General features: G+C 37.6%; 2 protein-coding genes across 2 annotated transcripts; both read right to left on the bottom strand.

Annotated features, from left to right (window-relative positions):
- Nucleotides 1-23,197: 23,197 nt before the first annotated feature.
- LOC145780282 (bifunctional 3'-5' exonuclease/ATP-dependent helicase WRN-like) lies at nt 23,198-57,952 on the bottom strand. The gene is made up of 26 exons (XM_082591984.1): nt 57,828-57,952; nt 41,849-42,067; nt 39,359-39,599; nt 37,769-37,948; nt 36,328-36,405; nt 35,794-36,017; nt 33,587-33,654; nt 33,232-33,415; nt 32,794-32,983; nt 32,524-32,630; nt 32,054-32,195; nt 31,513-31,635; nt 30,908-31,009; nt 30,545-30,624; nt 30,023-30,205; nt 29,440-29,605; nt 28,756-28,915; nt 28,405-28,555; nt 27,995-28,184; nt 27,702-27,849; nt 26,963-27,141; nt 26,024-26,186; nt 25,330-25,468; nt 24,918-25,004; nt 24,612-24,798; nt 23,198-24,152 (listed from the first exon to the last, which is right to left on the bottom strand). The coding sequence occupies exons 1-26, from the start codon at nt 57,950-57,952 to the stop codon at nt 24,066-24,068; spliced, it is 3,903 nt and encodes a 1,300-aa protein (XP_082448110.1). The 3' UTR covers nt 23,198-24,065.
- Nucleotides 57,953-64,628: 6,676 nt separating this feature from the next.
- Nucleotides 64,629-68,769, bottom strand: LOC145780283 (lysophosphatidic acid receptor 3-like). Its single transcript, XM_082591985.1, has 5 exons — nt 68,668-68,769; nt 67,932-68,089; nt 67,283-67,465; nt 65,798-66,406; nt 64,629-65,579 (listed from the first exon to the last, which is right to left on the bottom strand). Exons 1-5 carry the CDS (start codon nt 68,767-68,769, stop codon nt 65,015-65,017), a joined length of 1,617 nt encoding a protein of 538 aa, XP_082448111.1. The 3' UTR covers nt 64,629-65,014.
- Nucleotides 68,770-72,089: the final 3,320 nt, after the last annotated feature.

Genomic DNA, 72,089 nt, shown 5'->3' on the forward strand with positions numbered 1-72,089 from the left:
CAGCCGGCGGCCATCGCCGCTAAGTAGTGCTAGAATGACCGCCGGTGCTACCTCCTCAGTCTGCCAAGTTTGGCCGCCGGTTTCTTCTAGCTAATTACTTAATTTCGCACTAGAATGGTCATGGATTAACTGTCGAAAATATCTAGTATCAAAGAGTGACGCAGAATTAGATCAGCGTGTCATAATCACCACTGTTGTATTGTGCGGAAACATTTGCTATTGTATGGAGAATATCCAGCTGCGATCACCTGCCAGTCTCGTTTTTAAATCCTAACGTTTATTCAAAGTGTTAACCTGAAGTGCTAATTTACATCGGCTGACAATATGGTCGTTTTTACGTCGATTCAATGTTGTCAGACATTGAATCATTGATAAAAAGGAGAACTACCCAGACAACAAAATTCGTCATTTTTACCCTGATTTAATGACTGCAAACGTAGAATCAATGTAAAAATGACGGCTTTTGTTGTCTGGGTAGGTTAGTTGACATCCGACGGGAAAACACATGTCTTCATAGTTGAGAAATGTTTCCGTTGTGGGTTATTGACTTCACACCCTTAATAGTGACATCATAACGAAGTACATGGTCAGGTTTTATGAAAAGCGGTATGCAGTGGAAACAATTTACTGAACAGCGAACAGATGAAACAATGTAGTGCGTAAGATAGTCCCGCAATATCGGATTACAATCCAGTTAAAGCAGGTATTGCGTGGCACAACGATTCTATTACAGGACGTCGCCCAGACTTCAACTACACTAAGTGATTATTTTGGCATTGTTGCAAGTTTAATTCTATTTACTTGTGCTATCGTTATTTGTAATTTGGCCTCCAAGCACGCAGATTAGGCCGACGAGAAGGAGCTCTCGATAGGCCACAATGGCTGTCGAAAAAAATACGAGTTTTAAGGCCTGCACCTAGAGTATGAAATAATGAACCGACAAATGAAAACTTCATTATATCCATCGCGGTGATCAGGTATGTATCAGTAACTCACTACAAGCATATGACTGTGTCCATAAATGCTTTACCAGTCCAAAGATAAACATTTTTACAATGAAACGATAACATGCATCATGTGTTCCATGGAACTGAAAAGTTTTGACCTCTAAAATGTAAACACCCTATTGTTGCTGAGTTTCGTCTGCTCATGATTGCAGCAACAATATAGTACAAATGCACACTTCTTCTTCTGGCTTCATTCCCACTTCAAGTGGAGTCGTAATAGTGCACAAATTTAGCATATGCTGTTGAAACTGCAGCACTTCAAGTAACCTTGAACAAGAATGGCCATCATTGGACCCCAATCAAAGTGTTACAGTTGAAGTCGATGCTGGCCCAGAAGATGTCTCACTTGATGTTCATGCAGATAAAGAAAACGGGAGCACCCTACATTCCTATAAGATAAATCAAACACTCAAGGTCTTTTTTTATATGATATTTGATTACATATATGATTGTTTCACCAGTTCGGTCCTTCTACCACTCCCATTATCATCAGCAAACAACTTAGTTCACATTGTAATCTTGAATTGTTTTTTTTTTTACATGTGCTGATGATGTGAAATAAAATACTAGAGAGAAGCTTTGTACAACGTTTCAACAAACTTTATCGCTGATACTTGTGTAAATGTGGATAACGCCTTAATTATTGGTAACGATAATAATCGCAAAATTTGTGAAAAGAAGCTGAAAGATATTTTGCTAAAAAGATCTGACCAAACAAGTACCTTTGCCGTTATGCGAAAAGCCTTAAAATTTGGAGATGAAGAGATACATATGTCAACCACCAAAATCTTTTGCAGATTACTGTCCATATCCTGTTTGCAGGGGCCACTGGAACTGGACAAATTTTCGTATGAACTTGCCAATGTTCCCCTATCACTTTTCTCAGATGACGGAAGTATGCGAAAATCTCAGAAATACATAATCTCGCAAAATGGGGATATTTTGTGTACTAATTCTCGATTATCTTGTATTTTGCTTGTATTTGATGGTTGTGCTCTCATTTACTGACTTCCCTGGCCAAAAGTTGGGAATATGAAAAATTTGCTTGAAATCTTCATTCAATACCTTCTACGTGATGTTGTTATCGGCAGTAAGGTGATGGAAGAACATGAAACTTATGGTCAAGTAACTGTGATGGCTGATGATCTGATATACTCATCCTTTTGGTTTATCACACACCATGCAGAAACAGCATTTATATGAAAACGTCTAATGTGAAAATTTCCATTTGTTGAGCTCAGGTCGCTCTCAGAGAAAACATGTGTCAATTGTTGTTATTTTGCCACGCGTTCTCTGGATGCGATACAACCTCCTGCTTTTACGGAATAGGAAAAGTCATGTTCCCCCGAAGAGAAGTAAATGAAGCGCCCGAAGAAAGAGAAAGTTGAGTGCCCAACAGTTGGCCTAAGCAAAAAGAGAAAATTGTCCACTGAATTTGAACGAAAGAACAACACTTAGCTTTAGAGATAGAAAAAGGCGATTTGACCTGAAACTGCTCATACGTAGCTTCACACCTATAAATAATAACAATAATAAAAACAAAAACTGTTAAAAGTTCTTGCACTATGAACATGCTACAAAGCTTTTCGATGTCTCGACATGAAACGCTTGATGATTTGTGTTTATATTTTTCAGTTTTGTGACCGATCTCTTCACGTTTTAAGTTTTTTCATTGTTATTTTTTCACCCAAGATACAACATGCCTGAAAAACAAGCAACCCAAAAAAATAATCAGGGGACCCAACTTTGGGTCATGACCCATGCGTTGGGAGCCACTGATGCAAAGCACCAAACCAAAAAAAATGAAAAGTCAACCTCTAGCCGCAAAGATGGGACTGATTGATAAAGATGGACCAGTAGTCCAAACTCAAGGAATAACCAACATATGGCAAGAATATGTGTCAGAACTATATGATGAAGTGATGATATATGATGATGAAGACAATATAGAAATGTCACCAGCAAAACCTGAAGCCACAAAAATAACGGAAAATGAAAGCAGAGATGTCATAGCAAGCCTCCCAGATGGAAAATCAAGTGGGGTAGATGAAATTCCTGCGGAACTTCTGAAACAACTGAGAGAAAGGGGATTGCAGACCATAACAAAGCTAATAAACAAGATGCACAACAGTGGCGAAATTTCGGATGACTTTACTAAGAGTATGTTAATCCCAATACCAAAAATAACAAAAATAAACACAGGTAGGGGTGTTCAATTTCGATTAAGGTGATATTCGAAATTCGTTTTCGTATCGGACATATTCGAAATTATAGCCGCCCTTTCGGCTGAACGCAGTTGAAAGTAACGCAAGTGGCGCGAAATCTGTTTTATTGCATTTTGCAAACGAAAAAAGACTTCGATGCATGCGCATCATCGATCACGTGACTATCACACGCTCTCGCAGGTCCAACGGCCAGTCCTGCACACGTGCGTTGAGGAAAGAGAGTACTGTAGCCAGAAATCGCCATCAGTGATGTCAGCTAGTTCGTTTAGTTTTGAGGTATGTGAAAACACGCTTGCTGATTCCGAACATTAATATTTATTGCAGCAACAATTTAGTCAAATATTAATTTGAAAGTGCCGTGCGATGGCGTCAATCTCGAATCGCGGAAGAAAGCGTAGTTCACCTGTTTGGAAGCATTTTTCAATTCCGAAGGCCGGTAAAAACACAACAGATATGTTCACGCAGTGCCTAATCTGCAAAGACTGGATGAAGTATTGCAGCTCTCCGACCAGTCTGGCGCAACATCTAATACGACTGCATCCAACTGTGTAAATGTGAGTATTTTTTTACTTGACTGCATAATATTGTCTGGGTAATCCATGCTCAGATTGCTCGCTATCTTCTTGAGTAACTACCTAATGTCAAACGCGTGTGGTTATTTCGTAAGTTGCACTGCCGTTTGCTAAGTCTTTCGTGAAATGAATTCAGCAGTAAAATGATGGCCGTTTGCAGCAGCTTAATAGCGATTGTTGCACAACAGATTGCAACTGCACGTGTCCTGATTGCGTGTGTGCACGAGCGTGCGCCAGAGTTGTAGCAGATCAAAAGCGCGCTCACCGTGCTGTATTTCTTGGAAAATAAAATAAATGCCAAATAACGTACTTACCGGTAATGTCACTCTTTCCCGCAGTGAGTCTTTCTTAATAACACGTTTGTAATTGTTGCAGAAATGATGATGAACGCGGGCCAAGCAACTGAAGTGCCAGTGAGCCACTGACTAAATATTTTCGCTCGTCAATGACAAAGAACAGGAGCGACAAGATCATGAAATTGCTGTGCAATTTCATTGTTGGCGATCTGCGCCCCATCAATACTGTGGAGGGTGAGCATTTCTAAGCACTGCTCAATCACCTGGAGCCACATTACCAAGTGCCCGGGCGACACTCCATCACAAACCACATCGAAAAAGAGTACAAGGAGAAAAAACTAGCCTTGAAAAGAAGGTTAGCATCAACGGCTCAATTGGCCTTAACCATTGACTTGTGGACCAGCTGCGCCATGGAGTCTTTCCTTAGCATTACTTGCCATTTTGTCATGGAAAACTCTATTTCATCGTGTCTGCGAGTTGCACAGTGTGTGCTTGCTACTAAGCCTGTCACTGCAGCACCCACTGCCGGCAACATCGTGCGCTGGATCAAAAGCATCATGGAAGACTTTGCCATTGATCCTTTGCAAGTGGTTGCAGTTGTTACTGACAACGGCGCAAACATTGTGAAGGCAAAATGACAGAGCTAACAGAGGATTACAACTGGATACATCACAGATGCATGGCGCACACTCTTCAGCTATGCATTAATGACTGCCTGAAGAAAAGACAGTACGATCGAGCAATTGGTGAGTGAACAACTGAACATTCTTAACTTTCTTCTCAGTAGCAGTAGTTAAATTGTTTTGTAACTTAGTTTGTACTCATGAGTTGTTTTAAATTCAGGTGCTGCACGACATCTTTTACAGTAGTTCCGGCAGTCGTCAAAAGCATTAAACGCGCTTAGGCAGAGGTACCAACGCAACAGAGATGAAAATGACCCGCCTTCTGTTGAGTCAATAATGGACTGCCCATTGCCCAACCCGGTGGAACTCAACATACCAAATGATCGAGCGCCTATGCAGGTACCAGTGGTTGGTGCGCCAGGTCCTGGCGGACACGACTGTATGTTTTAGAAGTGCGTCAGCTCATCTAGAGCTGCGTGATTCGCACTGGATCATATTGCAAAGCCTCGTCAAGCTTTTGGAGCCCATGAAGATAAGCATGAGACGAATACTTTTGTCTGGAGACTACAAAACTACTTTTAATTTACGACACTAACGAATTCCTTTGTATTATTTAGACTGCCACTGAATTTCTGGAGGGTGACAAGTATGTCACCATCGGAGCTGCTCTACCCTTAATCAAAGGGCTGCTGGAGAAATACGCGGAGACCAGCGTCGGGTATGACCGTAACAAGTGGCCATTCTCGTTGGATATGGCAAGCTCGCTGAAAAGCAGATTCTCATATGTCTTTAATCCGAACCCCAGTGCCAGTGCGTTGTGTGAAGCCATGCACATTTCGACGTGCTTGCATCCCACCTAGAAGCTTTCGTATCACAGTCGAAATCAAGCTTTTCAGGTATGTAGACTGTCAGATCTTACAACTGTTTGATTGCTTTGCACAGGGTGAAAAAATATGCCACACACGAAAGTTTAAAGTTTTGTGGGTGACATAATTTGTTGGTCACCCCGCGCCCGTGTTTTGATTAGTTTTTCAAACGTGTCAGCTACGACATGACTAGGCCAGCGTTGGTGTCTTAATACGATCTTAGCTGATGCATTGGTTATTTAATTCAGGTGAAAAGCTTAGTAGAAAACCACGCAACGTCGTTGTCTTCCAAGCGCGTGCAGCCAACGGGAGGTGTCAGTTCTTCCGATTCCGATAGCCCTGACGTTGAGCCAACACAGGCGACGCCATCAGGCGATGAGCGAAGAAACGCCAGACCACTCTGACGGAATTCTTCTCCATGGGCAGGGTCCAGACGGAAGACTCCAACAACAGTGATAATGATGAAATCAGCTCAATCTCAAACGAGATTTCCTATTTTATGAAGCAGAAGCTTGCTTCTGGGCAAGCTGATCCGCTTTCCTGGTGGAAAGCAAATGAAGGCGAGCTACCGCTGCTGAAAAAGCTAGAAAAGATCCCAGCAACCTCGGCTCCAGCGGAGCAATCATTTTCAAAAGCTGGCCTAACCGTCACGAAGCTGAGATCCCGACTGATGGGTGACCATGTCGCTTGTGTTCTTAAACATCAACATGGGCCTGGAGCTGTAGACGTTATTTTGTGTTCTTTTTTCGCAAATTTTTATGGCGCTTTTTAGTGTTTCTTACTGAATTTTCATGGCGTTTCTTTCAATAAAATCACATTTTGCAGTGTGGTGAATAGTTGTGATATTCGAAATCGAAATTCGGAAATCGAAAATAAATTGAATTTCGAATATTCAAATAATCGAAATTGAACACTCCTAAACACAGGACTTTAAGTCTGATATCACACGCCAGCAAAAAATGCTACACATAATCAAAAAAGAATAACCCCATTAACAACAAATTGATGAAAATCAAGTAGGATATAAAAAAGAATCCAGAAGAAATGCAATCTTCCTCCTACGAACAATTGGCAAACGGAGAATAGAAGAAGAAAGACTTATAAAAAACACATATTTTAAACAAACAGCAGCAGTTCGAAGCGATAGCAGTGTCACAGAATTTTTCCTGATATTCAAAGGAGTTCGGCAGGGATGCATAGTAATCAAGGAAACATTAACAACACTAAACAAAAACAGAGTCAGAGTCAATGGTCAAGTAGTAAGCAACATACGATATTAAGATGACACTGTCATTCTCGCTGACACAGAAGAAAAACTGCAAGAAAGTATGGACAAAATCAATGAATTAAGCCACCTGCGGTCAAAAGGCAATTAAGACAATAGTATGGATAGTAACAATGTTGAACATTTTAGTGCAGCTATCAGAAAATATTCATGTATTTTCAACAAGATCCTGTTACCACCAAAGAGACATAAAGAAAATGCTTGGTGGGAAATATCAAATGCTCGTGGACTCACTGGTAATTTGAATTTAACCATGCATGTTAGTTGATCACTTGTTATCTCCATGCTGTAATAATCTAACGCCAATTTTTGTGGAGTGCACAGAACAGCATTGTTAAGTACTGTAATAGCTGAAAATAATTCTCTTTTTTGTTTGAGTAGTAATCGACGTCAAGACCAGATGGCGTTCGTTCAGAGAAAAGTACGTTAGAATCAAAAGGAAGATGAACGAGATGTGTAGGTCTGGAGCTGGTATAAGCAGTTTCAACAATACCTCTGCTTGGCCCTATTTTGCTGCAATGTCATTTATAGATGACCACATTCAGCCCAGAAGGTAGGATATTTTCAAATGTTAAGTTGCTTGTAAATATCAATTTACAAGTAACATTGTGTAGGCTTAAACTGCACCAGACTGCGTGTACATGAAAACGGCTGGCTCAAGAAACAGTGCTTCTACTCTCAAAGGGACCGCTTTCTATTTAGAGGCACCTAGTGTATGAAATAATGAACCAACAAATGAAAACTTCATTATATCCATCGCGGTGATCAGGTATATATCAGTGACTCACTACAAGCATGTGACTGTGTCCATAAATGCTTTACCAGTCCAAAGATAAACATTTTTACAATGAAACAATAACATGCATCATGTGTTCCATGGAACTGAAAAGTTTTGACCTCTAAAATGTAAACACCCTATTGTTTCTGAGTTTTGTCTGCTCATGATTGTACAAATGCACACTTCTTCTTCTGGCTTCATTCCCACTTCAAGTGGAGTCGTAATAGTGCACAAATTTAGCATATGCTGTTGAAACTGCAGCACTTCAAGTAACCTTGAACAAGAATGGCCATCATCGAACCCCAATCAAAGTGTTACAGTTGAAGTCGATGCTGGCTCAGAAGATGTCTCACTTGATGTTCATGCAGATAAAGAAAACGGGAGCACCCTACAAGATATATCAAACACTCAAGGTCTTTTTTTATATGATATGATTTGATTACATATATGATTGTTTCACCAGTTCGGTCCTTCTGCCACTCTCATCATCATCAGCAAACAACTTAGCTCACATTGCAATCTTGAATTGTTTTTTTTTCACATGTGCTGTTGTGCTGATGATGCGAAATAAAAGATCTTAAACTTGTTTGTATGATATTTGTTATTCACTAATTTTATCGGAAGGTGGACACGAAAATCAACAAAAAGAAGTCGTATTGGGGGGAAAAAAGAAAGAAATCTTATTGATAGGTTAGCCCAGGACCCATTCTTTTCTTTTTTTTAATTAAACAATACAATGCCAGCAGAATCAAATCTTCATCACTGATAGTCATAGTTGTATCTTCAAAACTTGTGAACTATTTTGCCAATAAAGGGGAATTCCCACAATTACTCAATAAATCAAATTTAAAACTAAGCTATTGTTTTTTAGCTTAATAACTTTTTATTGAGAGCAATTACTGTACTTCTCTTGATGCTAAGCAATATGTTTGAAATATACACTCCTTTAGTTAAGGACTGGAGCCTCCAATGCTTGGGGTTTGAAACTTGAGTCTGAAGGATTAACTTAAGTCCTGGGCTAAAATGACTTTTAGAAAAGCTAGATACACAATCTTGGAATCAATATTAGGGTTTTTGAGGATGGCGAGTTCAATGGTGTTACTCTCAACATCATCTGAGGTATTTTCGAGGTCAAAATATTATATTTTAAGGCCAACTTACTTAATTTTGGTCATTTTTTCCCATTTTTGGGTCTAAGTTAGAAAGCAAAACTATTTGAAAGAAGTCTGTGATGAAACGTGATATTGTGCAGCTACTGCATCTATTGGTTGATATCTATCATCATTTACAAATGTACATTTTGTTTGTTTCTCTTTCACAAGCTGTACAGCTGGTGAATTCGTAGGGTCTTTGTGTTGTTTTCTGCTTTGGTGACATTATGCCACGTCGTTGCAGTTGCTTTGGTTGCAGAAGCAATTATGAAGGGACGTCATATGTAAAGGCCATATTTTCCCCAAAAGATCCTGAGGAGAGGGAGAGATGAATATTGGCAATGCCAAATGCGAAAGAAAGCTAGAGACGCTTGAAGAAGATATATAGGGTGTCTCAAAAAAACGTACACAAAAATAATTTGAAAAGGGTTCCAAAAAACCTTTTTTCTGGGAAATAACATTGTTTTTCTCATTTCAGAAAGCCTAAAGTTTGTGTTGCGATAGATTAAAAGTTAGGAAAATGCCGCAGCTAACCCTTATTCAAAGAACAAAAATCATTGGGTTTTGGCATGAAACGAAATCAGTGGTCGAGGTCCAACGAAGGTATCATGGATTTTTCAACACAGCAGCTGCACTAAACCGAAGAACAATTAGCAGAACAGTTGCTAAATTTTCCACCGTGGGGACTGTGTGTAATTTGAACAAAGGACACAGTGGTAGAAGAAGTGCTCGTTCAGTGGAACATGTGGATGCTGCAAGGCACTCCGTTGTGCGGAGCCCACGAAAATCCATTCGCCGTCTCTCTGCAGAAACTGACATTCATTGTTGTTCTGTGCAACGCATCCTAAGGGCTGACTTGCATCTCTTTCCCTACAAATTTCAGTCACAGAGCGAACTAACACCCCAACAAAAGGCAAAGAGACTTGAATTTGCTAGGTGGTTTTCAGGAAAATTGGAGACAGATGATTTGTTTCTTAGGAAACTTCACATGTCAGATGAATGTCATGCTCATTAGAGCGGCAGCCAGGTCGATTTATTTGACTGTCAGGGTCAGTAAAGTTTGACAAGTGTTTCTAGACTGAAATTTTGTGTAGATTTCAAAAATAAACCTCTTACTTGCACTAGCCTGACCGTTTTTGTTATATTAAGCATTTTCCGAGATGATACCTGTCAATATCGCTATATCCGTTAGGGTGCACCATTTGCCCCCCGACCTTTAGCAAAAAGCCTGAACTTTTTTTGCTTATGAGGTTATCTTAGAAAACAACTTTTGCAAAGTTTCATTTTGATTGGACAAAGTTTAACCCCCCCACCCGGCCATTTTCTAAGGGGCTAACGGCATTTTCTTCACATTATCGCCACTAGATGGAGCTGCTTACAAGATGCAGCTGCATATTTACTTTGGAAACATACCACTCATTCATTCTGCATAATTTAAAAAAAAATTATCTGAATTGGCCAATGGTAAGCAGACATACGGGCATTTTTGTATTCTCCCATAGCGCAATACTGCCTCTAGTGGGAAAAACATAACAACAATTATCTCCTTAAATGTTCATCCAATTGAAACAAAACTGGTGTCTAACCCTCCATTTTCAAGGGTGGTGAGTTCATTTTTGCTGCTAGTTTTAAAGATTCTAGCTACTAGGTGGCAGAAAACCTGCTTTTCATAAGTTTAAGCTAACGTAACCGCTTGAACTTGACTTCAAATATGCAAAGTTTCAACAAATGCAACTCATTGAGATGTATATCATTGAAAACAAAGAAAGAACAGTGCAACATCTATTGTAATTGTGAGATATTGTACAGCAATAACCTTACACGAATTTCACATCATAAAGGTCACACAGGTAATGAAACAGTAAACTCGCAATTAGATTGTCAGATACCATGACGCTGAATCTATTTTCCTATTTCTTTGGTTTGGTTTTTTTTTTCGGGAATTCTCTACTACTTGTAAAATGTTTTGGCATCGTTCTTCCTTGAAAGCAGTCCCATGAAAATCCTGGACCAGTTTGACTCCTCGCTCTGCTGTGTCATTAACCACACTGATGTTATTCACAATTGTTTTTGCAATTTTGTAAGTCTTATTGTCATCCCAGCTTTCGATAGGTTCACTTAAAAATGTTGAGTCAATTTTCAAGATTTTAAAAAATGACCAAGAGTCTTCTCCAGTATAGTCCTGGAGATCCCTGGATATGTTTGCTGGGAGTTCAGGGAAACAAGGTTTTCCAAATCCAGAGCCAAACCTTTTTGTGCACACACACACTGTCATTTTTAACTAAGATCATTTTTTGTGCCATCAGTTCTTTGGTTAAAGTTTTCACACTCTGACTGAAAAAGCCAACGGTACAAGCTCTTCTGTCAGATACCACATAATTATGTTTTCCAAAACTTTTCAGAGCTACACCTGCAATGGCACCATCAATTGCATGATAATTAAGGAAGGAGTGAATGAACAGTTGGTCATTTTTCGGAGCAGTTGATGGTTCAGGAGCAGTTAGCCACCACGGGATATAACAAAATACAACAAATTTCACAAAGCGGCAAAGTTTCAACAATTTTCTTCTGCTGCTTCTGCTGTGTTGCATGCAGTCATCGATACAGCAGATGGTGATATGTCAAAAGTAAACTTACGTTACACTACCACTGAGAGATATCGGGTTGAAGCAGTTCAAACAACCTCTGAAAGGATTGCAGGAAATTGGAAACCTCCATCAGTTGCCAACATCCATTGGGATGGTAAGCTTATGGATACAGTAGAAGGGAATGAGAAAGTAGAAAGACTGCCAATCCTTTTGTCAGGGGTTGGAGGTACGAAGTTGCTAGGGGTACCAGCTATCCCACACAAATCTTCTGACCCCGTAGATGAGCTCATTGCAAAAACATCCAATGAGCTCATAAAGGTATGGGACTGTAAAAGCAGCTTGTCTGGAATGGTGTTTGACACCACTAGCTCTAACACTGGAGCTAAAACAGCTGCATGTGTGGCTTTGCAAAAGATTATTTCAAAACCTTTGCTTTGGTTTGCATGTCGTCACCATATTGGTGAGATTGTGTAGACCCATGTTTGAAACACTTTACAAATTTAACCATCAAAGAGTCCTGAAATTACTATTTTCCAAAGGTTTAAGAAATGTTTCTCTGCCATTCCAGTAGCAGACAAAAACTTTGGCTTTTTTGATATTTCACATGAGTTAGCTGAAAAAAGAAAAGAAATTGTTGAAATATGTAACAGACTTCTTGAACACCCAGTTAGCAGAGGAGACTGCAAGGAGTTGGTTCTATTAACTCTTCTTTACCTTGGTGATGATAACACAAAAAAAACTTTCAAATCATTCAACAGACCTGGTGCTTTGCACAAAGCACGGTGGATGTCTAAGCTCTTATACGCTATAAAGCTGGACTTATTGGGATCCAAAATATGTGATAATATGAAAGGTAAGTGACCTTCAACATTAAGAAATTGTGCATTTTTGCTTCTAGGTCATATTCGCCATGCTGAAGAGACCCGAAAGGTCGAAACAGCACTGTCCAGTGTCCATGGTTAATTAAGAAATTGTTTAATTAGATAAAGTTTTGGAAAACATATGTGGTATCTGACAGAAGAGCTTGCACCGTTGGCTTTTTCAGTCAGAGTGTGAAAACTTTAACCAAAGAACTGATGGCACAAAAAATGATCTTAGTTAAAAATGACGGTGTGTGCACAAAAAGGTTTGGCTCTGGATTTGGAAAACCTTTTGCTTCAGCTGGATTAACATTTAAGGAGATAATTGTTGTTATGTTTTGGCCACTAGAGGCAGTATTGCGCTATGGGAGAATACAAAAATGCCCATATTTCCACTTCTTATTGGCCAATTCAGATAATTTTTTTTTTAAATTATGCAGAATGAATGAGTGGTATGTTTCCAAAGTAAATATGCAGTTGCATCTTGTAAGCAGCTCCATCTAGTGGCGACAATGTGAAGAAAATGCCGTTAGCCCCTTAGAAAATGGCCGGGTGGGGGGTTAAACTTTGTCCAATCAAAATGAAACTTTGCAAAAGTTGTTTTCTAAGATAACCTCATAAGCAAAAAAAAGTTCAGGCTTTTTGCTAAAGGTCGGGGGGCAAATGGTGCACCCTAACGGATATAGCGATATTGACAGGTATCATCTCGGAAAATGCTTAATATAACAAAAACGGTCAGGCTAGTGCAAGTAAGAGGTTTATTTTTGAAATCTACACAAAATTTCAGTCTAGAAACACTTGTTAAACCTTACTGACCCTGACAGTCAAATAAATCGACCTGGCTCCCGGTCTACATACTTCGGGAAAAGTGAACACACAGAACTTTCGATACTGGGGGACAGAGAATACAGGCGATGAACTGATAGATGAAAGTCCTAGATCTGTACTCAAGGTGACAATGTGGGCAGCAATTGGCTGGTACGGTATCATTGGACCTTACTTTTTCAAGGAAGGCGATGGCAGAACAGCCACAGTGAACCAGGACAAGTATCGTCAAATGATTCAGGAGTTCTACCTTCCAGAGTTACGTTGGCAAGCTCGGAGATGGAACAACAAGATTCAAATGACGACACAGTGGTTTCAACAAGATGGTGCTTCACCACACACAGCAAGAGCTACACGAGAATTCCTACGAACTAAGTTTCCCGGACGTCTGATCTCTCTGCATGAAGACACTGAATGGCCTCCCTATTCACCAGATTTGAGACCCCCAGATTTCTTTCTCTGGGGCTTCTTGAAGGCCGTATTTATTCGAATCCCAAGCCAAGAGACCTTAAACAACTTAAGGCAAACATTCGACGAGAAATGCAGAACATTCCCAAGTGTGATGAACAATGTAGCAGCAAGGATGCAGGCTGTCATTGGGAAACGAGGTTACATTGATCATGTGGTGTAAAAAAGTAAAAGGTTAAAATGTCCAAATGGAAAGACTGAACTAACAACTGTGCATTGGGAAAAAAAACTTACATGCTTCAGCTGCATGGTCCAGCAGAAAAAGTCTGAAAATATTGATTGGTTTATCTGTGTCATTGATATACTTTTGTGTACATTTTTTTGAGACACCCTGTATGTTTGTGAGACACATTTCAACTGTGAATGGGTGTCAGTTAGGGGCAGCAAACGACCCAAAGAACCGCCTTCAATATTTCCTGGAGTACCAAAATCAGCTTTAAAGCAGGTGACAACAGCCCGACGCCCAACACCACCGTTGACGGCATAAGCAAGAGCTGAAAAGGTGCAGGCAGCTGAAGAGGCTGCTGACAAGATCCAAAATTTTGACCACTTTTGTATTAAAATCACTTCCTATTTTGTTAGCTTTAATGCCATAAAAGACCACCAAAGCCTGTACACAGGTGTAAAGTAGAAGAGTGCAGGGGTGCGGCGCACCCCCTGCTCTTATCGTTATTTTAATTTTTTTATTTTCATTTTTTCATTTCATTTTAACTTTATTATTCAATATATATCTGTTTTAAATTCACATTAATGTAGTTCGTTTCCTACGCAGCATGCCACAACAACGCCTGAGGTTTAGGGTCCATTAATAACCATACAGTGTTGTCATTGGAAGAACGCAACAATGTCGTTAAACTTCGTGAAGACGACACCTTCCTAACCATGTTTCCGTATATGGCATACGATTGCGCATTACTTTACCATGCACGTCTTGCTAGGCCGAACGTTCGTTCAGCACACTCAGACGGATCAAGACGTATTTGAGGTCAACAACGTCCTAAACCAGGCTAAAGCACGTGTGTGCGCTTAACATACACAAAGAAAAAGTCTATTGTCTCAACAGAGAAAAGCTGATCGCAGAATTTATTGCGAAAACATCAGTTCGAAAAAATCTGTTTTGTGGTTGAATCGTTGTATGTTAGTTTGTTTTGCTGTTTTCAGTTCTTTTGTTGGTTGTCATTTGATGTTTATGCGACGCATGTGATATTCTGATGTAACTGCACCCCCGGTAATTTCTAAAACTCTATGCCTATGGCCTGTACCTAAGAAGTGGTGCTACCGGACAAGCGATCAAGCTTGTTTTCAATAAGTCAGCTTGCCCTTTGGATTTCTATTCTTGAATACAGTTAAGAAAGACGACATTGAGGTCCCCAAACAACTTTTTCCTCTGCAGAAGAACATTTTGCCCTCAAAATGGTCCCGGATTAGATCCATCATAAACACCTATGAGCACACAAGCAATGGAATTCTTCAGCGTGTAATAAGCCAGCTCTGTAAGATAATTGAAGCATACGATCTTGCTCATTTCACCTTCCTTCTGCCGCAGCTGCGTCTTATGTTGCAGCTTGCAACTGGTCGCCAGTTTGATACCGACATTATGATTTTCGCAATTCAGCACAACATAATACCATGCACATTGCACAACATATCACTCAGCACAACAAAATTCAAGTTAATCTCTTTAATCGAAACATGTGCGTTTTTGGGCATCCTTTCTTCAGTAAAAATTGCTATAACCTATCTACACCTGGTGTATTTTTTTGAATTTGTTGAGACTGGCAACGCAGCAATGCTCTTATTACATTATTTTATGGAGATTAGCAATGCTCTTTAAAAGTTCATCAATGATAAGTGATGGTAAGACTAGGGCCTAGTCCTAGGACACAGCCTAGTCACTAAGCTGTAGTACATAACCATCTTCAGTTAGAGGCGTGCGTGCGCCATTTTTTGTGACTAGGGCAATTCCACGTTAAATGTACTCCAGTGGTAAAAAAATAAAAATAAAAAAATAGAACACTGAAAGGTTTTAACTTGCAGTGAACACCTTGAACTTTCATGAAAAATTTTTTTTACAAGTTTTAACCTTGGAAAATATGTGTTTTTGGTGTATCTACAGAGGTACCTTGAAAAAACAAAAAAAGTTTATATTTTAAGTAAATTTTCAAATAACCCCCAATTGGCATAGAACAACATATATTTGTGATCTGATTAGTTTTCTGAACCAAATTGCTGTTCTTCTAAAGATTAACATTGTGTGAAGTTATGTAAAAATAGTTTTATGGTTTGTTTTTGACAGTTTAAAGCAGACCGGAGGACAATGTCCTGTTAGTCACATATTTTCACAAAATATTTTTTCTTACCAAATTGTCTAATCCCTCAAATGCCATACTCCAGGTTAATTAAAGACTCCAACAGTACTGTACAGACATCTTTCACAATTTAAAGAAAATTAACTGTGTAGCTATATTTTAGTGAAAAACGTTTTGTCCCGTTAATCACGCTGTCCCGTTAGTCACAATATGTCCCGTTAGTCACAAAATCTCATGCCATAAGAAAGTATCTATTTTAATACAATTTGGGTATATATTTATATGATGTTGAAAGACACTTTTATTTCATGACAATGTTGATGTTTTATCTCATTTTCTGTATGGTTATGAAGCATAGGGCTGCTTACCTACGGTATATGGAATTTAGCGGGTGCTGGTCCAATGGTACCAAATTGGTAATTAGTACTACCAATTCTTTTTTTGATTTAAGGAAGATATGTAATATGAAATGCAAGTTATGGTTCATGCTAGTCCTTTAACAAAACAAAAACGAATGTATACATAGCTTGTTTATACAGATAATACTAAATTACTTGTATAATGTATAGCCTTATTATATATCATTATATATATTATACATATTGAATTATAATTGCTCTGGCTGTCCAAGTGGCAAACAGGCACACTATTTCATCCTCTTATGCTTGATTTCCCTCAAGTCTACCACATACTCATAAAGAGAGGCATTGTGGGTAGCATTTTAAATAGATACTACCAACAATACAACTACCAATGCTACCAACTACCAAACTTTTAAGGGCTTGGGGAGTGTGCTAGATAATTAATCTGGTAGAGCTTGAAAGTAAACAACCACAACAATCTTTTGTTGGATTATTATCAGTAAACTTTAGTATATATGAAAACTAGGACTGCTTCTTACTCAGAATACCAAATTTCAGCTTTGTAAATGCTTTAGATTAAAAGTTATGAAGACCCAAACATGGAGGAAAATGTACATGCAAACCCATTTTGAGGGACCTTGGTGACTATGAAGGGCTGTAATTTGTAAATGTCTTGAGATGATGAGCTGAATTTTTTTTGTGTTCATTATACATCAATATGAAACTTTAGTGTGAATTTCAAGAAAATCTAAGACGGTCGAGCTTGCACACCCCGTTGACGTTGAGTTGATATGGAATGACCCATTTGTGTATTATGTGCAGCGTTCAAAGTCGGTAGCAACCTTAAAAATGCTTCCGATTGCTCTAAAAATTTGACAGGATTATTTTTTCAGGTATTGACACGATACAAGAGGGTGCCCCATTGAATTAAAAAAAATTTCAATTTATGAATCACCCTAATGACAATACTTCGAAAAAATATTCAAATTTTGTTTATCCGCTAATTTGAGAAAAAAAATAGCGGATTTTCAAAAAAGGCGGATAACTTTTTTTCACCAAAAGATTTTCATGGGGATTTTTTTTCGGTCAATGTACATAATCAACAGAAGCAATGCTCAAAGTTTCAGCTTTAAACCAATTAAGTCAAGGTTTGGCCCCTTTTTTCGCTTTAACAACTGAACTAAAAGTGTGTAATTGCTAATATAAATGCATGAAAATATGTGATATCATGCTTATGTAATGCTATACTAGTCATAATAATGCAGCAATAGATTTCAAGCTACATTGGTAACAGTAGTTAACCTCAAACTGATGTAGTAAGGTTCTGTCGATGTTCTAGCATCCTAAACCTCGCGCAAAATATAGCATTTCATTTGTTAAAAATGAATTTGCGTAAAAGCAAACAAAACTTTTTGCAGTTCTACCAATTTTTAAATTGTGCAGTGACACTCCAGCTGTCCATATCGCAAGAAAAATCAACAAAGCGAGTCGTCCCCTTATTCTACTGTCCCTAGTGGGCCTTCACCAATAATGTCACAGCGGGCCAGCATACAAAACTTAGTGTTAGCCGAGCTTCTACAGTCCACACAAGGCGGAGTCTCCTAGGTTTCGAGTTAAAAAAGTGGAATATATGTCATCATAATCCGAACTGTCAATGAGGTTTCGATTTCAGTAATGTGTTAGGGGAGATCGTTCCAGACTTTAACTCCGCTAAATTGGATGGATTGTTGGGTTAACTTTTTCGAGTAATAGGGGAGAAAAAATCGATTGCTGCTTCTAGTTGATATGTGATGCAAGTTGCTCTTAAGTTGAAATAGTGAGTTAAAGTTTTTAGGCAGTTGATTATGTTTCAGTTTAAACACAAATTTGCCAGTTTCGATGGTATAAAGGTTATCAATTGTGAAAAAACTGTCAACATTGTGCTGTGGTTCATGCTTAGTGATCATTTATATTGTACATTATTTCACTGAAGTAGCTTAGCAGTGGTGCCCCAAAGTACTGGCACCCATTGAAATGTTTCTGTGATTCACCTGGGGTGCAAGACTCATTTCAGTTTACAAAATTGTTACTCAGTTCACTGATTAATACAAGAAAACAACAAAAAAATAATGAAAATAACATGGATGTCCCGTTAGTCACAAAGGCTATGTCCCGTTAGTCACAATGACACACTTCGTTTATGATGCAAATACTAACATACACTTAAAGATATTTCCAAACTAAACCATGCTGACATTTCCTTGATATTTACACTACACAATGCTGGCATTTCAATAGAATTCGTGCTGTCAATGAGCAGACTTTTGAATTTGCATTCACAGCACCAATTTTTAAGATTTGTCCCTTGTCCCGTTACTCACAACAAACTTTTAGATTTTTGAAAAAAGTAAAAAGTTCATGAATTTCTCAAATAGTGCAAAGTTTAGGTCCAAGTCACTGATAACTAATCTCATAGGTTTCATGTTTTTACATCTTCTCATATTTCTTAATTACACCCAAAAGCAGTCAAAATGTCCCGTTAGTCACATTTGGAATTGCCCACTAGGGGAAAAACTTCTGCTGAGTCAGCAGTTTTTGTCTGGAATCGTTTTAAGAGTTTAAGTTGGCTATTCCGCTGCTGTGTTCAATAGTGCCACTACTAGTGTTTTTCTTTGCTATCTAGTGTTTTTAGCAATTTAGCGCTATGTTGGTGTGCATAACTTTGGATACTGTACAAAGTAACCCCACCTATTGTTTTGTTTGGCTGCATCAATGTGTTTGTAGTGTTTTCAAAGTGGACAGCGAATTTTTCGTCCCGTTCTAGAAGCCAATACTGACCTTAAGCCAACAGGGTTTTGGCAGAAACTTAAGCTGGTAAAAAATGGCTTTGGAAAACCAAAATTTCCATTGCTGGCAAAGCTTATGACGAACTATTTGGCATTGCTACACTCCACCGCAGCATGTATGGAGAGAATCTGTTCCCAAGTGAACAGAGTGAAGACAAAGCAAACCAACAGACTCCATCACTCTACTAGTTGTTGCAAACAGGTTGCTAGCAAAGCAAGCAATATTATGGAGTGGAGAAGCCTGCTGTTCATGGAAACCAACAAAGAGCTTGATGAAAGATGTTATAAACAAAGCTCCGTACAAAAGATACCTCAAAAATGTAAACCAAAGGAGTGATTCACATGGCATTCCTTATGACTCTATTACAAAAACGTCACACATCTGAAATTTGTATCAACTTCAGGACTCTCTCTTTCAAGGAAATTTCCTTATTTTAAGGAAGTTTAGTTCTATTTTGAACTTTTAAGGACTTTGAACACTCACTTACGCCATTGGTTGTTATTTCTGTACATTATGTATATAATTAACATGTTTTTATCATTAGAGTGTTTTATGTGAATCTAGTGTTTTTTCAGTTCTATGAAGCACATCAGTCGGTCAAATTTAAAAACAACTTTACAAGCTTAGGCTACACAAATTTGACAAAAAAAAGAACTTGAACTTGACAAGATTTAACCCTCATTCGGACAATCGGTAAAATAGTGGTACCTAAGAAATTGTTGGTAAGCTTGATTGGCAAAATGTTACAAATTTTATAAGTTGTTTTAGTATTTAATTTTTTTTATCCGAGAAAAATGAGTGGTACAAAACAAACGTAACCTTCTTTCATTCGCCAACATAAGTCGTCCTATTTAAAATATGGATTTATTTCAACTTGTGATTCTGAAACACCTTATCCGCTCTGCCTAATTTGCAACAAGTTATCAAACGATGCCTCAAAACTAATTCGGCACATGCACACTAAATACCGCAAATTAAAAGATAAACTGTTGGACTTTTTTCAAAGAAAACTTGATTGCGAAAGTGAAAAACGATTATTAAGAAGAGTTATATCAACAAAGCCAAATGTACTAACATCTTCGTATTTGGTGTCTCACTGCATCGCTAAGACTAATAAACCATTTAATATTGGAGATGAATTGATTTTACCTGCTTGTACTGATATTTGCGGTAAAGTTTTAGAAGAATCGGCAGCTGAAAAGATAGCACAGATTACACTTTCTGATCGCACTGTTGCGAGACAAATCGGGGATATGGTGGATTGGTGGTAGACATTGAAACTCAATTGCTAGAGCGGTTGGTGAAGTTTGGTTCAGTGTGATGAGTCTACAGATATCGAAAACAAAGTTGTTCTGCTAGTTTTTGTTCGATATCTTTATGAAGAGGTTGTTCATGAGGACATGTTATGTGCTTTGTATTTTCCGAAAAACACCACAGCCTCTGAACTATTCAAGACTCTAAATCAGGCATGCACAACATACGGCCCGCGAAACCTTTTCATGCGGCCCACGAGATATTACGTGATTTCGCTCATTTTTGCTGAAAAATTTTACAAGAACAATCCAACCTTTGTTGTTTGTTTCTGCACAAAGTGCGCGGATGAATATTTTCAAAACGTAGTGTCTGGTACCGTAGGTGTCAGTGTACATCAGAATTTTACTGTTGGTTGAGTTGTCAGCATTTTGTGAAATATACAGTACCCCGTAATCGCGTTATGACTGAAAACAAGAGAAGGAAGATTGAAAATGAGGGCAGAATCTTTAACCCAGAATGGACAAGTAACAAACTCGAAAATACTGTGTCTTGTTTGCCGAAATGTGGTTGCAGTCCCAAAGGAGTATAATCTGAGACGCCATTTTGAATCGAATCACCCGAACCTAGCTGAATTAGATGCTACTGAAAGGAACCTTAAAGCAGAGAGTTTACTTAAGAATCTTTGCTCGGAACAAAACTTTTTGAAGCGTCCGGTAAATGTTACGGCTACCAGAGTTAGCTTTGAAATATCAAGAGAAATTGCTGCTGCAGGAAAAAGTTTCACTGAGGGAGAATTCATTAAATAATGCATGTTGAGTGCAGTTTCTTCGATTTTCCCGAGAGAGATCGAGAACTGTCTCTTGACAGTAACCATCTTCTCAACGATATCTCTTATTCGACGGTTAATCGGCCACATTATATAAAATAGGCTACACGCTAGTTACAACAACGTTAGCACGCGGTCCGCGAAAAAAATTTTTTTCCTAAAACGGCCCGTGTACTGTTTTGAGTTGTGCATGCCTGTTCTAAATGAATATTTTACCGGGAAACTAAACTGGTCTTTTTGTGTCGGTCTGTGCACAGATGGGACTGCAGCCATGATTGGTCGCCTGTCTAGTTTGATTGCTCGAATTAAGGAGGTCGCACCAGAGTGCGAGTCCACTCATTGTGTCATTCACAGGGAAATGCTGGCCAGTCGAACAGCATCACCCGAGCTTTAAAGTGTATGCAATGATGTGGTAAAAATGATTAACCTCATAAAAGCTCATGCCCTTAACACTCAGCTGTTTGAGCAGATATGTGAGGACATGGATGCCAAGCACAAATGCCTTCTGTTGCACACAGAAGTAAGGTGGCTCATCAGAGGAAAATCATTGAACAGAGTTTTTGAACTGCGTGAGCCACCGCAAAGGTTTCTTTTGGAGAAAAATTGAGATCTTGCTAGCAGATTTATTAACGAAAAATGGGTTCTCAAACTCGCCTACTTATGTGACATGTTCACTCTGCTGAATGAACTAAATCTTTCACTTTAGGAAAAATGAGAAATGTATTCAAGTTGGTAAAGTGGCTGCATTTAAAAACAAACTAACATTGTAGGAGGAGCGTGTAAACAAAGTTTTTTTTACATGTTTCAAACATTAGCAGACTTTGAAAGACAGCGAACCTGAGCAAGTGTTCTCCGATCTTGTGAGCAATCACTTGCGTACTGCTTTAGTACAATTCAAGTGCTATTTTCCAAGCGCTAAAGACCCTCGAAATGCAAAGGAATGGATCCGTAATCTATTTATTTCCAAGCTTAATGAATCGACCTTACCTGTTCAACAACAGGATCAGCTTCTGGACATTTTAAATGATAATAGCCTGAAAGTTACTTTTAATACAACGACTCTACCAGATTTTTGGATGAAAGTCTTGCCGAAATACCCTGACCTTGCCGTAAAAGCATTAAAAACCTTGCTCCATTTGCAACATTCTACTTATGCGCGTCTGGAATGTAATGTAATGGCAGCAACAAAGATGAAACCGTGAAACAAATTGGACGGGAAAGATACATTGCGGGTGTCATTAAGTTCTTTAATACCTAGCTAGGTGGGAGCGTCTAGTTGCGGCAAAACAAGCTCAAGGCTCACATTAAATAACAGCCGCAATATTGCCAATCCCTGAACTAGAATACAAAACACCAGCCTCTCTTAATAGCAAAAAAAATAAGATACAACATTGTCATGTAATTTGAGTTTAGAAACTCCTGTCGTGTTCCAGACATAATATCTTTGGCTAACGCAAATGTTGAGTTGGCGCTCTCACCCTGTTCCATTTACTTTTGTTATGATGAGGTGTAGCTCAGGTTGATGATCTTATTTGTCCGAAGTAATTCATTTGTGTATATTTACTTTAGATGTTCCTTTTTAGTCAGCTAAAGGTAAAATATGTAAGAAAGTATGTATCAGTTCAAAAGACATTTCACACTAAATCTGAATTTTGAAAAATCATTCTCGCATTCACAAAAGCAAAGTTTAAAAGAAACAATTTGTGTTTTAATAACGTGTAATATGCATTAAAAGCAACAGGGCTATACTATGGTTAGAACTCTGAAGATGCGAATAAAAAAATATGATTATGCCAAAGAAGGATATTCAAAAGTTTCAAACTCTAGGATCGCAGGAGAAAATGTGTGTTAACTGAATTTTTAAATGATATTCTGAACTTTCTCTGATAATACTTGAAACCACAACTCTTGGTCGTGTTACTAGATTCAACAACACAATATTAACATATCTTCACCATCAACTTGCAACTGTGTTGGAAGGAGACAAGTTCATACGAGATAAAACGAGGAATTTCAGATCACACTTCGCTGCATGTTTAAAGCTAATAAAAACTAACAAATCTGAATTCACTTAAAGTCACTTTACTCAACTTCAAAGACGTTGTTACTGCTAACTCATCTAAATGAAAGCATTAGAAAAGGGATTAAATTTGAAATCTCACCGAGCTGCAATGCACAGTTAGAGCCTATTCAACTATCATCCTGTAACATGTTGTGGCTGTTGTGAAAATTTTCCACATTTTACATCACTATATAATAGTTATAGTACTACCGGTATATATAGTTATAGTTAAATCACTATACTATATAGTGATTTGTCGTGCAAAGAAAACAAAAGCATGGAGGAAATTAATCGGAAACAAGATTATATCAGAAAACAAACTTTGATAGCAAAATCGGAGAAGAGAGTGTATGAAGATGAATAAGACGTTTGGCAACACTGGTAATTATGCTACAACTGGTCCAACGGTTATGTTGCAATTGTAGCATCAGACGCATTGGTCGGTGTGACGACTGTAAACACGTCAAAACTTGTGTGGGTTTAAAATGTTTCGGATATTAAAAAAGGGATGATATTTTCAAGAATTTGTTTGTACTGGTTGTTGGATTTTGAGTTACAATGTAACTATCAAAATTTGTTACAACTGTCCCCAGTCTCTCCGGCTGGTGACATGGTATGGCCAATATGGTACAGCATTTCCCTTCAGTTTCATTTAAATTCCTAGTATGTAGTCTAACCCCAGTAGACCTTCAAGTTTTTACACCCATTACATACATCACCAAAGCAGCAACTCAGAAAGCCCCGTTGATCAACGTAGAGCCTGGCTGCATTCGTTAAACCGTTTTTTTCTTGCTAATCACTTGCTCGTCATAATACCATACTTGGACTGACGTCATAACAATATAGCATATCCGAGTCCCTTCGTCGCATTGAACCTTCATCTCAAAGAAACTTCGTTCCCGTTTTCCGTTTGAAATGGAATTTTTTCTTTCCACCGCTTTCCAACATACCAGGAAGTTTCCTCTTGGTCTGTTAAACAATTGCATCAAACTAAGTATGATATAACATTTTGCATCTTTAACTAGTGACCGTTCATTAATTTTGGACCGTTCACTAATTTTGGACCGGTAAAATTTTTCTCTGTAAAGAAATGGTTGTTAAAATAAGAATATAGAAAAAAGTATGGTCGCTTGAAATGTATTTAGCGTGATCAGTAGGTTTGCTTAAGTGGGCCGCTATTCTCCATTAAAGTTTTAGTGGTACTGCTACCACTCTTCCGTGGCAATGCTTTCAAATGTATCAACATTTGCAAAAAATTATACGCTCTACGTTAATCGATATATAATAATAATTAAGGTGATGAAAAAATAACATTTAATTTTCTCAAAATAAACTTCACTTCAAGTTCATGTATTCTATTCAACTGATAATTCTCTTCAATGAATTGACACAAACAAAACCGGCAAGAATGGCAGCAGTCAAACTTACTTGGCCTTTTCTATTATCGTTGAAATAACTCGAAGTGCTACTACTAGAAGTGTTCTGTGCAGCCGGGGAATTGTTGGCAGAAGTGGACAGACTTGATGGGGAAGCCAGAAACGGTCTGGAATGCTCTCGTTTCCTGCGCTCATCAACTTTAGTGTTCAGAAGACCAGGTTGTTTTGTTGCCAGTGTACTATAGTATGCAAGGAAAACACAAAATTTCACTGAAGAAGTTGCTTCTATTTCATTCCACATTTACAAGAAACACCAGATCAGCCTATCATCTAACAATCTAAAAAAAAAAAACTGTACTTTGAATGGGATGTGGAAGCGTTTTTATTCGTTGGAGGAATAAACTTCTGGGTCGTGACCTTTGCAGATGGGGTTGAAGACGAGGCTCTGAGAGTACAAGACACACAGTTAAAAAATTTTGAAAAACAGCAAAGAAAGGCCAATCGCCTTTTCTTCATAAGCTGAGGCCTTACCACAGAAAAGTGATTCTTACTGATTTATTTCGAATTATTGCCAAAATCATAACATACCAACTTTTTAGAGTCAATATGGCATGGGAATAAGCTACGCGCGTGTGTGAGATGAGTTTAACTGACTCGGATCTTCATCCCATTTTAAGATCTGCAACTCCTCTGATCTTGTGTATTGAAACATGTTCCTGTTCCTCATACAGCAATTGTCAATAGGATCATTCAGTTGCTGATGGACTCACGTGTTCTTGGCAGGAGTCGGTGGATCAGGAGCGGCTATCAGACCATACATCTTTGTGAGGTAGGATCTTATTATCTTCAGTTGTACCCAGTCTACTGAAGGGCCCAGTCTATCCTTCAACGGGGCAAGCCGGCTTATGTCTGCAACATAGATAATGATTGTAACAGAATTGTATTTCATACAAATTCTGAAATTTTCACATGTAGTACTGTAGTAGGGCTATAGAAGACTAAATAACGTACGAGAGCAGCCTTTTTTGATATGACATTGATTGAAAAGCTACATTACAATTCTGGCAACACAGCAGTGGATCTTTTTCACTTCAAGAACGCTAACACCCAGTATTGGTCCTTTGCCATAATTTAGAAATCGTTAACTGAACGTAAGGTAGTTTGGCTTCAGCTTTTAGCAAACAGATCCACACCTAAATCTAAAGGTTGACGAAATAAGCAAATATTTGGCTTTAACAAGTCTCCTACAAGTCAGCAGTTGTGAACTGAGCAAATGACAGTTGAGCAAGTGACAACTGAGCTGGCAACATTTCAGCAAGTGGTTGAAGTTGGCAAATGACAATAGGCATGTGACACTTGCTGACTTATACAATAGCTGAAATTTGGTAAGTCGAAGCACTTGCTGAGTTGTCGCGTGCCGAGTGGTCTAACGACCTTTGACAACAGTCAACACATTCTACTGACCTGAATTGATCGGCGGTTGCCTGATGGTGTCTTCAACTTGCTTTATCAAGTCATGCGTGATGCCAAGCTGGTAGAAGTTGACTGGATAGCCGGCGGAGAATGCGTCAGCCAAGTGGCTTCCCAAGGTGGACAATTGCAAACCACGCTCCTTAGAAATTTCCTCCTAGATTCAAAAGGCAAAACGAGTTTAGTGAAGTAGCAAAATCAAGCCTGTTTCAAACACAAACGTCTTGGTATTAGATTTAAATCAGCTTAAAAGCCTTGATTTTGCATCAAAGTAGACAAAAGATAATAACAATGCGTGTTTTTATATAGCGCTGTATCAATTGCAGATATGCGTTGCTCCTCAGCACATTACAAAGCGGACAGTGTCAGTACAGCCATGTAGAGGTGCACCCGAGTACTTTATTATCATCCTGTATCAATTCTTTTTACTGAGTGCCAAGCAAAAACAAGATTCCGCAGTTGTCGTAAAAAGTCATCGGCATGACCCGACATGGCATCAAAGCCATGCCTACAGATTCAGAGATGGACCCACCAACCACCAAGATCGAAAGGATCGTGGTTCAATTCCTGGCGAGATCAAGCGACCGTGTCTGGCAAGGCAATCAATGCAATGCTATAACACAGAAACGAAGATTTGCTTCTTTCCCTTCACATGAATTTAATAGAGATCTCCAATCAGCACACATGATGTTTCAAGATACGACAAAGCATAGTTGAACACTAAAACTATTATAACATTATTTAAGATTATTAAAAAAAGAAATTTGAAAAACAAACTAGTTTATAAACGTTAAACATATTTTGTAAATATAATATGTAAAAAAATTAAAAAAAAACATTTAACAATATTTCATTTAAAAAGGAAATCACACTGTTAGATCACGACCATAGAAAACACAAGGCGACATTAGAACATTGTCTTGCTATACGTACAAGGCTGAGACACCGTTCATGAAAGAGGTTATAAGTTATCCGGATGGTTTCGCTGATGCCTTTCGTTGGAACCCCTGTGTCATTGCGCTGCCGCTGAGTCTGTGTGAGAGGGATTTCCGAAATGTCGTCAGTGAAATTGTCAATCGACGCGTCGTTTTCCGAGCAGTACTTCGATATCACTTGATAAAATACAACAATCGTGTTAGAAAAGTGGTCCTGAACGCTGTAGAATGCCTTTGGTATCAGCTGAGCTTTTGGCTACCAGTATGCGCTTATCCCATCCAACGTCTGCAGACGCTGAATCAACGTAAAAAAGACTGATTTGCTGGCTGAAGTGCTTTTCCTTCGACCATCATCTTAAAAAGGATGCTGTATTTTCAGTAGACATAGTTCAGTAATAGTTCGCAATAAATCTATTCAAAGATAACTACGAGAAGGAAAAATGAATGGAAAACGAAATAAGACAGACCACCAAGAATTTGGACTAATGATATAAAAGAATGGTCTTAATTACAAAACCGCAATGGAAAAATCTCACAACAAAGAAACTTGGCGCTTTATTGCCACCAACTCTCGACGAGAGGAAGGAACGTAATGATGATAATGAGTTCGGTGAGTTAGTTCTTTCTACAAAACGTAGCAAAATAAAATAATTCTATTGTACTATTATTGACGCTTTTCAGAACATCACAATAAAAACAATGGTTTATCAAAAGCATGCGCACGAATATTTCAATACCTGCGAGCACTTGCGAACCAATCCGCTTCACTTTGACAACAGACATTCCGTCAACTCTTAACAGATGATCACTTGAACTTGGCCTGATTTTGGAAAGATCTAATAGTTCTTTATTGTTGGCCACCAAATGAGGGGGGATGTCCATGTCCTAGAAAACAAATTGATGAAAACAAATTGATGAAAGCAATGAGCTGCTTAGGGCAGTAGGTTGTGTCATCCTTCAAGAAAGTATCATCGTATCTAAGCATACCAACCCTAGCGTTCATGCTACGTTAAAATAGGAGAAACTTTACTTGAGCTATTTCGTTCCTTAGTGTCAGAAGAAGCCTGAACAGAGGTCCACTGTGGCAATCTGATTCCGACGGCTTTTGCGTCACTTTAGGTCCGGAGTCGATCTTCTTCATTGAAATATAAGGTCCGAGTGTTAGTTTTTGCATCTGATCTTTGCTCAAAGATCCGGATGCAGGAACAGTAGGAAGGATTCTGGAAGAGTAAGGAGAAAAAAATGGAATAGTTTTGAAAATGTGAAAATCAATAAAAGTTTTGTTTAGCTATGCAAGACACTTCGCTAAATCACAACACATGCTTCTATCTCGTGTTGTGGGAAATAATTACACATGGGAAGACGGGTTTACTATGTTTTAGGGCTGCGATTTTTATGTTCAAATTTCTGCATAAAGTAAACATGCGAGCAACAGCTTACGTTTTGTTTTCATCCCCGGAAGATTGTGGTTTGTTATTGAGTGAAGTTCGCATCTCCCTGTTCGTGAGATCGATGGTAGGCACAAGCATCAGACGGGTACTCGGTGAAAACTCATGCTTGGCCAACCATTGCGAACCTTTGGTGGCAATCTCTAAAGATATTTTAAATAACGAAGGTTAGAGCACGATCTTGTGACAGGTTTCGGGAGAAGATTTTTGGTTTTTAACTAATCAGTCGTCGGCGAACAATCATAGTTAATTTTGAAACGTCACAAAGTTTGATGACTTTTCCATGCATCTGTGATGATGATGATATGAAGTAAAAAGTTAATGGCGCAATTGCAATGCTCACCTACTGATGCCCCAAAAGAGCCTTTGCCCATCTGTTTTTCCTTCAAATAGTTCTCAGACAACAGTGACTTGCCAAGAGCCCGCCACCATTTTTGTGAGCGATGGGACCCGGATGCAAATTTAGGATGGGAGAGAAACCTATCGTACATCTTTTTGCCTTTCTGCAACGACAATAAGTTTCACAGTGACCAACACAGACATTTTACGATCACATGCTTGAGGCTTGCAGCCGGGATAAAGCGCTACTTAAGAGAGTAGGTTTGAGCTCCAACTAAACCTTGTTACTCGCAATGGTATGATATTACCTGTAAAAGGAAAATCAAAAACGTTTAGAAATGCTTAACTAACATTTTGCGCAGAATGGCAATAGAAATGCTCATTAAAGCAATACACGAAGCAAGTACTTTCAAACTTTAATTTTGTTCCTTATTCGCTCTGAAGAAAACATTGTAATAGTACTTGAAGTCAGCATAGCATTTGCACTTTCATGTCATTAAACGTGCTGCGAAAGCATCTCGATAAACAACTAAAGTTTTTAAAATCCTTCATGCTGAAAATCCTGCAATATTATTGGTCATCTGCTACACTTTATGACATTTTATATCGTCTCAACGCCTGGTGATATGGATGCGATGTAAAAAAAAAGACGACTTCTGCCAGCTGAGTCTCTCTTTATTCCACTTACAGAACCAGTCAGAAACTGCACTGGCATTCCAAGTCCAAACCTCTCCCCAGTAATTTTAACAGCTTCAAACAGAAGCTTTGCATCTTTTGAAAAGTCGTGTTCTTCTGCTGACCATGAAGCAGCAGCATTGTCTACAGATACTCCCATACCAGAAAGCTGCTTACACCTGCAAACAACGTGAAGCAAGCATTACAATGTTTTCCAAAGAAGGTGATACATGGAAATACTGTACAGATTAACCATAGACTGTCAAAGCAGTCTATGAATTCAATGTCACCTTTACGCAAATTTAGTCTTGCCAACAACCAAACAAAGCATCGGAGAAGCAAAAAGAGTAGCAGAAGAACGTGATGTGTGGAAGCAACTGACAGCCAACCTTCGGGCTCGGAGACGGCACATGATGACGAATAACTAAACTCTTTCAAAAAGATTTTACGCAATTCTAGTGCATAAATGATTCGCAACACAAGAACCTTTGCCAACGCTTCATCACACAAAGTTATCTCATCCAAAATGGCGTCAAAGTGTTAACAACAATACCACACTACGTAATCCACCATGTCAAAATGAGCAGCACGCGTACTTTGCTCGGCAGTTATCGCAGCATTTCTCTGTTCCTCTGATGCTGCTCTCGGCTCGCTTGTCGAAGTGAGACAGCACTGCTCTGCGGCGACAGCTGGTGGTCGTTAAGTACTGCTCCATTTTTAATATCATCCCGGCTTTGTGATCGCGAAATTTTTGTGACGTGATGTCGCGAAGAAAGAACCTGTAATTGTTCCATTTCGATCTTAGGAAAAGCGTGTGCTGAATTGACACATGCGTAATGCACTTGCTTTAGTTACCAGTATAACAAATGATTGATCATCCAGAAGTTACAATACTAACTTTGGGCTAAAACTGTTCAAGGTGTTGATGCATTTCAGTACACCACACTAGACAAGTGAAACAACAAATTGGTGTGAACGCAATAAAAACCTTTACAGTCTGTTGATTGCCGGTGCCGGTTGAAACAAGGTTTTTACGTTGGATGATTCTTCAGAAAATGGCAACAAGACAAAGGAACTGAGTCTAAAACGAAAACGGGCGTCAGTTTGTAGCCAATCACCTGTTCTTGTTGAAATCAGCCGAAGTGAAGAAAGTGTGACAAGTAGCTGGTAGTCCATCTCTCCCAGCGCGACCAATTTCCTGCAGGGATAAGTACGTAGATGACTTCCGTTTTTGAGTGGAATTATGAAAGAACAGCGGTTGTTGGTCCGACCCACAGAGACGTGCACATAGGGCAGTTAAGAGTGGTTAAAAGCATGAAGCATTGCAAGCTAGTGTAAAAAAAATTAAACGATATTGCGGCAGAAACAAAAAGACATGATGTTTATGACAAAACGGGCTGTTTTCAAAAGAAATCGGATTGCTTCGACAAGTTTTACATATTCATTATAGGTTGCATAGTCGGGTACTCAGACATATTTACTTGATAGTAGCTTTCAATATCTTTTGGAGCCCCATAATGGATGATGCGACGAACATCAGGCTTGTCGATTCCCATCCCAAAAGCAACGGTGGCAATGATGCACTGTGGAAAAGCAACAATCAATCATGTTGTTAGCAATGCAAATAGTTAATCAAGTTATAATGAGACCCAGAAGAATTTTACTACAAGAAAAGGTTTTAAGAAAACTCTTGTAATCTGCAAACCAGTGCAGAAATATAAACGGTTGCGCTCTGGGAGTTAAAACTGATGGTGACATTTTTGAGCAAAACTATGTTGGCAACAAACAAGCCCAAAACGTCAAAAGTCAATGACAACCACGAGTTCAGCAACAAGTATTCATTGCAAAGCTTTCGCTGCTATAAAATTGGGTTTGTAAGATGACATAAATTAAAATACAATCATCAAATGCTTTCAGTTATAGGGCAAGAATCCAATTTACTATAGGGGGCGAAACCTCCGCAACTATTATAAGATGCTGCACGTAAAAAAAATCGTTGCTGCATGCCATAACCTCAAAAAAACAACAAAGGAAAACACCTCATAACGATAATCACAGAACATTGGTAACAAAACAAATAGATCACCTCGACTTCATCGCGTACAAACTTGTGATGGGCTTCACTTCTTCTGTCTATAGACAAGCCGGCATGGTAAATCATAGACTTGACGCCGAGACCTTTAACTATCTGTCCAATGTTGGCGGTATCCTGCGTCAAATCAAGTTGGGTGTAAAGTTTGTCTCCTGAATCCAAATTCAGGCACCCAAAACATTGACTATAGTGTGGTAATGGTGTTGATATCATAAGGTAGGGCATCGTTACAATGGACAAAGGATTTTTTAACGAATTGAAACATTTTTGAATTGATATTTGAACAGTGGATATCGTACACAAAATATCAGTGTCGATGGCATGGGGCAGTTTGCGGCTTTACTAAGTATTCCAACGCCATGCCAAAAGCATTCGCTTCGCCTTAAACCAAATGATACGTGATACTGATTTATCTATCAGCAAATAGTGACACAATGTATCTGTTAAACTTCAAAGTTTTGAATGACGCCAGGCAATGATTGCCAAAAGAGTAAACATTTTCGAATGCAAACAAACTGCCCAGTTTTTTAATCACCTTTTTAGTTGTACAGTAAATGATAGTTGGTCCACCAAAGCTGTACTTGGACACACCCCTTACTGTAGTTGCTTTCATCAAGCTCTTTAAATCGTCCGCAGGATCACCGGATTTCTTATAAACGTCCAAATATAAATTGACTCTAAAACAACAATTAATTTTCATTAAGATGTCGAATTTTTCTGCTAAAATATCAGAAAACAATTTTAACGTCATGTGTAGGTTGTGTAGTATTTGAAAGAAACAAAAACAATTTAAGGAAAGATCAAAACTAGTTCGTCCAATAAAAAAGCTCTTGATTGTGTTGCATGACTACATCTCCAAAAAGAACAAAACAAAAGCAGTCATTTTTAGGGCTTTTAAAAAATGTTTTAAATCTAAGTCAATACTTTTCTTTCCACAAAGCAAACTGGTATAAAAAAAAGTCCTAAAAAGCTTCCCGTAATAGATACAGTTAGGAATACACGTACCGATCAAAACTAGTGCAAGTAACAACGGGACTTTTCAACTGGAGTGAAGCGCAGATGTCTTTCCGTACTTCAGGAGTAGCTGTTGCTGTGAGAGCGATAATAGGAACCTGGCAACACATTTTCATGAATATAAAACGAACGTTTATTTAAGCAATATAAACGTTATAATTTTATCACACGTACCCAGACAGTAAATCAGTCTTTTTTTACATTGATTCAACGTCTACAGACGACTTGCTGTCTGTACACTGTACAGTGAATGCAACTTACTTTAGGAAGAATAGTTTTCAATCTCCCAAGATTTCTATATGAAGACCGAAAGTCATGGCCCCATTGGGAGACACAATGTGCCTCATCGATAGCGATTAGTGATATACCAACTTGGTAATTGAGGTTTTGGAGGGTGTCACTGCACGACTCCGCGTACTCTGGCGTGATGTAAACTACTCTATATTGTCCACTGCAAATAAAAATAAAAAAAACTTTATTGGTGGATCTACATTTATTCATGAGTTATCCAATAGACAGGTACCACATTATTCTATGGAAGCTTTTACAGGTAGATGATGTAGGCAGCGTGAGATGCAAGTTCATACAGATGAAATGGTTAAGTTTATTTCAGAAAAATTTTAAACAAACTTTTTGCTGTACCAAAACAGCCACATTTATAGAAAAACGCAAACTTGTTTACATCAGCCCAGTACACACTTCATCATCTCTCTGTAGACTTCTTGCTTGTTCTTCTGAGCTGAGCCCAGAAATGCAGCCGGAATATTATTGGTTTGTAGCTTAAGGACTTGATCTTCCATCAGAGATATGAGAGGAGAAATGCATATGGCGGTGCTGTTTAAGTAAACTGAAGGATATTGATAGCACAAACTCTTCCCATAACCTTGAAAATAAAATAAAAATATCTCTAAAAGAAAGTAAGGAAGCTGTAGGGCTTGCACATGACCGCATAATATGTTGTTGTTATGTACGGGATAGTTAAATCAACTCCAACTGAAAACAAAGGCTTCATTGAAGATATAATTTTCCTTTCGTGATGCACACACACTCTAACCTGTTGCCATAACAACGCACTGATCCCGACCGTCATTAAGAGCGGTGTTGATTATCTTCCACTGCATCCTAAAATACAATTTTGGTAAAGAGGTCACTTTCTTCAACCACAGACATATACAACCAAGCAACCACACGGCATTTAACATAATCCATTAAAATTGAACATAAACTATAAGCTACAAACGTTTTCGGCCATAGGCTACACACGTTAGCCCTTATCAAGTAACAAAAAAATAACTGCTTATCATATCTACACTGAAAATGAATAACTGATCTAAACACTGAATTGAAAAACGAAATGCAAAATGAAACGGCATAGCATAGGAGAAAGGCACATCACATGGCGTTTAAATTACACGAGGCAAAGACGCATCATATGACGTATCAAGAAAAGACGTTGAGTAAATAAGAAGCACCTGAGGCAAACAACTGTGTATTGAGGCGAGGATTGTATGATTTTATTAGCAAAGCCTCGTGGATTTTAGTGTCGAATTCGGTGGAACATTTACGCATAATTCTAAACGACTCCAAGGATGGTTTGTTATTAGAACATGTTTGACAATCGAATATGTGATCTTTAATACATCGGTATGTCTACGCGGCATTTGGCCACGAGAGTGAGGGAGCACTTAGATTTAACTAATTTGAACAAGCAAAGTGCCATTAAAGATCACATATTCGATTGTCAAACATGTTCTAATAACAAACCATCCTTGGAGTCGTTTAGAATTATGCGTAAATGTTCCACCGAATTCGACACTAAAATCCACGAGGCTTTGCTAATAAAATCATACAATCCTCGCCTCAATACACAGTTGTTTGCCTCAGGTGCTTCTTATTTACTCAACGTCTTTTCTTGATACGTCATATGATGCGTCTTTGCCTCGTGTAATTTAAACGCCATGTGATGTGCCTTTCTCCTATGCTATGCCGTTTCATTTTGCATTTCGTTTTTCAATTCAGTGTTTAGATCAGTTATTCATTTTCAGTGTAGATATGATAAGCAGTTATTTTTTTGTTACTTGATAAGGGCTAACGTGTGTAGCCTATGGCCGAAAACGTTTGTAGCTTATAGTTTATGTTCAATTTTAATGGATTATGTTAAATGCCGTGTGGTTGCTTGGTTGTATATGTCTGCAATCACACCACGGTAATACCACACCCCAGCTGCTGAGATCAACACAAAGACTCTCAAATAAAGCCAAATATTGAAGAATGATATGTCGGGTGTAATTGAATACAATAAATCAGGGGTTCCCCCTAGTGGGCCATGAGCCTTTTTCAAGGGGGCCATGGAAAAATTTGAAAAATAATAATTTTTTTAATTTGTCGTCTTTAAGTCCACTCCAACACTATATAACAAAAGAAATAAATTAAAATTTAATAAAAGTACTAGTATATTTTGCCCAAATCTTCATGAAATGGTCTTTAATTCACAGTTGTTTTAAAAATAATAATATAAGATTTCTAAGTTTTTTAATTAAAATAACGTTTCTTAATTTTTTCAAAAGGTTGAAAAAAATAGGTGGCCATTGATTTTTCAAAATTTTCAAAGGGGGCCACGGTGTATAAAAGGTTGGGAACCCCTGCAATAAATGTATTGAATTAAATAGCCAGTTTTATTACGACATGTAAAACGAATCATAAAAAGAAAGTCTTATGAATTTAAGTTTGTGAAGTCAATAAATTCAATTCAACACGTAACTCTAGTCGCTCGTCAATTATAAATACAATTTAATGGTAAAGCAGAAAAAATAAGGTCATCCACAATTCGTGTAAAAAGAAAAAAAAACTTGTGTAAGGCCATCGATGTTTGGTTCAGGGGAAACGATTTAAGAAACAATTAGATATTTTTCTTGAGTTTCGTTATGCTGTTCAGTCTTTCATTGACGCATTGTAGACTATTTAGAAAACGTTTTTTCTGAAGTAGCAATGAACAGATCAAAATACAGATGAAAATTTCAGTCATTTATCAAATCACAAATTTTCCCTTTATACTAAAGGACAGCAAAAACAGAGCAATCAAAGCGCATACAAACAGCTGGAGATAAAATCCAGCTTGAAAATCGAACTTAAATTAAACTTACTTTTCTTCCAATTTCATCACGTCACTTTTTTACCAAATCCACATAGCATAAAACAGCAAAAAGCGAAAACCAACTTTAGTGCAACATGAATTTAGAGATCTAATAAAGAAAAACTCACGGTCTGAACTTGGCATGTCCAAAATATTGCTTCAAAACATCAATATATTGCTTGTCAGGCGCTACGTAATTAGGATCATTGAATCCATCCCTTGCGTCGTCTTCACTGTCATTGTTATCACCAACAAAACCAAAGTCATTATCTGCTTCTTTGCTGGGCTCATTGCACTCGTTACGATTTTGGTAGGAAACAGAACTCTCATTGGATATGTAGCAGTCGTTCGACTATCAAGTTGAATAATAAATAGTTTATGAAGAACTTTAGAGTATTTCACTTATTTGCTTAAGCATAGTCAACAACCATGTGAAAATTTTTGTCGAAAGCATATTTTTCTGGTAAAAAAACTTTTTAATCTAATGAAAATTAACAATAACAAGCCCTTCATATCGAAGTATCATTTTGTAAGTAAAAAATGGCGTAACACAACGACTCGCCAAGGACAGCTCACAAGCTTTTTGAATTTTTTTTATAAATTTTTGCAATTGGTAATGTGTGTGACTGTGTGTGCACTGGCTGTGATGCTCCAATACATACCGTGCACGCAGCTGCGCTTTGATCGTGCTGGATGTGAGTGATATCTTTTGAACTGCTGCTGAACATTTCTTCAATCTCCTGTAAAAATAAGTGGATTGTTGGTAGATACAAGACAAGGAGAGAAAACAATCCAGAATGTATAAAAAAGGAAACTCTATGTATGTATAATATGAATGCCTTAACCAGCTCAATAGCCGAATAGTGCTGGTAGATCTGAGATCGATTTTAGATCGGGTCAAACCAAAAACTTTAAAAACTGTATCGATTGTGTTCTTTCTCGTATAACGGTTGAGAATAAGTCGGGTAATAATGTGATGACATTGTAAACCTGATATAAAAATTAAAAATAAGCCCTGTCGCTAAAACACCTTAGCTGTTGTAAAGCGACAATAAATAAAACCATAACATCATTACATGGTTGCCTTTAATTTAGAATGTCTGTTCGAATATTTGAGCAGCAAACAAAACGTGCCCAAAACGGCAATTATCATGGTAATTTTAGGTTGCCTAAGTGGTTTCACTTAAGGATGTGCCGATTAATCGGAATCGGCATCGGAAGGTATCGGCAATTTTTGGAGAATCGGCATCGGAATCGGCATCGAAAAAAATTGCCAATTCTTTATCAAAGTTTCCTTATCAAAAGTAGCACGAGCGCGTGGAAATACCGATCAAAGAATGGCTTCTTTAAACAACCGCATCAGCGTCAACGAGTATTCGGAGAGCGGTAGTCTAAAATCTAAATTATGACGATTGTCCGAAATTTTGTAAACTCTTGTTTAGTAGGCACCAGATCAAAATACTTTCTTTCTTTGAAATGACGAAAAACGTTCAAGGAGAAAATCAGACCAGATAAAATATAAAAGTTGAATGATTACACAACGGTTAGAAGTTAAAGGAGAAATGGATTATTACGTAATAGTTATTATTTTAGTGCCGACTGCAGTATGCGAGGCGCTAAAAGCAAGAAGAGAAAAAGCGAGGGAGTATAAACTGCAAAAAAAATGTGAGCAACTGTCTGAAAGATTCAAAACGCTTTTGAATTAGTGTTCTTTTCATTACTCGGGGTAACCGCAGAAGATTTGCCTCTTTAATTAAAACCATGGTTCGCAATTCGCCGTAAAATATCGAAAGTTGTGAGCGATGGCGATTTTTCTCTTTTAAACTGATTTCCGCGACAAATAAAACGAGTGTCCATCACCACTTTGTAGCGCGCAAGAAGTGAAGAACTACCGTAAAAAATCACGCTGTCTAGAGCAGGCGACAAAGTGAACGCTTTTAGACATTTCAAAGGCAGCAACTGGTAACAAAATCGCATCCACTTGTAGAGCGCCAACTACAAGCAGCTTTAATCATTTAACCAAAGAATCGGAATCGGCAAATATTTAAGAATCGGCATCGGCAAAAATTTTGTAATCGGCACATCCCTAGTTTCACTACTTACATCTATATTGGCATCCAAATAATCATCGCACCAGTCATCCTGAGACGTCGTTTGGCTTTTATAATCAGAGATTTTATTGTTCAGGTCACTTTGACTTGAAGACTGAGTCGGGGGTCTTTCATCACTAAGAATTAAATTGATGTCACATTCATCACGTCTTGCGGAAGTTTCATTGGTTTCCTGAAAGAAGTCAGTATGTTTAAAGTTTTGAACAGTGGTTTAAGGACCTCAAGAATCAAGCTTTCTTGTTCCAAGAATAAATATTTCACCCAGAGAAAACAAGAGGAAAACCAGGAAGTGCAACATATGTCATTTTGGTTCTAGAGAATAGGGTGCGTTATGCAAACGTGTTGTTAGATCTTTTTCTTATTTCACCAACAAAAGTTGTTCAGTGCATGGCTGACAACTGACAAGTACTTGCACACCATTAAATAGGAAGCTGGTTTTGACATCAATCGATTGAGAGCATAAAAGGTGTTGCAATGGCATGATTGAATGGGTCTGCTACTATTCGGTGAGTCCGATTCGGTGAGTTCCCTATTTGGTGAGAGCCTTTTTCGGAGAATTCCCTATTCGGTGATTTTTTGAAAATTATCGGGTACCGTAGCCTAATTATCATTGCCGCTTTTACATCGTTTTAACGTCGCTAAACGTTGAAATAAGACCCTAACCATAACCCCTAACCCGTAACCCTAATCCCAACCCCTAACGTCAATGATAATTAGGCTACGGTACCCGATAATTTTAAAAAAAATTTCAAAAATCACCGAATAGGGAACTCTCCAAAAAAGGCTCTCACTGAATAGGGAACTCACCAAATCGGACTAACCGAAACGGGCCATTCCGTGATTGAATGTAGGCGGAAAGATTAGTTAAACTTCTTTGCCTTTTTGTCTATTTAATTTAAATTTTAAACTAGGATCATGGCTGTCAGCCTTAATACAACAAAAATTATTGAAATTGTACAATATTGCTAATAAACAACTACACATTACACAAGCTACATAGAATTTACTTAAGATCTTAAAACCAAAGATTTTTGTCCAAACTGATGCCTGTTGGTAAAAATGTTGATGAATAAGCCTGACTTTTCATCCTTGGTAATTGTCCTGCCAAGTTCTCACTTTCAGTGGGTTTCTAACAACAATTTGATCATTGCTCTGCTCTCACCACCGGAATGGCCCGTTTCGGTGAGTCCGATCCTTATTCGGTGATTTTTTCAATTTTTTTTTTAAATTATTGGGTACCGTAGCCTAATTATCATTGCCGTTTTAGGGTTAGGGCTTAGAGGTTAGGAACTCACCGAATCGGACTCACCGAATAGTAGCAGACCCCTCACCACTTAGTCAGGGAACCAGCAAATCGAAATACGTAATAGGTCTTTGATAATGAAAATACAATTGTTTATTATTGGCTCAGTTTTCACAAAAGTTTAAATTCCTGAAATGCATTTCTGCTTATCCTCTTTAGACACCAAATACATCTAATCCACAATTATTAACTTAAATTATGTACAAAGTAGCTTATACAAGAAAAATAATAATCAATGAAACATGATTTCTATGCACCAACACTCCAACAGCCTTGCACCTGCATTACAGTTTCCTCTTCTTCAATTAAATGATCAATGTCTATCACTGCATCATCGCTTTGCATGTTTTCAAAAACATGGGATTGCTTGGAGGGAATACCACTTTTGCTAGGTGCTCCATCATTGAAACTCATGCTTGCCGAAGGTTTAAAACGAAACTTCTTTTTTAGTTGAAAAAGGTTGTCCTCGGACTCTTGAGGGGCTGGTGGACTGGTTTTTGATTCTTCAGTAACCGGTTTGCTAAAAAATAAGTTGGAGAAAAAATGAAATGGATGCATGCATAGGTTGGATTTCGTTTAATTTTTAGTAAAAGTCTACATTTCTTTGTGATTGTCATATAAAAACCTGTTTATTATATCAAATATATATATACAGTATATACTTAAACATCTGGAAATGACAACAACGTTATAATATTTTTGTTCAATATTGGAATTAACAAAAGAGCCAAGTTATAAACTTTTGGCCAAAGACTTTTTAAATTATAATTATCAAACATGCTGTGTCTTTCACACATCGGAATGGCCCGTTTCGGTTAGTCCGATTCGGTTAGTCCGATTCGGTGAGTCCGATTCGGTGAGTCCGATCCCTTAACGGGGGATTTTTTCAATTTTTTTTTTAAATTATCGGGTACCGTAGCCTAATTATCATTGTCGTTTTAGGGTTAGGGGTTAAGGTTAGGGGTTAGAAGTTAGAAACTCACCGAATCGGACTCACCGAATAGTAGCAGACCCTTCACACATATAGATTCGGAGGTAATAAGCAAGCTTAGATATGTTAAAATGTTTTTCAGTCGTTGTTTTTTCTCATACAATTTTCAATTGTCTCATACATTTTTTCAAGGAACAAGCGTCTTCATTAAATATTCTTTAATAAAATCTAATTAATGAATCAGCAGTCTAGTTGGCTGATTCAGGTTAATTATCGATGTCTCGATTATTTCAGAACAGATATTTCAAGGAAGCAAAAGCGCAGCTTTGTTCTAGCATTTAAATTTTAGATGGATTGTTTGAGCAAAAATTTTTTTTTTAAATCGACTCACATCCCTAAGCAAGCTTATAAATTTTTTATTTATCTTTTATAAATAAATGTATGTGCACATTGTAATTGAATGTGAACAGTTTAATACAACAAAGCAGCACAGAGGACTTCATGTCTGGATAGGTTTCCAGGCAAGAATGCATCTACAACAACCAAAAAATAGTAAAGTTACTATATATTTTGCAGGCTTGCAAAATTATTTGCTATCGTGTGCATCACTTCAATTACATAGGCAACAAATAAACTTTGGTCTAAATGAAATTCTACAGACAAAAAATTATTCAATGTGTTCTTACATCTCAAAAGTTTTGATTTGAAATTAAATGCATAAAAAATGAAATTGCTTTAAGAATGAAAATAACAACCATAAGACAGGCAATTTTATCCCAAAATGAAATATTAAATTTTAGTTTTAAAACACAAAAGTTGGGTAACACTAAAAGGCGGAAATGCGGAAGCGCGGAAATAAGCCGAAATAACTTTAGAATTAAAATGGTCAAAGTATTTAATGATATCACAATTGCTTCTAAATAATATCTTTCAATGATATTTCAACACAAGAAAATGCTCGGTATTGAGTTGTGGCTAAAAATCGCATTTCCGCCTTTTCCTATTTCAATAAATTCCATTAAATTTCGAAATTTACTCCAATAACTGTGGAATTAAAACAGTCAAAGTATTTAATGACCTCACAATTGCTTCTAAACAATATCTTTCAATGATATTTAAATATAAAAGTAGGTTCGGTGGTGAGTTGTTGTTAAAAATCGCATTTCCGCCTTTTTCCATGTTGCAACATTTCATTCTTTCATGATTGATGAAGTTATCGCTATGTTAAACAATATGGACGCCAAGATCGTAGTTCCGCGTTTTCTACATCGGCATTAAATCGCTACTTCTGCGGACAATACGCCATTTCATGCCCGGCTTATTTCCGCCTTCCGCATTTCCGCCTTTTAGTGTTGTCCAAAGTTGTTCACAGTGTGAACACACAATTGTTTTGAATTACTCACACTGGTATCATGGAATACTTTGCTTTGACAATGCCGTCAGTTTTTAAATTGCTATGTTCATGTGTGCTGCAGACCCTTACTTTTAGTTGTGTGTTTTTATGTAATTGACGTAACTTTGCACAGTGAAAAAAGACATGCTTATAGACAAGAGCTGATACAAAACTACAATGTGCTGACATTAAAACTTTAACAAATACCAACAAAACAAGCAACAAGTAGAAGGCTGCTCAATGCTCATAGCTTCCTTTAGTCATTATTTTCAAGTTCTGTACCAGTGTACCACCAATGAACTCTTCAAAACTGTAAGCGTAACAAACCATTTCTAAAATAAATTTAGAGAATAAAAAATAACTTATGGTGGCAGTGGAAGTATTTTGTTAAAGTACTGTATATTACAGTATATAATTATGTTAGAAGTACTGTAATGTGAGTTACCTTGCTAGTGGTAAGAGATTGCTTGTGACAGGATGTGACATTGCAGACATAATTATTGGCTTAACTTCACTTTTATGCAAAGATTTGCTTATGTGCTCTAAGCGAATTTCTTTTGAAGCTAACACAGGAGAACTTGGAATTTTAGAATTCTGAATTTCTTTTAATAAATTTCGAAAATCTTGCAAGTCTTCGAATACCTTGTCTAGAACAACCATAGCTCTGAAACAAAAATGAATCTTTCGTTAGAGATTTTGAAAAGCAAAAGAAAAAAATTAATGCAAGCAGGCAAAGTACAAAAAGTAGAACATTTTTTAATAACTTTAACATGGTAAGTAATGTAAGCATAGGCGTCGAAATAGGGTGGGCCGGGTGGGCAAAATATGTTTTGCCCATCCTGTTTTCATGACACTTATGAAGTGTTCGTTCCAATTATTTCCGCTTTTGTTAAACGCTGAATTATCCAACCAACTGCAGCGCAACTTCTTGTTTTACACTATGTCTCTCGCTAGGTATCCGACAGACCAAAGCAATACCGCAACAACGCTGCGTTGAAAAAAAAGCGTTTGGGCACGATTTGATATCAAGCCAATACGGTGTAAAACCGCCGAACTCATCTCTCTCTCTCTCTTGGGATGTCGCACGTTGAAAACCTGTCTAGAGCAGAAAGCCAAGACAAGTAGAATCCACGTAGTCTAGCTTTTTGTGGTAATCGAAATTGCGCTGACAAGTATGTCTGTACTTGAAAAGCTAAATCGGATGCGCGCATTTACCGCACTCCTCTCTTCTAAAAGGACATGTCGTACGTTTCCTCTATTTACATATTGAATATCGTCGCGGTTAGAAACAAAAATCAGCATTTGCAAACCATTTCCGGTGCTCACTGCAGGCCTCGAAATTCCCGACGGACATGTCTGCCGTCACAGCATGTGATGTCCGCGGGAAGTAGGCTACCATCTAGATCGGTCATAAATGTCTGCCGAGAATTAACACAGGAACTATAGCGATGCAAATCGTCATTAGGCTTACCATGGCCACCTGGAGATGTGGCCTGATTTGTCACATTTTGATTACAGCTACTGCTTGACTGACATTTTTTGAAATGTTTTTACTTTTTGCGGTTTCTTAATGACATAAAACTTTCTTGTTGCCTTGGGGAAGCAATAGCAAATGAGAAAAAGTAAGTTGAAAAACGCAAAATCAGACTGTTATTGAAAATTAACAGTCTGACTAAAATCTTCGAAATCAAATTTTCTTTGTTTTTCAACATGTGAGGATGTTAAAACCTATTGTGTCATCTGGGGAAAAGAATAAAAAAAGCGTAAAAATCTAATTTTTAGAAAAATTTATTTAAACGTTCGCCCAAAGTTAGAAAAACCTGGAAATTTCTGCAAAATGTGACAAATCAGGCCATATCTTTAGGTGGCCATGGGCCTACATAGCACGAACAATTGTTGTGAAAATATATTGTAATTTCCGCACATTCTAGCGTGCATCTAGAAAATGTGAATACAGTAACCCTTTACTTCCATTCAAGCAGGAAAACTTAAGATTTTTACATTGCTTCAATGATTGGCGACATTGAATCAACGTAACAAAGGTGAATTCTTCACTGAGAATCGATGGGAGTACGAGTAGGCTATTACGATTAGATTATACGAGTACGTCGAGTAGGCTATTACAGCAAGATGCAGCAAAATTTGTTAAGTTTTGGTATTACAGTAAGAAAGAAAAGGCTCAAGGAAAATTCACTTTCTCTCACATGACATGCCAAAATAAACGTAAAGAAAACACCTAGTGAAATTTTGCACAGCAGAAAATAGTAGCGTTAGTGTAGAAGTTTTCCGACTTGTGACCAGAGCATTGTGACGCAAGAAGCCACACGACCTCGTTCACTCTTGTTCGGTGGAAGTTAATCAGTTATGCGGCGTATTTAGGAGCTACACAGCGCTTTGACTCTTCATATATCAAGTATTAAGCGCACGTCGTTGGTCTGATGAAAGGCTTTCAGAGTGACTTCGCTGAAATTTAAAAAAGCCTTCTATACCGTTTCTACTGTAGGCCTATAGTTCTCAAATGGCGAAGAATTATTATCAAGATAAAGTGATTGAGCATGACGATCGATGCTAAAACTGGTGTGTCCGCCGTGAGACTTAATTTGTCTGCCGAGATAGCTGCTCAGACCGGACGGACACGTTTGTCCGCCGCCAACAAAAGCGAATTTCGAGGCCTGCACTGCATTGTTGTTGCTATGGCAACTGCCACACGCTGGCAATTCCTGGTGAGAGAAAGCCACGTTTGATCTTTTCTCCGAATGGTCTCACTTTCGTTACGTCACAATCAAACTTCAGTTCTGGGTCAGCGTAAGGGAATATGAATATGACATCATAATGAAAATGACAATAAAATTTCAGGTCACCAGTCACACGCTTTTTAGGTCGCAAAGGAAAACATAAAAGAAGTTTGTTTAGTTTAGCAGCGCTCGTAAGATCGCAAGGCGCAAGAAAGCAAACATTAAACCTATTAAAGCTTAATTGCTGCAGCGATGCTAAACGCAGTCTTTGTGAAAAAGACTAACCATTGCGAATTTGCGAACATACACGTTCAATGAAATCTGTTTGAAAATTTTCGCCCACCCAGAATTCCTCTCTTCTAAGAAAAAATCAACGCCTATGAATGTAAGTATATATATCAAATAGATCCAATCTTTTCATGGATGATAAAACTGGACTCACCTCACATGCTTTTCACATCAGCATTAATTACCAACACTTCTACAAACAATATACAATTATTCTTTCGCACATTATGGCTATTATGGCAAACTTTTATACAATGGCTGGGAGAAAACATTTGAAAAAAGAATTATTTTATATGTCCTTGTTATTTTAATTTCCTATTATTTTAAGGTCCTTTTCAAGTTGTTATGTTTAAAAAAGGTGTCTGCCAATCGATAAAACTATTCTACCGTAGTTGTTATTATTAGGCAGTGGCTATTTGACCGGTCTTTTAATCTAAAACAGTATTTGACCGATCTTGACGTATTTTTTTCTTTTAACTTCTCTTTCAAAGCCAAAGACTAGAGTGGAACAAACAAAAAAGTGCTTATAAGTTCTAAGTGCAACAGTTTTTTTCAACTGAATTAACGGCGCGTACGATATTTGTTTGGCTGGTATTCCCAAGAATATGAATGAGTTCTATACTACCGGAAGCGCTTCATTTTAAACTAAATGGCCTGGTAAAAAACATTGCCTAAAAGTTAACTGAACGTTGTTTTAATTTGTTTTTTGAACCATTTTTTTTTAAAGAAGTATTGTCATTTTTTACAGCCACCAAACTAACTTGTTGAGAGCAAAAATGTAATGCGTCATTCGGTAAACATGGTCACATCCTCTTATGACGAACAGAAACTTACCCAGAGAAATTCTCAAATTCCAGCAAATTAAAAAAACTCTAACTTTATTACTCATATTTGAAACAACATAAAAAATTGGGCTGTAGGCTACTCAAGTTAAAAATTCACCACAAAAATCCAGTAGCCTAACGATTGAGTCACTTCGGGTTAGAATAAAAAAAGCGCTTCCGAGTAGTATCGAACCCATATTCTTGGCGGTTCCAGCAAGACAAATATCGTACGGGCCACTGATTCAGCTGAAAAAAACTGTTGAATTTATAAGTTATATATATATAGCGTAAGTAATATTGCCAACATTAACATACGGAGCAGAAACATGGCCACACACAAAACAACAAACAAGAAAACTGGCAGCAGCGCAAAGGAACATGGAAAGAATATATAATATTAAACATAAATGGAAAAGACAAGGTTAGAAATGAAGTCATCAGAAACAAAACTTGTATCAAAGATGTCATAGAAACAGCAGGGTCATTCCATGTCAACTCAACAGGTTTTTGGAAAAGTGCAAGCTCGACCCTCTTAGATTTTCTTGAAATTCACAATAAAGTTTCATATTGATGTATAATGAACACAAAAAAAATTTCAGCTCATTATCTCAAGACGTTTAGAAATCACCGGAATGGCCCGTTTCGGTGAGAGCCATATTTGGTGATTTTTTTTAAATTATTGAGTACTGTAGAAGAACGGAAAATCCTGAGAACGAAAATCCAGAAGAACGGACAATCCAGAAGAACGGACAATCCTGAGAAGAACGGAAAGGTCAATGGTGAGAGCAATGTGTGGGGTGAAAACGAGAAGGGAAAAAAGGACTGAAGAATTGTTGGATATGCTAGAGATGAGAGAGACCATAGACCAGTGGTTTTCAACCTTTTTGACTTTGCGGCACCCTATCAAAGAGATAAATAGTTTGCGGCACCCTGGCAAAACTGGATCAATTTTATGAGGTTTCTGTATTTCAAATAGGCCTAATAGCGCGCGTAAATAAATGTAGGCTATTTATTCAAAAGTCAGTGTGAAATTTGGGCTTGACTTCTTGCAGAAAGTCCCTTAATATCTGGGGGCTCTATTCGATAAAGCCACCCGCATTTCTTCCTCGACTATAAGCAGTCGTTCTCGTTTTTTAGTTTTTATGTTCGTTTATACGGAAAATCCACTCTCACATAGGTATGACGCGGAAAACTGCAGAAAAGGCACAATAGCTTTCTTTTCAACGCAAGGATATTCATTTGAATTTTTATCCAGAACTCGTCGAGAGGTATCTGCTTGTGCATAAGCTTAAAACTTCTATCGTTACGAATATCAATTAATTCTTCTTCTTTAAGATTCAAAACAATACGAGAGTCCAGTAAAAGTGGATATCTCACCAATGCGTAATTTTCCGTGGACAAGCAGGGGAAGTATTTCTAAAGTTTTTCTTCCAATGATTTTAGGTGCTGAGTTATTAATGAGAACTTCTTTGTTCTTCATTTCAGAGAAATGTGAAAGCATGTCAAAGTTTTCGTTTTCCACTTTTCAGGACCACATTTGCAGTTGTTCTCTCAGTGGTTTCATTTTATCGGTTGAAGTTAAGAGAGTTTCATTTTTGTCCTGCATTTTCACATTCACGTTATTTAAATGGTCGAAGCTATTTACTAAGTAAATACGCTAATTTGGAGACCCCATTGTAATCGCAAAGCAATTCACAAAATTCCTCTTGCTTTTCAAGGCTGAAAAAAAGAGAGCATTGCATCCTTCAACTCATATAGGCTAGCCTAGTTGAGAAGGAGCGATTTTCTGGCGTCAGCACTACCTGACTGCTCACTATATAGAACAGCGAGCACTGTGTTTCGCTAACCATACCGGTGTAGCCTCCACCCTAACCATCAAAATTTTCCAAAAAAAAAATTGTGTTTCTCTGCAGTCGAGTGTAGCAAGAACTCAGCGATAGACACGTGTTTCGCCCATGAGGCTGGGCTCATCAGCACCGCACCACTAGTTCTTGCTACACTCGACTGCTGAGAAACTCATATATAGCCTACTCGTGACAATGCTTTTCCTCGCGACAACCATCTTACTTCGGACGGTATGTAGCCTAACAGAAGATTAGCATAGTTTTCTCGCATTTCCTTACAAAGCTTGGCAAATAGACGTGATTTAAGTGGTCTATTTTTGATGTAGTTGACCATTTTGACAACTTTGTTTAACACTTTTTAGGTCTGAACCTAATGTTTTTCCGACAAGAACTTCGCGATGAAGAAAACAGTGTATTGTTGTAATATCACTAGTTTGCCTGTTTGCTAACGATACAAATCCTTCAATTGACCTTGACCCAACCATCGGTTTACAATGGTTCGCAAACAATCGTGCAATTTTATAATCGTGCTTGGTCACACAATCCAATATTAATCCATCTGCAATTTGACTTTGTGCGCCAATAAAATCATGAAACCTGGCAATAATGATGCCTTTCAAACGTTTTCAGGGAAAGAAAAGCAACGAGTCAAAATCTCTTTCACGCTGTTTTTCCTGGGCGAGAAAACGAAGGCTTACCGCCAGCCCAGCGGCTTCCCCACTAAGCGACCCTCTAGAAAGGAGCCGGGAATAACTATGAGGCGCGAAACTTAATACGCACTGAAACTCGATTAGAAATAAATAAATTCCGCACTTAACGAGTTAAAGTTAAAATAAACAATGGGCCACACTATTGCAATATCTCGCGGCACCCTTGAGCATTGCAATTGGCACCCCAGGGTGCCGCGGCACCCCGGTTGGGAACCACTGCCATAGACCAACTGGCAAGGGCAAAAGGAGTAAGATGGTATGGACATGTGATAAGGAGGGAGGAAGGAAGTTTTCTTAGAAAGGCACTAGATCTAAAGGTGGATGGGAAGAGGAAACGCGGTCGTCCAAGAAGAACGTGGAAACAACAAGTGAAGGATGAGTTTAAAAAAGTCGGACTGAAGGAGGAAGATGCAAGGGACAGGGTGAAATGGAGAAAAGGGATTAAGACAATTGCTGCGCGGAAACAATCGGCCACCCCCACTAGTGGGGAACAAACCGACGATGGATTATGATGATGATGATGATGTAGCCTAATTATCATTGCCGTTTTAGGGTTAAGGTTAGGGGTTACGATCTTATTTCAACGTTTAGCGACGTAAAAACGATGTAAAAGCGGCAATGATATTTCGGCTACGGTACCCGATAATTTTCAAAAAATCACCGAATAGGGAATTCTCCGAAAAAGGCTCTCACCGAATCGGACTCACCGAATAGTAGCAGACCCAGAAATTACAGCCCTTCAAAGTCACCAACGTCCCTCAAAATGCGTTCGCATGTAAATTTTACTCCATGTTTGGGTGTTCACTCTTCACAACTTTTCATGTAAAGCATTTACAAATCTGAAATTTGGTATTCTGATTAAGAAGCAGCCCTAGTTTTCATATCTACCATCAAAGTTTGGAGGGTGCAAAGATGAAGCCTGAGCTAAAAAAGCTCAAAATGCGCCATCTTGTGGTTAATATTTGACCCCGTGGACAGTCATTCAGGAAGTTGAAACTTTCAGAAAAAAATCTTCTTTGCCTTTTTCAAGTTTCAAATATGTAACCCAACTCCTTCAATAGTAAATGCAGCTGTAAAATCATGAGCTTGACCATCACATGCAAAAATCTCGGGGGTGTGAGGTAGTGTGGCTTACTTGGCAAACATGAAAATGTTTTGAATTTTGCTGAGGACACCCTTTTAAATGGTGAGGTTGTCAGAAAAAATAACTCCTTCAAAACATTTTTTAATTTAAAATTGATTTAGGGGTGGCCCTCTCCCCCTGAAGTTAGGGATGGGCAAAACAGAATACCGAATATAGAATAACCGGTTGTGAAGCCTAACCGGTTTCAAAATGCGTATGAAATCGGGTAATTGAAACCGCTTCAACGATTGACTTCGTACCACTCCGTCTGGTAGCAACAAATTCGCTGCAGCGAAAGTAAAATTGTTTATCAATTTAGAGCAATCCGCATAGGAAAAACGCACGAGTTTCATTATGCGCATGAAAGAGATCTTTCTTGTCAAGCGCTAGACTTCAATTGTTTGGGAACACTTTTCGCAACCAAACAGAGAAAATCTTGTTTGTTGCAAGCATTGTGAAATCGAAATGAAGTATTGCAACAGTACTAGGAGTTGTGGACACATTTGAAAAATATATTACACAGATTTTTAAAGTTGATGAAAGACGGCAATCGCTGACACATCTGCTTCTTCAGAGAGATGTTTTTCAAGGGCAGGTTAACTGCCAACAAGTTGAGATCCCGTTTGACTGGTGAACATTAAAAGCCTAACTTTGTCACACTGCAATAGTGCAATAAGCAATTTTTGTGATGTTCATTGTTTTTGCAACTCATCAAAATCATTAAAATGTGTTGACGGTAAAAACTGTCTATAATTCTAGAATAGATATCTGTATTCTATATTCGGTTTCAGTATTCTAGAATATTCTAGAACAAGGGTGTGCAACGTGCGACCCGCGAGCAAAATGCGGCCCGCGAAGAAAAATTGTGCGGCCCGCAAAGATGTGCCAGATTTGAATTGTGTGCGGCCAGCGAAACGTGTTTATAATTTAGTTTAGTCTGGTACGTGTGAACTTTTCGTTGTGGAGTGGATTATATTATAGATTTCGCACCTTCTGTTAACCATTCTAGAAATCTCCCACCAGCCACCGCTAATCCAATTGTGTTTAATTATTTGGAACGTAAAAATGTATGGTCACATAAAAGGCTTTATGAACAAATTACGACTTTGGAAAGCTCACCTACAGATAGAAAATCTTTTCCACTTTCCAACTTTGAGAGACTATGGAATGCATCCTGAGAAGAAAACCAAATTTGAAAAATTGTTGTATGAATCTTTGGCTCGTTTCAAGGACTTCACATCTCATGAATATTTGTTTGACATATTCTCTTCGCCATTCAACACAGACATTGACAAAGCACCAGCTGATATCCAACTTGAACTGATTGATCTTCAAGAGAAAACGGAATTGAAAGCAAAGTATTTAGAAATGAGTCTTGGCGATTATTGCCGAAAACATCTCAACCAAGATGACTTTCCACATTTGAAAAAATCCATAGCTTCAAAAATGGCTCTTTTTGGCTCAAATTTTACTAAAATGGGCGTTATGAAATTCCCCTGTCGATCGGTTCTTATAGTCGAACACTTGGAAGATTGACTTCGAATTGCGAACACTTTCATTAAAGTAAATTTGGAAAAAGCCGTCGGGAAAAGAAGCCAGCTGCAAACTTCTCACTGAACTCGTTTAAAGACGGTGTGAAAATAAATTTGAATAGCAGTTTTCTTCAGAAATTTATGCGTTTTAACTTATTATTTCTGCAAGGAGATAACCCCTAATAATGCCAAAGAAAAACATGAATAACAAAAAAAAAACTGCTTTTTGTGCATGCAACTACTAGAAATCATATGCTAAATAAACGTGCGGCCTGCGGTTCACCCAGTTATTTATATCTGGCCCTCCTGTAATAAAGGTTGCACACACCTGTTCTAGAATAGCTAATTATTCTATTTTGCCCATCCCTACCTGAAGTTCTGCGCCCTCTCCCAAAATACCAAATCTTCATATCTCAAAAACTGCTGGAGCTAGAGATACAGTTTTTGTGTCAAAAGATGCAGAAAACATGATTTTCTATCTGCTTTCTGAACAGTGATTGTGCCTATCTTGAGTAGAAAAGCAGTTATTTAAAAAAAAAAACTTATTTTGGGTATTCTAGCACAAAACATCGCTGAACAAGTATTGTGGTCCAAGCTATTCAATACACAAAGTTCATAAACTAACTTGTATAACTGGTTAGTTTCAAGGTAAAAATGAAACTAAACAAACAAGCAAGCAAACAAAGAAAGAAAAAAACAAATGAATCAGTAATAGGTAGTAGTCAGCATCACAGCAGAAGATGCTCTCTTGGCCACAAGACTCAAGAATGAGTACTGGGCTCCATTTCTGGATATTTTGTGTAGAATAAGTCCTCTACAGCTGCAAGGGTATGGTGGCAGACAGTATAGATTGAACACAATGGACTATGATCGAATTTATGAATATTTTGCCATCAAACTGCAAATAAATTGTAATGACTTGCCACAATCTTTTGTGTCCGTTACTTTGCTTCCAGTGTTTAAGTCTTATGTAAGATGTTCTGACTTGCAAATCTCAATGTTAATTTTTTTATTATTCCTGGCTGGGGATGTCCTGTGATAAATATATCCTGTACACTTATAGTTATGGAGCTATATTATTTTGCTGTAAAATATTCTTTGTCTCATACTGTTGACTGTGCTTTGGTAACTACAGTACCATACTTGCTTTGTTGTGTTAATGCTGCTTTATTTTACTGTTACCAGCTCAATGCGCTATTGAGCAAGGCATTTAAAGATAATTATGCTCAAACACGGAAAAGCCAAGCTATCTACCCGTTGTGATGGTTATGCTATGACCTTAAAAAGTCAACAGTAAATAGCAGATATTCACAAAAACATGAAACAATACAACTCTCCTGTTTTGACTTAGTTATTGCTGCGAGTTGAGACCTTTTCTTGTATTGTTTCGAAGGGTCTGCTACTATTCGGTAAGTCCGATTTGGTGAGTCCGATTCAATGAGTTCCTAGCTTCTAACCCTAACCCCTAACACGGCAATGATAATTAGGCTACGGTACCCAATAATTTTTAAAAAAATTTGAAACAATCCCCCGTTAAGGGATCGGACTCACCGAATCGGACTCACCAAAACGGGCCATTCCGGTTTTGAACTTACTAACTACTGTTTTTTTATCGCATGTAACATTGTAATTGTGTCTTGGTGGAATTCCTTTCACCATTGTGATGTATGTAAATATAAAAATGCTACCTGGCAAAACAATAAACAGAACGCAAACTTTATTATTTCATATGCATTTTGTCTATTTTTAGTTGCTATCATTGCTGATATCAGTTGTATAGTACACGAATTGTTATTGCATTGTATTTCATCCAATATATAATGCAGAAAGTAAGTTACGCTATACTTTTCTCATCATACTCTGGTATACTCACACATCCACACTGCAGATGCATCTTTGTGTTAATTACTAATTCATTTGGGTTTTTTTTTCATTGTTTGCTTGCTTGTTTGTTTACTTTCATTTTTATCTTGAAACTAACCAGTTATACAAGTTAGTTTATGAACTTTGTGTAATGTGCATTGAATAGCTTGGACCACAATACTTGTTCAGCGATGTTTTGTGCTAGAATACCCAAAACAGTTTTTTTTTAAATAACTGCTTTTCTACTCAAGATAGGCACAATCACTGTTCAGAAAGCAGATAGGAAATCATGTTTTCTGCATCTTTTGATACAAAAACTGTATCTCTAGCTCCAGCAGTTTTTGAGATATGAAGATTTGGTATTTTGGGGGAGGGCGCAGAACTTCAGGGGAGAGGGCCACCCCTAAATCAATTTCTAATTCAAAAATGTTTTGAAGGAGTTATTTTATCTGACAACCTCACTATTTAAAAGGGTGTCCTCAGCAAAATTCAAAACATTTTCATGTTTGCCAAGTAAGCCACACTACCTCACACACCCCAAGACTTTTGCATGTGATGGTCAAGCTCATGATTTCACAGCTGCATTTTCTATTGAAGGAGTTGGGTTACATATTTGAAACTTGAATTGTTTATAGCTTAGGCAAAGAAGATTTTTTTCTGAAAGTTTCAGCTTCCAGAATGACTGTCCACAGGGTCAAATATTAACCACAAGATGGCTCACTTTGAGCTTTTTTTGCTCGGGCTTCATCTTTGCACCCTCCAAACTTCAATAATTTCACATTTGTTTGGTGTCAGTCTCATGGGGGTTAATTATCAACTAGTATAGAATAATGATATGCAAAATGGTAGTTCTGGGACTATTGGTTTGGGAGATAGCGGACATCAAAAATTGATGTAATTTTTTCCAATGTAAAAAATTTCAATTTTTGAAAAGTTCTATATCTAAAACTAATTTGAAATTAGCAACTTTGATGGTAGATATGAAAACTAGGGCTGCTTCTTAATCAGAATCCCAAATTTCAGATTTGTAAATGCTTTACATGAAAAATTGTGAAGACCCAAACTGTATGTTGCCAGAATGAATGTTTATTGTTTATGCATATCAGAATTATGTTCATATTTACTGATATTTAAATCAGCAATTGGGCATGATATTGATACATTTAGAAGCGAAATGGCCCGATTCGGTGAGTCCGATTCGGTGAGTCCGATTCGGTGAGTTCCCTATTCGGTGAGAGCCTTTTTCGGTGAGAGCCCTATTCGGTGAGTTTTTTTTTTAAATTATTGCGCGCCGTAGCCTAATTATCATTGCCGATATAGGGTTAGGGGATAGGGGTAAGGGGATAGGGGTAAGGGGATAGGAGTAAGGGGATAGGGGTAAGAGGATAGGGGTTAGGGATTAGGGGGGTTGGGGGATTTGGTTTTTTTGGGAGTTTTGGGTTTTTTTGGGGGTTTGGGTTTTTGGGGTTAGGGGTTTTAATTAGGCTACGGTACCCGATAATTTTCAAAAAAAATTCAAAAAAAATACCGAATACGGCTCTCACCGAAAAAGGCTCTCACCGAATCGGACTCACCGAATAGTAGCAGACCCCTTAGAAGGTAGGTTTTGCTTTGTTGAATAGAGCTTCAATTTCTTTAGCATTTTTCAAACAGAATTTGTTTGTTCTACCAAAGTCTCACTTTCCTGTAATAATAAGCCTTTTTCCATTTTCATTTGTAAGGATCTGTTCTACATCAACTTTGTCATCAACTGGTTTTTCTGCATGTACCGTACTCAGTAAACATTCTTTTCAGAGTCCTTTCTCACAAGATGTTCAATACTATAATCTTTGGCTGAAAGCATCTCCTTGAAGTATCCAATATACCAAACTACAGTATCTCGTTCCCACCATAATGTAGCGCAAAGTTCATTGGCCAGTTCAAAGTTCAAGGGAATATGGTTTCCCAGGACCAAACTGCGTGAAAGGCTCCAGGGTGATACCAGATGATGTTCTTGTTTCTGCTACAACCAACAACTTACCATGCAAAAGGCAGCTCTCAATGTTCAGCCGCTACTCTGAAATAGCAAAATTTCGCAACCGTACACACAATGGACAGACTTTGAGAGATAATATGGTATTGGTAAAAACTGGCTCACAGAAACTCTCAGAATGTGCAAAAGCTGTGAAATCAGCTCTTGATTTTGATGAGTATCAAGATGAGTATCAAATGGTCAGATTCCCAAGAGCAGTTGAGAAAACAGCGACTGGCAGAGAAGTGTGAGAAAAACAAAATCACACTGATTACATCACAAAACTTCTCACTTCATGCAGGAGCTGGAATGGTCCATGCACAACCAAAGATGAGTTGTTGGCTGCGCTCCAACAACATCCAGACAATACTAAATCAATTCTATGCACTGAACTAGCATTCTTTATTCACACTCATCCTCATGAACGAGCATCTAATCCAGAATTATACTGCCAAAGTAGAATCTCAATTGAAGAAAAGGTGGAAAATTTATGCATGCTGTTAGGCGGTTCCTATGGCACAGCAATATCATCTGCTCATCTGCTCAATAATCTCGAACCAACCTGCTCCTATTTCTCTTTTTGAGGCCAATGAACTTTGCGCTACATTATGGTGGGAACGAGATACTGTAGTTTGGTATATTGGATACTTCAAGGAGATGCTTTCAGCCAAAGATTATAGTATTGAACATCTTGTGAGAAAGGACTCTGAAAAGAATGTTTACTGGGTACATGCAGAAAAACCAGTTGATGACATAGTTGATGTAGAACAGATCCTTACAAATGAAAATGGAAAAAGGCTTATTATTACAGGAAAGTGAGACTTTGGTAGAACAAACAAATTCTGTTTGAAAAATGCTAAAAAAATCGAAGCTCTATTCAACAAAGCAAAACCTACCTTCTAAGTGTATCAATATCATGCACAATTGCTGATCTAAATATCAGTAAATATGAACATAATTCTGATATGCATAAACAATAAACATTCATTATGGCAACATAGAAATATTGGGACACATTAGAGGTGAATATTCTTCTCAAAACACCTGATACAATACCCTGCTAATCTCTCAATCTCCCCCCACCAATATAATAAACAAACAAAGAAGGAGCCAAATACAAACCCTTGAATTTCCACATGCATTGGGGAAGAACATCCACCCCTGGGACACAACACTGACTATAGTCTATCCTTGTGCTCAATATACTGTGTATATATATTATATATGTGTTAATTAAATCAAATATAGTTATTACTATCTGAAGCCTTTACAAATTGTTTCACCTAACGGATCATCAGAAGGTCTTATTCAAATAGAATTATATAATTATTATAAACTATTATAATTATTATATTATTATATAATTAATTATTATGATATATAATTATATAATTATATGTGTTAATTATGTGCTATGTAATGAAGCAAATATGTGCTATGTAATGAAGCACCAAAATGTTTGCATTTATTCTGACCATCCCACACGAGGGCTTAAAATACTGGAATTGGGATGTGGGGGGCACAGCAAGAAGATTTTTACAATAATTTTTTTTTTGAGAGATATTTTTTCAGTATTTTTGGAAGAAAAATCAAGTTTTGGCCACTTTCTACAAGAGATAGATGATTTTAACCACCAAAAATGGATTCATTGCTGAAAAATGAGTAGGAATACACTTTTAAATCAACTGATTCCCTCAACTGTGTCAGATTTTATATCCAGATATTAATCCAAGTCATCCAAGTCATATTAATCCTAGTCAGATATTAATCCAAAATTAATTTTTAAGAAAAAAATTCCCTTGCTGGGGTCAAAAATCACATTTTTTGCCCCTAATGAATGGTTTTTCAATATTTTGACCTAAAATTTGGTATACAGCCTAGATTTAGTACATCTATCAAAATAAATTTGGATATACTATTTTTTGGGTACCCCCCCTCTGGTCTCACACCTCTATAAACATGGAGTAAAATTTACATGCGAACGCATTTTGAGGGACCTTGGTGACTTTGAAGGGCTGTAATTTCTAAACGTCTTGAAATAAGGAACTGAAGTGGCTATTTGACCGGCTCCAGTCTTTTAATCTGAAACACTATTTGAACGGTCATGACGCATTATTTTTTTCTTTCAAAGCAAAAGACGAGAGGAGAAGAAAAAAGTGCCTATATATATAACTTCTAAATTCAACAATTTTATTCAATTGAGTAGGTGGCGTGTGCGATCTTTCTTGGGCTGGTGTTCCCGGGGGAATGAGTTCGATACTACCCGGAAGCGTTTTTTTTTACTAAATTTTGACCCGAAGTGACTCAATCATTAGGCTGCTGCATTTTTGTGGTCAATTTTTAATTCGAGTAGCCTTTTCATGTTTTTTCAAATATATATAAGTAATAAAGTTAGAGTATTTTTAATTTGCTGGAATTTGAGAATTTCTCTGGGTAAGTTTCCGTTCGTCATAAGAGGATTTTTGATAATGGTTTGAATTTGGTCAAGTTTAGGTGGCCACCAGATGGAGCTAGTGGTATTTTAGGACTTGGCATTAACTTAGTTGGTTAGATCTATGCTTGTGCTTTCCTACGATAGCAAATTTGTTGAAATTGAACAACAAATGAATAAATGAGAGACAATCAGGTGTTTTTCAGTGCATTTCCACCCCATACTTCCTCCTTTATAATAGGCTAGTCCATTCCAACGTGTGTGACGTATGATGACATCATCATCCAGTTCACTTGACAGTCAGGGCAAATTGTGAAAGAGCACCCTTTTTTCTTCTCTCATCTTTTGTTTTGAAAAAGAAAAGAGAATATGCCATGACCGGTCAAATAGTTTATCAGATTAAAAGACCGGAGCCGGTCAAATAGCCACTGCCAATTTTTTGTGTTCATTATACATCAATATGAAACTTTAGTGTGAATTTCAAGAAAATCTAAGAGGGTCGAGCTTGCACACCCTGTTGAGTTGACATGGAATGACCCAGCAACAAACCTAAACTGGCAATGGGCGAGACATGTAGCAAGAATGACAGACAACAGATGGGCCAAGATAACCACAGAATGGACACAATGGACCAGTACCGGTAGATATGCAAAAAGAACTAGAGGGAGACCAAAAAGAAGATATTGAGATGACATAGAAGAAAAGATTGGCATCACCTGGATGAGAACAGCAAAAGACAGAATGGTGTGGAAACATATGTGGAGGCCATCTAATATCTATCAGCAGTGGCATGACCGGCTGATGATGATGATGATATAGCCATAGCCTAAGCAATTTTTTTCATTTGTTCTCCTCTCATCTTTTGCTTTGAAAGAGGTGAAAGAAAAAAATACGTCATGATCGGTTAAATAGTGTTTTAGATTAAAAGACCGGTGCCGATGAAATAGCCACTGCCTTATTATTACAGTTTTTGTGCAGAAGAATTGATTCTCTCTGTAACATCAACATCTTGAACATCAAAAACCAAACAATACCAATGAAAACTAACAACGTTAATTAGTACCTTTTTTGGACAATGTTGTTCCAATCACAATAGTTGGAGGAATGCTCTTCTATTTCAGCAATGATATCATGCCCAACATCACACATTGTGATTAATCTGTCTATTATATCATCTGCTTCTGTCATAGTGGTAAGAAATCTAGTTCACAATCATTTGCAATTAGTTTACACTATATATTATATGTCTAAAACAAAAACAAAGATCATTTAAGCTTGGCTACATGTTCAACCATACGGTACAGTGCTCCTAAAATGATTTCTAGAGTCACAAACCTTTTATCCTGTAGGCTAAGGGATGGGCAATAGGCATCCGCGTCTTTTTGTTGCCTGCTCCTTTTCTCATGGTTCTGCTATAACACGTACTTCATTGTGATGATAAAAAACAACAACAAAATGACCTACAGCTGGACTACCATTCCCCAACAATCTTGCAATTGCAAAGACAAACAAAATTTCCCGCATAATCAAAGCATGCATGATCAAAGTACAGTAGGTATATCAGCACTGAATGTTGCCAGACATCATCAAATGAATTTCCGAACTTTTTTTTGAAAGGTTCTCAATGGGTGGAATTTTTGATTGATTGAATATTTATCCTCGAACTGACAAAGCCTCTGGTGGGTTATTTTTGGCAGTTTGGTATAATTGTAGAGGCTTTGCACTACTGACGCAGGGCTGATTGAAACAAGTTTTACCTCATTGGAATCGTTTTGTTGGGGATACTGATTGAATGAACTTTTATCCTCGGACTGGGAAAGCTTTTTGAGAGCTTGATCCTGGCAGTTTTGCATATTTGTTGTAGAGGCTTTGAACCACTGACGCAGGTTCAGTCATCAAAATTGACAGCGTGAAATATCCGATTGTTGTCTGTAAACTATTCCATCCACGAGTTGCCGCTGAATGGATAACCAGCAGAGCTATCAGGGTGGACTTATAATTCTTTCCATCGATAATTTTTCAGGAACAGGCTCCTTCTGGTTGGTGCTTGGACTTTACTCTTTTTATTGCAATACCGTAACATTTTTGACGTAGGCTAGGGTAAACTATTGTTGATGATGACAATATATGTGTATGACAGTAGGCTATAAATCAAATACAGTTAATTAGTCTCTATGTCTAAACCCTTGACAGCTTGTTTCACCTAAAAGGAGGATCATCAGAAGGTCCTTGTTCTAATGACAATATATATGACAATATGCAATAGGCTATATGTATGACAATAAAAAAATAAAACACAAACTGATATGTCTTTTGCCACTATTTATTCCATTTTGCTATTAGTTGTTAGACATAGCCTAGCCTATGCCAATATATCAATAGTTGTTCAACGTCCCAGTAAACATTTTTTCTTGGCCCAACGTTGGCTGACGGTTGTTCGGGTTGGCTGAGGCAGTGCCGGTCTTAGGGTATTTCGGGCCCTGTGCAAAATATGTTTGCGGGCCCCAATGACAAAGATCCAATTCAGTAGCGTAGCTAGGTATTTTGAAAGGGGAAGGTGGGGTTTTGACGTCCGGCGGGCGAAGCCTGACGGCGTGTTTGCCGATGGCAACACCCAGCGGCGGGGTTCTGGGGGGCCTTTCCCAAAAAATTTTAAAAAATTACTTTGAATTTGGTGCATTCTGAGAGCATGTTCAACAAAAATTTGGGTATAAATATTACTGTAAAATGGTGCTGTCCGGTGGCATAGCAAAAGGATAAGATCATGTTTTCTTTGAATTTTCTTATGAAGAATCGAATTAAATTTTTTCCATTTCCAAGATACCTTCAAAGAATTGTTTAAGTTTGCTTCATGGTATTTCAGCCTCATGGGCGAAACACGTGTCTATCGCTGAGTTCTTGCTACACTCGACTGCTGAGAAACACACGTTTTTGGGAAAAGTCTTGATGGCTAGTGTGCAGTGGCGCCGCCAGACCTTCAACAATGGGGGGGCAAAATATTGACAGTGCAAGACAGTAGCGTAGTCAAGAATTTTGAAAGGGGGGGTGTTGACAGCTGGCGGGCGCAGCCCGATGGCGTGTTCGCCGAAGGCGACACTTAGCGGCGGGGGGTCTGGGGGGCCTCCCCCAGAAAATTTTGAAAAATTACTTTCAGTTTGGTGCATTTTGAGAGCATTTTCAACAAAATTGTGGGTATAAATATTTCTGTAAAATGGTGCTGTCCGGTGGCATTGCAAAAGGATAAGATCATGTTTTCTTCGGCATTTTTCGGAAATAAAGCTAAGCCTCTATGTTTTCTTGCTGCTAAATCCACACTGAAATACTTAAATGTTTGGTATTGGCAAAACTCGCTCTTTTAATGCAATTTCGTTTAAAATTAGGCAAACTTTGTTTTAGAGACATAGGTTGATTGCTTTTTTTTTGTGACATTATTTCAGTTTTATTATTTATCAATTTTCTCCTTGGTTGATTCAAAAAGCGATCTTATTCTGGTAAGTCACTAACTTTTATGCTCTAAAGTCAACTTAAAGTTTAGAAAATGTAACGTCATAGAGGTCATACATCTTGATGAGTGTCAAACAAAAAGCTTTGAGACAATGAAATTACTTTAGGCTATTTCTGATATATTCAAGTTTTGTATAACGAATAGCTGTTTAGATGTTAATCTAGATCGAACAAGCGATCTCAGCAGTTGCAGATGGCTTGCATCCTTGCACAGTTTGACGAGAAATTACATCATAGGCTAAAGCTTTTCTTGTAAACAATGTATTAACATCCGTAAATTCAATTTGAAAGGTTGAAACCCCCGAACCCCCCTCCCTTGGCTACGCCACTGGTGCAAGACATGCAAGACAGTGGTATATTATTTAATTTCTCTTGTTTTCTACCAGGGCTGGAAAAAATGTTTAGCTTCCTGGGAATCTGTTTTTTTAGAGAAAAAATTTCCCGCGGCTTACAATCACGATAATGAGAACCTTAACATTTTACTGATCTCTGGGGCTGACGTAAACCTTAAAAGTCATGTCGACATATTCTTGATGCCCCCCTTATCGAAAATTGTTCTTTGTAATACCGCTTTGAAGGAGGATTACGAGTTACGACTATGAACAAAAGAATAAATTTTAAACTTCATTTTGAATTGAAGAGACATGACGTAATGTCTTCCAACCTTAGTTATATATTTTTTCATTATGTAACGTCTTGTAGGAATAAATTGAAAATCAGTATGATCACTCAAAATGAAAGCAATGGGACTACGAATCCTCACTAAACCAATCAATCAATGGTCTTGTTGCACCGAAGATGACAACCTTATATTTTACTGATCTCCGGAGCTGACGTAAACCTTAAGGCATAGATCTGTTGACTCAAAGCAAACCCTTTGAAGGTTGGAGGGGGCCTGTCAATTCAACTTTTTTTGTATCAACAGTTGTATCTCTAAAACCACTGAGGCTGCGACTACGAGATTTCTTGACTTTTTCTAACTTTTATTCACCTCTATTGAGCTGAAATTTTGAGCAAATAAAGGTTATAAATTGAAAGATATAAGGCATTTCTCAGCACATCCTCAGAAATATTTCATATTTTATTGTGAAACATTTTCCCCCCAGCTGGATGAAAGTAATTAATTTGGCCCATGTCTCGTTAATCCTAACTGTTTCACAGCGTGAAGGGCATTGGCTGTATGTAAAATAATGTAAAAAAAAAATAATCACAACATTACAATGCACGTTCTTCATTACTCTGCCAACAAATAATGTGTAAACTCACGCTACAAATTACACTCATAAGTGACCTCAACATTACAACGTATATGAGCAGTTCTAAAATTCACATAGGCTAGTTTTAATTTTCGGATATGCTCAGCGTAAATAATTTTACAAAGTGAATCCCAAATTTTGAAACCGTGCCAAAATAACAGAGATATCACTCCTAAAGCATAAGAAGAACCGACAGCCCCCCCAAAACTGAGCAAGACTCCAGGAGCCCAACTTTCTAAGGGTTAAAAGTCATGTCGACTTATTCTTGATGCCCCCCTTATCGAAAATTGTTCTTTGTAGTACCGCTTTGAAGGTGGATTACGAGTTACGACTATGAACAAAAGAATAAATTTTAAACTTCAATTTGTATTGAAAATAGGCTACATGACGTAATGTCTTCCAACCTTATCACATTTTTTTTCGTTACGTAATGTTTACCACAACCAAACCACTTTTGACGATCGAATTTGTTAATTTATTATTCGGTAAAATGTTTAGATGATGTCACGTCATTACGCCGATTTGAGATATAATTTCATTTATGACGTCGATGGATGAAAAACTTTTACAAGTTTTATACTCTGCTGAAATTAAAGAAGAAACATAAATGATAAATATTGGAGAAATGGAGTCTCCTTTACAACTTAAGAATTGAACAACTCAAAACTGCTGAAACAAAACGTTTTGTTCAAGTGAAAGAATCACTGCAAGTAACCAATGCCAAAATGCGCGCGGAAGAAGTCATGGGAGTGTGAGATATCAAAAATTTAACAGGTTGTTATTTTTCTACATCAATGTGACGTTAGTTAAAACTTTAAAAAGTCTATGTCTTTGCTTCTGTAGAAAATCTTTCTATCTACTGTACAATTTAGTCATCAAGGTTTTCCATACTTTTTTTTAAAGAGAGAGCTTTTACCCCCCCCTTGCAACTTGAGTTGACTTACTTGAGGTTGGGATCCAAATATTAAAAAAAAATATATTACTATGTATTAATAAATAAAAAAAAATTAAAAAGATGATGCCTAAAACATTGGGGGGGCAGCTGCCCCGCCTGCCCCCCCCCTGCCGGCGCCACTGCTAGTGTGGACTGTGGAGGCTACACCGGTACGATTAGCGAAAGACAATGCTTCCTGTTCTATAGCCTAGTGTAGGTAGTGGTGTGGTGTAGGTAGTGGTCAGGTAGTGGTAAGGCCAGGAAGATCGCTCCTTCTCAACTGTGGAAGATGACCTAACAAATCGAAGTCGATTTTTAGTTGTTTAAAACTGAATTTTAAAACATTTGATAGAGTTAACCATGAGAAACTGATTCATTGCTTGTCCAATATTGGTATGAATGGCAAAGACTTACGTTTTATTATTAATTTGTACTGGAATCAAAAAGCATTTATTCGCATGGAAAAAGATTTATCTAAAGGAATTGATATCAAGCGTGGAGTACGCCAAGGATGTGTACTTTCTCCATGTCTTTTTAATTTATATACAGAAATGATTTTTCGATCAATTGATGATATGAAAGGAGTAAAAGTTGGTGGCTTGAATATAACAAATTTACGCTATGCTGATGATACTGTTCTGTTGGCTGAATCACAAGAAGATCTTCAAGAAATATTGGACAATGTTAACTCAATTGGTAAAGAATTTAATATGAAAATTAACACTAAAAAGACCAAATCAATGATAATCTCAAAATCACCAGACACCACAGTACTCCAAATTATAATTGACAAGAAAATTATACAAAAAGTAAAATCTTTTTCATATCTTGGTCATTTAATAACTGAAGATGGGAGGTGTGACCATGAAATTCTTAGACGGATAGAAATTGCAAGAACTACATTTGGAAAAATGAAAAATATTTTAACCAATCAACGTTTAAATTTATCAACTCGTCTCAGGATCTTAAAATGCTATATCTGGTCGACCCTATTATACAGTTCTGAAACTTGGACAATATCACAAAAAATGGAGAAACGGATCGATGCCTTCGAGCTCTGGACATACAGGCAAATGTTAAAAATTTCATGGAAACAAAAAATCACTAACGATGAAGTACTCTCCAAATTCAATTCAAGCAAAATGCTCTTACAAACAGTCAAAAGAAGAAAATTGAAGTATTTCGGACACACAATAAGGCAAAATTCATTACAAAGATCATTAATAGAAGGGAAGATAAACGGTAAAAGAAGTAAAGGCAGACCAAGAATGATTTGGACAACAAACATCACAAAATGGACAAAATTAAGTTATGAATGTGCAGTACGCACAGCTCATGGTCGAGAACAATGGCGCATTGTATCCAACCCTCCAGACGAGGAAGGAACAAAATGATGATGAAAACTGAACTGACTTGAGTGAAAATAAATTTTTCTTCAGGTTCAATATTTTTCTTTAAAGTTATTTCTAAAATGCCTGTAAAGCATCTTCGCAAAACGTCTTCTAGATCAGACCGTGATCTCTAAAAAAAAAGAAAATGTTTTTTCCTTGTAGCCTACTTTAAAATTTCCTAAATCACATTTTTTGTTTCCGAGGCCTGGTAGGCTACACTTTAATTTTTCAAAGTTACGGTGTGGTTCTTTGCGGTTTACAAAGTAATTATTGGGGCTCTTAACCTCTGGTTGGTCGGCCATCCCCGCAAAGGAACTCAAAACGCTAAGGTTAGCTTTTTTATGATTAGGCTTCAAAATAAAATCAAGGTCGTTTCTTTTTATCCAATTAGGCTATTCAATTTAAAGCAGCTAGCTAAAAGGAAAACATAATGTTTTATTTTTACTTCATGCATAGAAATTAAATGCAATTTTCCCCAAATCTGCGACAATGTTTTTCAGCGGGGAGCGACCGCCTCTCCTGCAAAGAGTTTACTATTTTTTTTATAAGTAGGCTCAGCCTAATTTGAAAAGTAGGCTATAGCTTACAACAGGCTACAGAACGAAACCTAAAATCTGTTATAAACCCCTATTTCAAAGCTTAATCGATTATGCAAAACCACGAGCATAACATTGATAAAAAAAAAACTTACTTAAAAAAAAATAAGAATGCACTTTCTACGCCAAATTTACAGTGCTCTAGAAATAGTCAACACCAAAACTGTTGCACATTGATTGATTGAGAATACAAATTTGTTAAACAATAGATTAACGGAAAGCCGATACAAAAATGATAATAAATTGTACAATGTACACACATAGCCTTTCGTAGCCTACTGATTGTTGTAGCCTGCAAATATTGTTCGTTTAAACTGACGTTGTTTATAGCCTATGCAAGGCCAGGTTTGTTGCGGGCCAACTGGGTTGCCGTGTCCCTACTGTAGCCTATAAGGTAGGCTAGGCTACAGTAGATGGAAGTGAAACTTTTTTGCCAGTGGAACGAAAAAAATCTGATAGGCTAATGAATTTTAACTTTCACTAGTGAGATATGCTTATTTCTCATGGATAAATTTTGCCCTATGTTAAGTTATGAAGCAGCACTTTTCGAACAGTTCTTTCAGAGAGAATCAAGTCCATGCAATTTTCTCTTCGGCATTGAATGGATGTGAAATCTTAATCTTTTTTCGCGATACAGTCACTCCACTTGCCAATACAATTTTTTTGTTTTTTTGATACTGCTTTTCATGCTTGGATTTCGTTTCTTTTGTAGAAGTCAAAAAGTCGTTGCATCCAACATCGTCTGATATCAAATTGTTCAGTCTCTCATGAGTGTTTGAAAGCTTGTTTTGATTGATTAGAAATTGGCTTGGTCGAAAGTGTTCAACTCCAGAAGGAATAAATACTGACTCACTTTCTTTTGCAACGTATGTTGGAGGTGAACTATCTTGAATCAAACTCGATATTTGAGTTGTAACAGAACATGTTGGAATTCTATCGTGTATCCCTTCTTTTGTACGTTTATTATTGAAGCTTTGTCCAGAGAATACGGAGCTCGTCGCGCTTTCGTGACGATTGAGGTTGGAGTTGATAGGCCTACGACTTCGACTTGAAATAACAAAATTAAGATCTTTTCTATTATTGCAGAAGCTCTTATCGGCAAAAAGTCTTCGCCAAAATGAAAAAGCCAGATACCTGGAAATATGAACACAAACGAATTAGTTTTAACATTTCGTTTACAACAGACTGCTCACCAATGCGTCTCATTAAAAGATCAACTTAACCCAACGTTTATCTTCAACTACTCCCATAAACAAGTGGAACAGTCAATGTGCATATTGTGTGCCTAATTTACCATCGTAAACTTTATTACTAAAGGTAACGAAACAAAGTAAAGGTTTATTTCAACTTACCTGAAAGAACACCACATGCGAGGCAGCCGCATTGAGTATATGATAGGATTAATGAGAGGATGGATAACAGCTGGAACGAGGCAGTAGTCAAACCACTTCGTCAAACTTATGTTATTAGTGACCACATCCAATATGAACAAAGTCGTTACTGGCAGCCAACAAACGCAAAATACGCCCATAACAATCATAAGAGTTTTTGCTAGATTTATTTCTCGACGCCTGTGTATCATAACAAATGGACCTCTACTTGATATTGATCCAACAACACTGCCACCGCGTTTTCTTTTGCAGCCGGTCTGTCGCTTTACGGAAGCAAATATGGTAACATAGAGAATAATCATAGCAACGAGACTGAGATAAAAATATCCAAATCCAAACCCAACATAAGATTTTGTAAAAGGCATTAAGCTTTGTGAACATGTCGTGACATCACACTCGCACATGCAGTTGGTTGGACAGAAGCATCTGTCGTCATTGCAAGACCAGCCAATCAAGGGAGCTGCCAAAAAGACGACTATCGCAAATATCCAGCACAACAGAATACATGCAGCTGCGTTGCACAGCGTAAAAATTCTGTTGTAGTCTCTTTCATTTCGAATCTTTACATATCTACAAAAATGTAAACACATTCGTTAGAATAGTTTATCAGAACAGCTGTCTTAGGTAGCCTACAATATAAAATGTTTAGTTTGTACTTTGAGTCCGGAGTGTCGTTACAGTTACAGTGCATAGTCAAATTTATCTTACGATTTTTCATTTTATGTATTGCAGATTTAATTCCTGATGAGCACACAGGTACGTGTCGAAAACTTTTGAGTTTATTTTATTTTAATTATGTTATATTTTGTGTGAAATAAAGTATGTTAAACCCGCTAAAGTTACTATGTTTTATTTCAATATAAAATGTTGGGCATCACATGAAACGAAATGCAGTGGAAATGCAGTGAGCAATGTGCATTGTGCATTGTGCATATGCTATTACGCATGAAAGACAACCGAGAGAAATTAAATAAGGCAATTTGTATTTTTTAAACACCCTACGGCCTACGTCATAACTAGTTCCATTTTTTATATTAATGGTCATCTACGTAGGTTGTAGGCCTACAGTTTAAAACAAAATCTAGTTGGTAGGCCTAAGTTACAAAAATTTTGTGGCTTTTGCTTGGCAGATTTTTGCTAAAGCACTAGCAGCAAAACAAGTAAAACATTCCTGTTCCTCGTAAATATTATTTTGTTTAGCCTATTTTATGACAAGGTTTGATTCATCGGTGTCTCGTTTTCTATCGTGTAGTTCCTTTTGTTGTTGAGGTCTTACTGCTGCGTCATATCCTCTGCAGTTTCCTTGCATTTGTATGACAGTGTTGATGACGGGATGAATGAATTCCGTTAATTTTACTTCAGTAGCATAGTCATCATTAAAAGGTTTCTCTCAAATTTCAAACTGCAGTAGTAGGGTTATAGTTTACACAAAGTTTCGATACTGACCTTTCGTAAGCTATCACTACTAAACTATTTACGGAAGCACTGAAACAAACAACTGCAGTTCCTTTCAGAAATATCCTTTCCCACGCCCCATCGCCAACGGGAACAAAAATGGCACATATCACAGTTACGCCAGAAAGCAAATCCGCACTTGCCAAGCTACTAATGAAAAGAAAAGTTGGTGTTCTGAAAAATATAAGTGAAAAGTAATAAGTTACATAATGTTGAGGTTGAGAGACATTAGCATCAATTTTTTTAATTTTAATATGATCTTTGCGATTATCCCACGCGCCCAAAACATGAATAGCCTTCTTACAACTCGATAACTTTACAGCAGTAAACTAGGCCCATAAGTCTATGCAAGCCAAGGCCTACATCTCTCTGCTTCCGTATCTGCTTGCGCTCGTGCAACATGCTTGAGATATGTCAGCATCCGATTTAATGGCCGTCACCAATGCTGTGCAATGTGGCCTTTGGTTGGCGATAAATAACAAGTTACGCTTTCTGACCATCATCAACTCGACAATGGATAAACTTAATTTTTGTTTGGTGCAATATAGGCCTCTGTTTATATTTCACACTTATGCATCTAACTCGCTGTTTGAAAAAATCACTTCACAAACACTGGGCATTTACACGTAATTGCACCTACCTTAATGTGCGAGGTCCATTACATATAACCACGAGTACACACATATTCACAAATATCGCTGCAACGCAAACGAATACTGTGACGATTTCAAATAGAGTAATCGTTCGTTTAGGGCCTTCAGTGCAGTCCCATGACGAGTCATTAGCTTGTGCTGAAGCCTGTGATAGAATCAAATCAATTCAATTTTATTTTTCATCGCTGGCCCGAAAATGAAAAGAATGTTAAAGTAAACACACAAATTTAGCACTAACGAAAGGAAAAGATGGCAAGATCAAAAGGTTTAAAATATGCATCCCTAAAACAGTGTTTGGAAATTGATATTTTTAGTTTGCACAGCAACCAAACCTACTGGTTAGGAGTTAAAAGTTAAGATGCAATGAACAAGAGTGTCAACAATTCGAAGAAAAAAATCTTTCAGCAAAACTTATAGCCTATGCTGTTATAAAAACACAACAGGCATCCTTACGTGCTTTGATTTAGTGTGAATACCGTAGTCGTTGCCTTCTGAACCTCTGTTGATCTGATATACCACGCCAGTGGTCGATGTTTAACAAAAAAATCTATCATTTCCAACAAACTGACAGAACAATTTTTAAAAAATTGGACAGTGAAGCATTGTATTAAAAAAGTTTGCTTATACTTTTCATTGACCATAGTTGCAAATTTAAGTAAACTTCTGCAGGCTCAATGAGTTTGCAAATATGAGATAGTTGAGACATGATTCATCACAACTTACTATATTTGGTGAAATTGGAAAACTTCGAAATGTGCTTCTATCTTCCTTTCCAAACATAAATAGCTCAAATTGTAGAGTTGAATTCTTAAACACTGTGTCCATGGTAGTTCCCAAACTTGATAGCTGAGTAGGATATGTGAAAGTAGCCTACTAGGCTATAGGCCTATCCGAATTTGCTGGTTTCCAAGACAAGTCATTGGCTAATAGGCTATTATTAAAACAAGCTAATAGGCCTACAGCCCATCTGCGTTTAACAACAATGTCTATGTCATAAATTTAGATTTAAATCAGTTAAAAAAAGTAGTTGCTAATTCTCTGGTAGCCTATATAACGTTTTTGGGGCTTGAAGTTTGGAACGGATTTGAGGATTATGAAGGGCGCTAATTCCAAAAATCGCATCAAATTTTTCCCATCTGGTCAGAATTAGCATAATACCATGCCATATGATATATCTTTACGTTAGCATTGTTTAGTAAAGTAAGGCTCTCAATGCCAACGGCGTAGTACGCGATCTTGATTTCAAAATATCTGCAGAGTTGTTCAAGCAGACTAACTGAACGCAAGGTAGCCTACTGAGTCCAGGCATAAAAGTATCTTTCTACCTTGACAGAGAGAAGAGCTTTTTGAAATAGCCTACTTCGTTGTAGAAAACAATTTCGTAATCTGTCATGGTGACGGTGTTAGAGGATTCCCAAATGGTCCAACTTGCAAACACGCAAGAACTGAATGAAGGCTGTTTAGAGACAGCTTTTGTGGGGGCACCTTGACTTAGATAACCGATGTTTTTTTCGGTGCCTCCGTGGTGTAGTTTCCATATAAAAAAGCGACTTGTTATATCTGCTGATGTGTACATTGAAAATGAATGTTAAACTATGCCGAAATAAACTTGATTGATTGATAAAACTAAAAACTTTACAGACTACAGTAGGCCATTTTCTTATTATTATTTGCATCAGACAACAATGTCCAAAATCGAATAAAAAAATAATAAGCAATAGCAACAAGTAGGCTATGCTTCCATGCCCATTGTAGGCTACATTCCACCATAGTAAAAGAGTTACGATGCCATGGATTCAATCGAGAAAAAAAAACAGGATACAAAAAGCCCAAGAAAAACGAAACATTACAAAAGAAAAGCTAAAACTACCACGCCCTCCATACAATGTGCTTTTTGCCTACGTCTTTTCCATCATAGACTGGGCCTTCAAAGCCACATAGGCTACGACATCACCATCCAAAGCCAAATTCGATTTGAAGACAAACCAATGCTCGGACACGAGCAGGAGTCGACGAGATTCAAAGAATTTAAAGTGCAATGAACATGATTGGATAGTTTGCGGATTGCGACGATCTAAAGATTCTTACAAAAATCCTAATTGTCTACACTACAGTATGGCACAGAAGAGCTTGTCAAGAACATTGGATTAGGGAAAATTGGCCTAAGATACAAAGATTTAGGATTTGTGAGAAGAATGTTTTACGCTGTCCTTAAGTTAGCCCAATCAAAGTGTTAGCCTACCCTCTCCTATGCACAACAAACTGGAATTGATGAAGCAGATTGTAAAAGCTTTAGGCTAAATAGAGAAGGTGAAGTGACTGATTTGCATATCTGAGTGCAAAGTTTTCTGCGTTAACAACTAAAAAGTTGAAGGATGTGTTTTTAATGGTCTTCAGATACGTTGTCTAATGCAAGAAAAATCTTTTTCATTTATCTTAACAATCTTGGAAAAAATTACTTTACGGACGGTCCCTTACAGCAATTGTAGAAAACTTCCTCGGAAACTATAAAGTTTCGATTTTTTACAACGCTGTGAAGCAAGTGTTACATTCTTACGAATAATTAGGGTGCAATATGAGTGTAAATCTAGATGACGAAGAAGGCGTCTCTGTAGGCGGACAACACTTCAACAACATAAGATACGCAGACGACATACAATACTAATCGCCACATCAAACTCCAGTTTACAAAATTTACTCGACATGGTCATTAAGCAAAGTGAGAACCTTGGACTTAATTTAAATGCAACAAAAACCTTCTGCATGACCATATCATCAAAAGAAATAACTCCAGTATGCACTATCAATATACAAAATACAACAGTCTCACAAGTAAATAGTTTCAACTATCTGGGTTCTATAGTCACTTCGAATGGTCGATGCTGGAGCGACGTAAAATCAAGAATTGCACAATCCAAACAAGCTTTCATCAAAATGGACAAAATACTGAAATCTAATTCAATCTCTCTAAACACTAGAATAAGAATTTTACATGTGTACATTTGGTCAGTTCTGCTATATGGCTGTGAATCCTGGACTGTATGCCCGAAGATAGAGAAGAAGATCAACAGTGCTGAAATTTGGTTCATTCGTAGAATGATGGGAATTAACTGGATGGAAAAAATCACTAACGAAGAAGTGTGGAGACGCTCTGGGTGCACCCCTGGCGTCCTCATCACAACTATCAAAAAAAGGCAAATGACATTTATCGGGCATGTCTACTGCAAACGCGGAATTGAACACTCGGCAATGATGGGGCGATTTCCTGGTCAGAGACACCAGGGGCGTCCACGTTTGGAAATCTTCAAAGATCTTTCAACATGGACAAACCAAAAATTTGAAAACCTAATTAGAAGTATGGACAATCGATCGTTGTGGAGACTCACGGTAGCCGACGCCTTATTCAGGCATGGCCGATGATGATGATGAGTGTAAAAGTAGCCTACATTTTTTCACAATTATTTAAGCTTTTTTTGCTGAAAAGTTAGGAATACTGGGTGAAGAACAAAGAAAGCGTTTTCCCAAAGCCATAAAAAAGATGGAAAAGAGATACCAAAGGCATTGGAATATCAACATGATGAATGACTGTTGTCGAAACGAGAAGTTGCTGGTAGTAGGCCTATAGCTATTTTCAACAAGCGCAAAAAGAAATTTTCAGACTTTCACAGAGGAAAAAATTTGATTTCATTCTTTGTAGTTAATTGATTGTACCCTAGCCAGCATAAAAGTAAATAGGCTAGCCTACTCTCTCTAAACAAATTTGACACTTAGCAGCTTTTGGGCTACGGCTGCAGTATTCAAATCTCTAGAATTTTGCGCCACACTTGCCGTGGCACACAGACACAGTTTGAGAAGCTGTGATCTAGGTTAATCAACAGTTTGCTTACAAAAGTTAACACACGATTTGGCTACACACCTAACATGGATAAATGCGTACAAGTAGGCTACACCTGTAGTAGCTTGTTTCTTATTAGTTTGCATTTGCAGTGGGCTCGTCTAAATTGAGAAAAATATTCTTTAATCCGTGCAATATTAGTTTTGCACGGCTCAAAAATTAACCTTTGCTATTGCAAGGCTGCAGACCAACAGAACAACGTTGCGGTGTCATAGAGCAGGACAATGATTTCTATAATAAACAACTTTCT

This window comes from Aplidium turbinatum, chromosome 11 (genome assembly GCF_918807975.1).
Source record: "Aplidium turbinatum chromosome 11, kaAplTurb1.1, whole genome shotgun sequence".
Lineage (NCBI taxonomy): Eukaryota > Metazoa > Chordata > Ascidiacea > Aplousobranchia > Polyclinidae > Aplidium > Aplidium turbinatum.

Coding starts and splice junctions, on each gene's coding strand:
- LOC145780283 (XM_082591985.1), bottom strand. CDS start 68,769: ATGGACACAGTGTTTAAGAATTCAACTCTACAATTTGAGCTATTTATG. Junction 66,407..67,282: donor GTAGTGATAGCTTACGAAAG/GTCAGTATCGAA, acceptor ACATTTTTGTAG/ATATGTAAAGATTCGAAATG. Junction 65,580..65,797: donor CGCATGTGGTGTTCTTTCAG/GTAAGTTGAAAT, acceptor TCATATTTCCAG/GTATCTGGCTTTTTCATTTT.
- LOC145780282 (XM_082591984.1), bottom strand. CDS start 57,952: ATGACAGAAGCAGATGATATAATAGACAGATTAATCACAATGTGTGAT. Junction 32,631..32,793: donor TGAAAACTATTCTTCCTAAA/GTAAGTTGCATT, acceptor ATGTGTTGCCAG/GTTCCTATTATCGCTCTCAC. Junction 28,916..29,439: donor TGCAGTTTCTGACTGGTTCT/GTAAGTGGAATA, acceptor TTGTCGTTGCAG/AAAGGCAAAAAGATGTACGA.